Here is a 72,089-nt window from a genome sequence, read left to right as displayed (position 1 = left end):
GTAGAAACAGAAGGAACATTTCCCAGTTCATACTATAGTTACCCTGAAAACCAAACCACATGAAGACCCAACAAAGAAAGAGAATTACAGACTAATTTCTCTTATGAACATAGACACAAAAATTCTCAATAAAATACTTGCAAAACAAATCCAAAAACAAATAAAAAATATCATTCACCATGATCAAGTCAGCTTCATCTCAGAGATCAGAGATGGTTCAGTATATGAAAATCAATAAATGTAACCCACCATGTAAACAAACTGAAAGAAAAAAAAACATGATAATCTTATTAAATGCAGAAAAGGCCTTTAGCAAAATCCAACATTCCTTCATGGTAAAGTCCTGGAGAGATTCGGAATACAAGGAACATTACTCAACATAATAAAGGTAATTTACAGCAAGCCTATAGCCAACATCAAATTAAATGGAGAGAAACTCAAAAGCAATCCCATTAAAATCAAGAACAAGACAAGGTTTCCCACTCTCTCCTCTCTATTCAATACAGTACTTGAAGTCTTAGCTAGATCAAAGGGATACAAATTAGAAAAGATGAAGACAGTATCATTGTTTGCTGATGATAAGATAGTGTATATAAGTGACCCTAAAATTTCCATTAGGGAACTCATACAGCTGATAAACTTCCAATAAAAGATTTAAAAAAATGATGCACAAAAACTAATAACCCTCTTATGTACAAATGACAAATGGACTTAGGAAGATATCAGGGAAACAACATCTTCTACAATAGCCTCAAATAATATAAAATTTCTTGGGATAACTCTAGCCAAGCAAATTAAAGACTTGTATGATAAAAACTTGATGTGTTTGAAGAAAGAATTTGGGGAAGATATCAAAAGATGGAAAAATCTCCATGCTCATGGATTGGTAGGATTAACACAGTAAAAATGGCTATTCTATCAAAAGCAATCTACAGATTCAACACAAAATTCTACACATTAAAATTCTAACACAGTTCTTTACAGACCTTGAAAGAACAATACTCAATTCATATGGAAAACAAGAAACCTAGAATAGCTTAAACAATCCTGATTTCAAGTTGTACTTTAGAGCTATAGTAACAAAATTGCATGGTATTGGCATAAAAACAGACATCAATGCAATTGAATTGAAGATCCAGACATAGACCCACATACATATGGACACCAGGTTTCTGACACAGAAGCCAAAAATACACACTGGGAAAAAGAAAGCATCTTCAACAAGTGATGCTGGACTACCTGAATGTCAGCATGTAGAAATGCAAATAGATCCATACTTATCTCTCTGCAAAACTCAAGGCCAAGTGTATCAAAGATGTTGACATAAAACTAGATTCACTGAACGTGATAGAAGAAAAAGTGGGAATAACCCTGAACTCAATGGCACAGGAGAAGACTTTCTGAACAGAATACCATTAACACAGTCAATAAGATCAACAATTAATAAATGAGACCTCAGGAAACTTAAAAACTCTGTAAGGCAAAGGACACCATCGACTGGACAAAGTGGCAGCCGACAGAATGGGAAAAGATCTTCACCAACTTCACAGCTGACAGAGTGCTAAGATCCAAAATATGGAAAGACTCAAAAGACATATGAACAACCCAGATAATCCAATTAAACATGGACCTCTCTGGGAGGGGGAGATAGGATAGATTTTGTGAGTGGGTTGGGGGTGGATGGGGACAAGCGTGGGAAGATCACACAGGGAGAGGGAGGACAGATAAGGTAGAGGGCAAGAATGCAGGGACTGAGCTGGAATTAAGGGGCATTTCTGGGATGATGTGGAAACCTAGTGCAGTGGAAAGTTTGTAAAAATATGAGGGTGATCCTAATGAGGTCTCCCAATAACAGGGGCTACAGAGTCTCAACTGGCCATACCTTATCGCTAAAAGAGGCTTCTAGGAGCCAGGCTAGGTTGCATTCAACTGAGTTGGTAGCCAAAAGGGGTCCCATGGAAATCTTCACACAACACAGGCTGTTGTTAAAACAACGGGTTGCTCTCTGCAGGGCCCCATTGCTGAGGACAACACCCACACAACTCACTGAACATGGAGAAGCTGAGCTGGTGCCTACTTGGAGCCTTCACCCCCATGTTCTAGCATCTCAGCAGGCTACCAAAAGAGAAACATAAAACCCAGCCACAAAACCATTGACCTCTAATCTGTCCTGCCTGCAACATATGCCAGGGCAATGGTGGTGCAAAGCTTGCGAGAGTAGCTAACCAATGTCTGATTTGACTTAAGGCTTACTCCGTGAGACAGAACCCATACCTGTCACTGCCCGAGTAGCCAAGAACCAGAAACTACAGAGCTCAGAGACCTAGGGTAAACCCAAACACTATTGGTCTAAAAAGAAAAAGAAATCAATAAAAATTACTCCTATTAATATTCTGCTATACTCATAAATCAGGGCCTTATCCAGTCATCGTCAGAGAAGTTTCCCCTGTCAGCAGATGGAAACTGATGCAGAGACCCACAGCCAGACATTTGTTGCAGGATATTTGTTTACACTGTGTGAAGATGTATTCTTGTGATTGGTTAAATAAAGAGCTGAGTAGCCAATAGCTAGGCAGGAGAGAATGGGCAGAACTTCCAGGGTAAGAGAGAAAACTCAGGATGAATGTAGGCATGTGAAGGAGACATCAGCAAGACACAGAAAGAGGCAAACATACAATATGGAAGGAAGTTAATAATCCATTTGATAGAACTTAGATTAATAAAAGCAAGTTAATTCCAGTTATAAGAGCTAGTTGGGAACAACCCTAAGCTAATGGCCAATTTTCTGTAATTAATAATAAGTCTTCCTGACATTATTTGGGGGCTGGTGGGACAAGGAAGTCTGACTACAGACATTACTCAGAAAGTCTATCAAATCCCTCCCCTCAGAGCTCAGGGAAACCTGAGGAAGAGGAGGCAGAAAGAGAGTAAGAGCCAGAGGGGAGGGAGGACACCAGGCGAGCAAGGCTCTCTGAATCAACTAAACAAGGTGCATATGAACGCACAGAGACTGAGGCAGCAAACACTGGCTTACGTGGGTCTGCCCAAGGTCTTCTGCACATACATCATAGCTTTTAGCTCAGTAGTTTTATGAGACACCCCTGGTGTGAGAATGAGTGGGTTCTTGTACCTGCTCTTAGGACTATTTTCCTCTTTTGGGTTACTGTGTCCAACTTCAATGTGCTGGATGGTATTTGTTTTATGTTACTGTGTTTAGTTTTGTCATGTTTGGTTGTTACTTATTAGAAGCCTGTTTTTTTCTAATGAGTCAGAAAGGGAGTGGATGGGGGGCGGGGGGAGTAGCTGGGATTAGTAGAGGGAGGGGAAACTATAGTCAGGATATAACGTATGAGAAAAGAGTCAATATTCAATAAAACAAAAAACAGGGGGAAGAGGAATGGTCTAAAACATCACACTAAATAGTGGCCCATTTTTACATTGTATGGTATTCACTTCCTTGAATATTTTTATATCATCCCTCCCAATTACTTTACCTTTTAAACAACTTAATATTGTGTAAATTATTTGGAAACTACAAACGCATTTTGATTTGGCAAGTTTAGAGTCAAGCCTTGAAATACATGTGGAGAAACATGTGGCATGGGACAATATCGCCCTACAGGTCTTTAACATGCTTTGGTTAAGACATGACCCACCCAATGGCCAGAGACTGTCCTCCATCTTGAATTGGGTCTGTCCTCTGATTTCAAAAAGGCTGGCAACATAGTGACAAGTCATTTGGTCCCTGTCTACACTCGTCATCTCTCATGAAGCTGATGATCTGGAGCCACCCTGGGAGGATGGAAATCGGGGAGAGCCGACAGACCCAAGAAAAAACACTGGAATGTGTACTCACTCATTAAGACAATGGACAGAGAGCAGTGTCACCGAGCCTGTACCTAGAAACGGTGCCACCAGGCTGCTCACTAGGGATTCATTCTTAGACTGTGCTTCTGGAAGTGGAGTTGGGCCATGAGAGGAACTAGCGCCCCAGGGCTGATGACTGTCTGCTTCAAGAGTTTTTCCCTTTCATCCCAACTTGATTCATGCCCATCTTCTAGATTTAGGGTTCATTCTTCTTTGATTCTCTGATGCATTTTCCGTGGCTCCATCACAAGAGCAAGCAGAGCTCTCAGACCAGTCAGGTTATTCTGTGATTCATCTTGGCAATGTTCTGTGAAGGACTCACCTATAGAGGGTTAGTAGAGACTCCTAAGTACCATCTCTTCCCTCAGTGAATGTGGGCCTGGGAGAGGTGACATTCATACGATGATGCTACTCAACAGTTGCTCATGCTGGCAAGGCAAATGATGACACCAGTAGGTGCTGCTTAGATGTATGAAGAAAGAGCTTCCAAACCAATTGGGACTGATCAAAGGACGCTACATAGAAGATGTGAAACTTGTCTGGAGCCGTCTTTGTGGGGCAGCAATCCGAACTGGGCCAGCGGCCCTGGGTCTGAACCTGAGTGGGGGAGTGTAGATGAGGGAAAGGCTAGCTACAGACAATAAAGATAGAGAGACAGAATAAAGATCAGGGTGGCGATCAGGAAATACTGAAATGCCATGAGTTTATTTTTCACCATTCTTATATACCTTATCCAAAAAGGGGAACACGGTATATCATGTTTATGGAATAAACAGACCTTTCTTCCTCACTTGTTCTAAGGGTTCAGAAACCACACCTTAGTTTCAACTTCTTGTTCCCTAGCCTTGAGGTTCAGGAGTAACCACACCTCAGATTCAGGTCTATTGTTATTTAGAATAAGACAGCCAAACATCCTTCTGTAGCCACACCTTTGACCTTCAGGTCTTATGAGCTTGGTGAGGACAGCTTTGAACTCTCTGTCCTTGTACCAAGATGGAGTGCAGACATCTTTAACGGGGACCCACAGAAATGGAGCCATGCCTCATAGGCTGGGTGCATACAAACTCAAAGCATTCTGGGTAGGGAAATCTCATGGGCCAAAGAGATAGCCTTTGCTAAGGTAAATTGAACTTGATAGCCTTGTATGGAAACACACAAACAGCATTTATAAACTGCTCGTCTGAGATGAATTGAAGCTGACTCAATAGCCTGTTTCTGTGTGTTAGCTTGCTGGGGGAAATGGATCAGCCATTCCTCAAAGCCTCACAGAGATAGAGCTATCATGGATAATAAATTGGGGGAAATTTATGAAATGCAACATCTGTTCTAGATGCTTGAGCACCGAAGCATGTTCAGACATCCATTTCCCCTCCACACTCTGGCTGCTGCAGGAATGGGCTGAGAGTGAGTCTGGAAGGCTCATTTCTTTCCAATAAAAAGTTCATCATGTCTCTCCCGCCTTTACAGTCATTGTTTTGGGACATTTTAGATAAGAAACTGAAAGAGACAAGGAGGAAAGTATGCAGGGACCGAAGAAATGACGAGAATCAGTACAGACAAGAAACAGCAAGACATGGCTTTTATTATTGAGTCGACAATGCTTTCAGCTAATTAAACTGAATAAACAAAGCTATAAATAGTTTATTGTGAGCATTTTGCTGTACTTCTATGTAGACAGAAGATACATTGCAAAACACAAAGCCTTCCTAGCTTGAGGATCTGAGCAACTTCACAGGTGTTTGAGAAAATAAAATGTAGATTCTCTCATTTAAGTTTTACTTTTTGTTCTTTTTTACATATAGTATCATACAGTATTTGGTATGTGTGTGTGTGCATGCGCGCATGCATGTGCTTGTGCATGTGCGTGCGTGCGTGCGTGCGTGCGTGCGTGCGTGCGTGTGTGTGTGTGTGTGTGTGTGTGTGTGAATATGAGCAGGCATGCAGTGCCAGAGCACACCTGTGGAGGTCAGAAGACAATCCATGGGAGTCGTTCTCTCTTTCCATCATCTGGGGATCAAACTCAGGCAGTGAGGTAAGGAGCCTTTACCTGCCATAAAGACATTTCACTGGCCCCCAAAAGTTTCATTTGAGAGCATAAACTGAAACAGAGAAGTCTTCAATGACTCTCTCCTAAATTGGAGTAACTTCTCCTCAAAACCCAAAGTCTTTCTCCTCTGAACCCTGCTTCAAAAATCCCTCCACTCAGCATTTCCATTCTACCTCATGGATGCTCAACTTGCCAGTCCCTTTATCTGGAATGACGGGCGTTGGTGGCGCACACCTTTAGTCCCAGCACTCAGGAAGCAAAGGCAGGAGGATCTCTGTGAGTTCGAGGCCAGCCTGATCTACAGAGCAAGTTCCAGGACTGGCTCCAAAGCAATAGAGAAACCCTGTCTCAAAAAACAAACTAACAAAATCCCTTTATCTGGAATGATCTTCTGATGTTGTACATATCTTGCCTTTTCTAGCCTCCTTATTTCTTTCTTAACTTCCATAGTCTCAGACAAGTTATCAATTGTTCAGTTCATTAATTTCTTATCATACTTGGGAATGCTTTTGTTAATTTGGCTGTTTACTTTTGACTGTCTGAGACTAGAAGGTGAGCATGGTGAAGGCGAGGATTTGGTCTATCTTCTGCAACTCTGTCTCCTGCTCTCTGACCAGACTATGACATACAGAAGAGTTCTTACAGTGAACCAGATGGACTTGCCAACATATGACCTTCTTAGGTCTACAAAAAGCAGTCTCCTAAAGCTGGTCACTTGAGAATGAAATAATGTACGGAAATTTTGAGTTTCTACCACTAGGGGGCAGAAGAAAGTTATAGTTATTTGTGTGCAGTTAGAATTCACTCTTGATTTCACTTAATCTCTTCTTATTCTAAATTGTTCTCAGATGTATCACTGAAATTCTCTAATTATAAATTATCTTCATAAAGACATTCTTCTTTATTAAAATAGACAAGGTGGGTCAATTAAATTCAAAATTTAAAGGCAACATTTCTTCAAGGAAATTTAATAAAAGGGTAAATTTTGTTTAAGGATTCCAGAACCATAATTTAGACACAAAAATTTGCCCACTTGAATGCATATTTCATGAGTTTTGATATTTCCATGGCAACACAAAGGTCTTCCTTGCCCTTTTGCAGCCAGTACCATAGAGCCTGCTGCCGTAGCCAACCACCAACTGACTTCCTGGCTATCGTGCAGGTTTCTACTGACCTCCACTTAGGCTTTTCACCTGAGATCTTGCATGTGTCCTCGATTTCACTCTGCACAGTGTTTCTGAGATGGGTCCATTTTGTCAATCAATAGTTTATTCCCAGAAAATTTTTACCCTTTCCTAGCCTTTGAGGGCCTGTAACTCACAGGCTTCTTAAGCTCCTCAGAAGACAGGTGAGCTTGGGTAACAGAAGGTGATGCATCCTGCTGACTGCAAGAACCAGCCTTGCTGGCAGGACCAGTCAACATGATGCTGGCATGCTATCTGCTCACTAAGGAAAACTTGGGTACCAGTTGGCGTAACTCACCCTGCTCTCGGTTCCAGCTTGGATGATCACACCCCTTGACTCAAGAGTTGCTTAAGGGGCACACTGATTAAGAATGTGAAATGTTGAGGCTAGAGAGATGGCTCAGAGGTTGAGAGCACCGACTGTTCTTCCAGAGTTCCTGAGTTCAATTCCCAACAACCACAAGGTGGTTCACAACCATCTGTAATGAGATCTGGTGCCCTCTTCTGGCCTGCAGGCATACTTGCAGACAGAACACTGTATACATAATAAATGAATAAATAAATAAAATTAAAAAAGAATGTGAAATGTTAATATCTCTGGTACACAGCATCTCACCTGTGCTTCTGGCACCATGGAGGAACTGCCTCTCCAACTCTCTCCTTTCTTTATCATTTCATCTTCAATAATTTGGTAAAGTTTTGGAAAGGAAAAGAATACTTGCATCAAGGGTTTCATTTGCTTATGAAGATAAATTAGTTAACAGTTATTTTATGTATATTTGTGCTTGGTTTTCAAGTGGGGAAGTTACATGTGCACATGTATGGGGGACAGAGGAAAATCCCAAGTGTCATTCCTCTACAGACACCACTCACTTTGTTTGTTGAGACAGGATCTCTCTCAGGTTAGGTTAGGCTAACTAGCCAGTGAGCCCCAGGGGGGCGGGGGGGTCTGCCTGTCTCCATGTCCCCAGCACTGGAATTGTAAGTCCACATCCCATGTCTGTCTCCTGGGCTCTGAGATTAGAACACCATTCTTTTGCTTGCACGGAAAGCACTTCATCAACTCAGACGTCCAAGTTATTTTCTTGTCGCTGTGCTTAAATATCTTAAGAAGACCAGCTTTACTGGTTAACTTGACACAAGCTAGGTCATTTGGGAAGAGGGACTCTTAACTGAGAAAATGCCTCTATACGAAGCAGCTGTAGGCAGGTCTGTAGAGCAATTTTTTATTTTTTATTTTTTATTTTTTATTTTTTTTTTTTGATTAGTGATTGATGTGGGAGGACCCAGCCTATTTCGGGCAGTGCCACCCTCTGAGTAGGTGGTCCTGGACAGAATAAGAAAGCAAAGTTCCTCCATGGCCTCTACCCTCCCTCAGTGATGGAGCGTGACCCAAGAGTTGTAAACTGAAATAAACCCTCCGCTCCCCAAGTTGATTTTTGGTCGTGTGTTTTATCATAGTAACGGAAACCTTAAGACAGCAATTTAAGGTAGAAAGGGTTTTAAGGTAGAACAGGCCCAGAGGGATACAGTCCATCACTGTTGCCATGTTGCATGCATGGCAACATGCAGAGAAGGTGTGGTGGTAGGCCTGGGAAGTTGGCTGGTCACATTATATCCACATACAGGCTGCAGAAAGTAAGTAAGAAGAGAGGCTTGACTATAAAACCTCAAGCCTTCCCTAGTGAACCAATTCTTTAAGGGAGGCTCCACCTCCTAAAGGCTCCACAACTTTCCCAAATAGCACATCAGCCAGAAGCAGGTGTGCCAACATGCAACCCTGTGGGACTTACATTTAAACCACAATGCTAGCTATCCCCTTCTCCTGAGAATTACAGTCAATACATTTCTCACTTGAAATAGATTTCCTTGCAGGGTCTCTTTCAATACGTACCCCTTTCTCTGATAAATAATTCTGAACTTCTTTTCCCTATTCTAATTGCTCACTTACATACAGCGCTTGGGTGGGGAAATGAGCTTAATGTCCCTTAGCAATAGCATCAAACTTAAATCCATTTAAGCATACCAGCATATTGAACACAGTGTGGACATAAAACACAGTTCTCATCTCGAAGGGAATAAGAATTTGCTTTGGAGCCAAATGGGAGCAACCCATGGCCTGGGAAAACAGAATCTGGCTTCTCTAAACACCTTGTTCCGCTCTGGTAACAGGTGCATTTAATTTGTTATAGTAACAGAATAAAGAAAGTTATACATCAAGGTATTCTTATATTTTTGGTTGTGAGCCTAGCCTTTAATGGCTGAGCCACCTCTCCAGCCCCATCAAGGTACTCTTTCATAGAATGTCTATACTGTGTATTCCAAAAGAATTTCCCTAATAGTTATAAAGATTGATTTTAGGTCAAACGAAGAGGTGGATGATGGATGGCTGTTTAAAAGGCTGAAGACAGCCCATAATAATTTGGCTCTGGATCTGCTGCAACATTCTAGCTCTCTGAAATCATGGACTTCAGTTGGTTGATGGACCTTGTGGAAATTTTAACACAGTGGCATCACCCCCTGCCCCACCAGAAATTCAGGACAGAATGAACTAGTTCCTCAGGACATGTGGAGATCAGAAGTGGGGAGCGGTGCACACTCCCAGTGGGGATGCAGTCAGCATTGCACTGGGTGGCTTCTCTGTCTACTTAAAGGGATTGGCCTCATTGGAGGAAGAAATAGTTTACTTAGGCTGATAGTTCTACCTACTGGATGCTGCAGATTTCTCTGGTGAAGCAATTGATTAAATTCTCACAGCAGGGAATTGGTCACATGGTATCTGCAGTCAGGAAGCAGAGAGAGAGATAAATGGTGGTGGTACTCAGACACTTTCTCCCTTTTCTGTAGCTGGGGAGTTCAGCTCATGAAATTGTATCACCCACATTTAAGGTGGTCTTCTAAACTCAAAACAATCCAAGAACTCCCTCACATACTTGCCCAAAAGCTTATTGTTAGATGATTCTAGAGCTTATCAGATAACGTCAGCAAGTTCTCCCCTTTTTAATTTGACACCCAAACATATCACTTTAAAGCCATAACCTCCCACTTTTATTTTTATAAGCTCATAACAACCCCCCACACACACTCGAGCCAACTCCAGACACCCCCAAAGTCTTTAACAGTTCCAACATTGTTCAAAAGTGTAAGTGCAGAGAGCTTCGGAGACTCGGGTAGACAACTATGAGCCAGCCCTATGACATCAAATAGAAAGTTACATATTTACATCATGCAATGGCATGGAGAACACTTTCCCAGTCCAAAAGGGGAATGAGGCCATTGCAAGGAAAGATCAGATCAAAGCCAGACACAAGCACAGAGGGTGAGCACCAAGCTCTGCAGCTGTGTTTGACATCTGAAGTTTTTGACTGAGGTCACCCAGGATCCAGGATGGTGTGGGTAACCTCCCCCATCCATCTGTAATGCCTGCTAAACATCTGGCCTGTCCCTGGGGCCGACTCCTCTTAAATCATGCAGCTATCCTTGACAGACATCTTAGAGTGCTGGCATCTCCAGCATCCTGGAGCTTCGCTGAAATTTAGGAGCTTTACCTTCCGTGTAGTGAAATGACCTGAGATCCTCTTTCCAGGAATCCAACCCTGCCCCACATGTCCTGGCTTTAGCCAGCTTCCAGAACCTCGTACTTCTCAAGTCTATAGAGTCATAACCATATGGATGATACTGCCAAGTTCTACTGCCAGCCTAGTCCCCTTGGACCACACTTGTACTGCTCCCTGTAGGACTCCCAGGGTGACCCCAGGGAAACACTTCTGTGGGCAGGTGTTAGGCTCTTTTGTTGTTGTTGTTTTTAATGAATTTGCATGTTCACAGGTGTTATACAGGGGATCAAACCTTGTGAAGAGATTAAGAGTGAAATCTCAGTGCAGAGTGACTTGTCAACCTGGATCAGACTTCAGAGAATCTAATAACAGGCAAAATGTTTCCTGGTGTAATGCAATCCCCATTGCATGAGGAAGCGTAATTATACTGAAACTCAACTCAGGGTACATGTCATTTTTTCCAACAAGATGGTTCTAGGGACAGGCTATCTGTGTTAGCTTAAGGGCTTAAGAGTCTGGCCTGGTCTCAGTCATACAGATGGCATAGAGGTCATTTGGGCTGTTAGCTGCCTCTGGTCCTGCTTGGAGGAGCTCATGGAGGCCTCTGGCTGTAAGGGACATTTAGATTACTAGTCACCTCCAGCACTGGTTGTAGGAACTTGATGTGGCCTGGCCCAACAGACAATGCAGATCACCAGGCTGTTAATCACTTCCCATTCTCAGCTTTTGAGATGCAAGAACAGGTTTTTCATCTTTCCCATTGGAAAAAAAAATCCTGTATGCTTAACATTCCTGGTTTCTCTGGAGATCTGTGGGCACAAGTACCTTCATGCTGTGCTCCCAACAGTTGGAGTCTTTAGGGCACTTTTCCTATCGTCCCAGTACAGAGCACAAGCTTTCTCTTTAATCTCTGTGGCTTTCCCTGAACCCTCCTTGTTTGATTAACAAAGTAATTTCCTTATTCTGCTAATAAACAACATAGTAACAAAATCTCTTTCATATCTGTATGCCATGAATAGAGTCCTTTGCCATTTTAAATAAATGGCTATTTGAGATAGATTATGATATATGAAATACTAACTTATTCGTGTGAAATGCTCAATAACTGAAAAACACAGATTTAAGCAGAGCCATATCACAATTAATCATTTTTCTTTATGGACAATTTTTTTCTCAAACCGTAAAGGGCCTGCCTACAGAGAGCATAATTAAACAGTGGTAAATACTGGTCAGATCAAGCCACGGAAGCAGCTATGTTGGCTTCATAGATGTGGTGGCTCTCACCTATGTGTAAGCGCTTAGCGCTTGTAAGGAAACCTTACAATTGGAGTGATGGTTTTCCTCACCAGGTCTCATGGATATTTTTCAGTTCTTTGTCCTGAATTTCCTGCCTGACAGCTACCTTCTTTCAAGAAGATGGGACACTATAAATAATAAGTCTGTGCTGAAGCATTTGCTTTAAAAAGTTCACACACTACTTAGTAAACCCAAAGTCTACAGACAAAGTAGAGACATTAAAACTGATTAGTGAGGAAACCAGTGACAACGTATGTATTTAGGGAACATCATCGTCTGCCTCTGTCTCCTGAGGGCTGCGGTTACAGGCTTGGACCAGCTACCAGGTTATGATGCTTCTTTTCATAAAGATTTGTTTTCATATCAATGTTCTTCTTTCTCCTGCTCTCCTCCCTGCTGCCTCCATCTGTCTGTCTCCCATGCTATTCTTTCTTATTTTCTGCATCTAATTCTCCACAATGGAGGCAGTTACCTTGTTGGATTATTTCCCGTCTACTTCCTGTTTAGACCACATGCCCCATGAATGCAGGAACTAACTTTTACATTGTATTTATGTTTTTCTTTCAAGAATGAGCATTCTCAGGATCCTAGAAGTGCCAGTTATGTTGCCATTAAGGCTCACAGTAAGATTACACGCCGCATGCCTGTGGATTTTTCTGTTCTTGACAATGCTGGTCCTGCTTTGAAAAACCCTGGTTATGCAATCCTCACCAAAACTCCACTGCCATTCTTTGTATGGTCTTTGGCCACTAGAACTTTCTCTTTAAAGAAGTACATATTCATTTCATCATTAGCCATTTATTGGGTTGCTTGACTTAGAGGCATTAGGTGGGGTTTTCTGCAGTGTTTTACATATTATAGATACGAATTCCTTTTATGAAGGATAGCTATGAGGATTTTTCTCCCATCCTGCAGGTGTCTGTACACTCTGTTGATAGTTTATTTTGCTGCACGGAAGCCTTGTGATCTTGTTTATGTCATTTGTCAGTTGCTGTGGCTGTTTCTTGTACTACCAGAGTTGTATTCAGAATGTGCTATCTATACCTATGCCCTGAACAGATTCTCTATATCTTCCTTTAGCAGGTTCAGTGTTTCCAGTTTTTGTTTTGGTATGAATTTTTTTTATTTTACATATCGATCCCAGGTCCCTATCCCTCCCATCCTCCCATGTCCCCCCTAAACCCCTTCCCATCCCATTCCCCAGCCACTCCACAGGGAGGATGAGGCCTTCCAGGAAGGATCATCAAAATTTGTCAAGTCATTTGGAGTAGGGCCTAGGTCCTCCCTTCTGTCTTTAGGCTAAGGGAGCAAATCCCTCCATGGGAGAATGTGCTCCCCAAGTTCTTTCCTGCACCAGGGATACATCCTGGTTCCACTCTCAGAGGTCCCTTAGACTGCCCAGGCCTCCTAACTGAGACCCACATTCAGAGGGCCTGGTTTGGTCCTATATGGGTTTCCCAACTATAAGTCTGGGGTCTATAAGCTCCGCCTTGTTCAGGTTAGCTGTCTCTGTGGGTTTCTGTATCCTGGCCTTGACCCCTTTGCTCATCACTCCTCCTTCTCTGCAGCTGGATTCCAGAAGTTCTACTTTTTAAGGAAGCATCTCCACTATTGGACAGATTGTTATTGGGGTCATCCTTGTAGGTCTCTGGACATTTCTCTAGAGTCAGTTTTCTCTTCAAGCCTATAACGGCTCCCTCTATTATGGTGTCTCTTTTCTTGCTCTTGTCTTCCTGGTGCCACATGTTCTCCTCTCCTCCCCTTCTCTTTCTAACTTTCTCTCCACTAATTGCCCCCCAATATGCTCAGGAGATCTTGTCCCTTTCCCCTTCTGTGGGAGGGACCTTGTATGACTCTCTTAGGGTCCTCTTTGTATCCTAGCTTCTCTGGCAGTGTGAATTGTAGGCTGGTGATCCTTTGCTCTATGTCTAAAACCCATGTAAGAGGAAGTACATACCTTATTTGTCTTTTTGTGACTGGGTTACCTCACTGAGGACAGTTTATTCTAGTTCCATCCATTTGCCTGTGAATTTCAAGATTCCATTGTTTTTTTCTGCAGAGTAGTACTCCATTTTGCCACATCTTCTTTATCCATTCTTCAGTTGAGGGGCATCTAGGTTGTTTCTGGGTACTAGCTATTACAAATCATGCTGCTGCTATGAACATAGTTGTACAGAAGCTTTTGTTGCATGGATGTGCATTTTTTGGGTATATGCCTACAAGTGGGATTGCTGGGTCCTGTGGTAGACTGATTCCCATTTTCCTGAGGAGCCACCATATTAATCTCCAAAATGGCTGTACAAGTTTGCACTACAACCAGCAGTGGAGGAGTGTTGTCCTTTCTCCACATCCTCTACAGCACAAACTCTTTGGTGTTTCTGATTTTTGCCATTCTGGCAGGAGTAAGATGGTCTCTCAGAGTTGCCTTGATTTGCATTTCTCTGATGGCTAAGGATGTTGAGCACTTTCTTACACGTCTTTCAGCCATTTTCCATTCCTCTACTGAGAATTCTCTATTCAGTTCTGTACCCCACTTTTTAATTGAATTATTTGGTGTTTTGGTGACTAGTTTCTTGAGTTCTTTGTATATTTTGGAGATCAGCCTCTCCCATATGACCCAGTGCTTTCTACCATTCCTTAGCATATGCCGAAAGCTCTCAACATCCTACTCCACAGATGCTTTTCAGTCATGGACATTGTGTTCTAGTCACAATAGGTAGGAAATGGAAGAAACCTAAATGTTCTTCAACTGACAAATAGATAATGAAAATGTGGTACACATACACTTGGGAGCACATCATTGGGAACTTTGCAGGTAAATGAATGAAAGTAGAAGAGTGAGGTAACGGAGATCCAGAAAGACATGTCATATGTTCTCTCTTAACAGAGGCTCCTAGCTCAGACTTCTCAGGTGTGTGTATGATTCCTGGAGCAACTGAGGGAACCAGAAAAGTAAAAAGGGACCATGTGAGGGTGAAGGGGCATAGAGAGGGTGATGAGGATACAAGTGATCTGATCAGGGGAATGGGAAAAGTGGGTACTAAGATTAGGAAGGAGGAGAGAGAGGAGTACAGAGGTAGAGGGTAGTGTAAAATGCCAGTAAAGATATCTGAAAACGTCACAAGGAATTGTCTACCTGAGAAAATACGTAATACATGTAAGCCTGTAATTTAAATGAAACCTCATCTGGGCTGACAAGGCTTCCTCCAAGACCCAAAGACCACTTAACAAAAACCCCGACACCCAGCTGAGAAGCCCTCTTTTGAGCTGTTGCTCAGGGTTGTCATAAGAGACTCCAGCTTATAGCTATTGCCTTTGGTTTCCCCCCAAAGGTAGAAAGTAAATCCTTATTGCAGAAGACACCTTGCATTTTAGATATGAGACTCAGGATTTCCTGAGCCACAACTGACCTGAAAGTCTTCTCTCTGAGTACCAGCTCTCATGGTACCAGAAGGAGCTACTCAAGCTTCTGAATGAGGGAAGCAAACAGCAGTTCTACCCAGCTATGATGCCTTTGAAGCACCAAAATGATCAGTATGGCATGATAACCCTAAGGGTGCAGTAGTGGCATGGATAGCTTGGTGGTAACCAACAGTGCTCTAAGTGAACTTAAGACCCACACAAAAGAGGGAGATCATGCCGGTCCTAGAGACCTAGACAACTACTCAGGGCCAATAAAGTCAGGATTCTTGGAGATCTGCAACTGACACTTAACTGAACCAGTATAATCCATAACTATGTTCTAGATATTTGTCCCAATACTCACAGATAAGTATAGTCCTCATCCTCATCAAGGAAACTTCTCTTTGCAACAGAGACCATCACAGAAAACCACAACCAATCAAATTGCAGAGTTGTGGAGCTGAGTCCCAAGAAATATGCTTACAGTATAACTCCCACACCTAAGGTTCAGGGAACATTGTGTAAGAGGGAGCAGAAAAATTAAGAACCATAAGATCAGGGAGTTTGCTGTGAGATAAATCTCACCAACATGAGTGCCTAAACATGAGCTAAATAAGGGCAACAACAGACATGATAAAGTGGACGTGAAACCCCAGGAGACCTCTGCCCCAGACAAAGAACTACAGGCAGCGAAGGAAAGCTGAGAGCAGGAGAAACAGTCTTACCCAGGGGCGAGCACACCAGTTTGTTTTTCAAAATACCAAATGGTCAGCTTTGAAAGCATGCACACAAGTAACATTATACAGAAGGAGCAGATTGTATCTGTGTATTCAGAATATATACGTATATACATATACGTATGTAACAACAATTGATGAAAAAAAAGATGCCATGATTTGAGAGAGAGAAAGGGGGAGCATTTGGAGGGAGGGAAGAAAAGGAAGTGAGACTGTGTAATTATAACAAAACAAAACAAATAATTTTTTAAAAATGTGGTGTCCATAGCTATGTGGGCTTACCCCTGGACAAGAAGAATATAGTTATATCATTTGCTGGTAAATGGATGCAACTGGTAATAATCATACTAAGTGAATTAAATCAGTATTGGAAGGACAAGTACCACACTCCCCCTCATTTTTGGTTCATAAAATTTACATAGATACATAAAATTATGCATGTATATATGACATAAAAGTAACAGTGAAAGTATCTTGGAGGAAGGAAATAAATGGCAGGGGGGCAGGGCACAATGTATGACAGGGAACAAGTTCAAAGTACATTGCATATGTGCATGAAAATGCCCATATGTAAACAGTACCATGTATAATGAACCAATGAAAAACCAGGGTCATGAATATAACATACTTTGAAAGTAATTATCATGACAATTAAGGTTCTCCATATTGCCCTGACTCTAGGCTGGGAATCAGGTCAGAGCTTCATTCAAATCATCCCTTCTTGCAGTAGATAGTGGTTAACATGGAGACACAACTGGACAGTGTGCAGACAGTGAGATGCTTTGGAGCACACAGCCTTTAAGAGATGTTTTTCTCAAACCCTCTCTTCAAGGCTCAAAGACTCGTGAGGAAGAGAAGTTGGAAGGATTGTAAGAACCAGAAGTGGTGGGACAGATACACATATGAACTCACAGACTGACAGCACGTATGACCCTCACAGATTGAAACTAGACAAAAGTCCCAGCACTGAGAAGAGGGAGTCGACAAAAGGTCAACACCTAACCAAGAAGCTGTTTGCAACTGATTCCTGCTGGGAGAAGGAAAATCAGTTTTCTCAAATGGAGTGTCACTGCATGTATCAATCACCCTCCAGAGCTGGCCCATGGCCAGGAACCGTTGGCCAACACAAATGGACTCCATGGCTTTTTCAGTGGCCTTTTCTTTTCTTCCACTCTCCTTCCTTTCTTTCTCTCTTCCTTCCTTCCTTCCTTCCTTCCTTTCTCTCTCCCTCTCTCTCCCTCTCCCTCTTTCTTTTTTCCTCCCTCCTTTTTTTCCTTCCTCCCTTCCTTCTTTCCATCTGTCTTTCTTTCTGGTTTTCTTTTGTCTCATTAAGTTTTATTTTTTTTTCTTTATTTTGTTTTGAGAGAGAGGAGAAAGAAAACAAGAAGTTGGGTAGGAAGGTGAAGAGGATGTGGGAGGAGTTGGAGACGGGAAAGAATATGTTCAAAATACATTGCATGAATAGATAAATAAATCCCATATTCTATTTATTTTCTGTTGGAACACAATCCAAGAATGGAGTTGTATGAGATTCCTGAGTGCTTGTGAGAAACCAGATGTGAGGCTGTGACCTCAGTTTCTTCAGAACACAGAATTGCTCTTGGATTATGTTTTCATGATTCTCCCAGGTGTATTGGATAGGAGTGAGTTTACTTCAGCTGTTGTTATTCATGTGCCCCTATGGAAAAACATGTTTGTGCCACATGCAGCTTGTGCTTGTGATTATAGACTTCACTTGGGTGACACCTAACCCTCAGAGTATAAATTGTCCTATGCTCTGAATAAAGTTGGCTATTGCACAAGACTTTAGTCTGCCTCATTTTTAGGCTTCACTCAACCAGGTTCATGCCACCAACTAGAGCAGTAAACACTTTTCCCGAAGATAATTCCAATAGTTCTGCTCTAGAGAACTCTTTTTTAAATCATTTTATTATTTTAAATTATGTGTGTGCCTGTGGTGGGTGGCAGTATGTGCACAGGAGTGCAGGTCCCCACAGAGGCAGGGGTGTCAGACATCCTGGAGTTGGAGTTACAGATGGTTGTGAGCAGCAAGTGTCCTTCAGCACTGGGCCATCTCTCCAGCCCATTTTAATATGCCTATTCTGCAATGCCCATCATCTGTAGTCACATAAACCCATTCTTACCTCAGAAGACAGCTATTCAGATTATACCCCAACTTCTTTATCCATGCAGAATAAGTTTTGGTTGCGCTAAAACTTAACAAATATAAATTATCAGATGCTTTCACAACTCAATCATTCAATCATTTAATAAAGACATTTGTCTTTATTCTAATACTTTTTTCCCAATGACTTAGGGATACAATGTAGTGGTATAGTATTTGCTTGGCATGTGTGAGGTCTTGGGTTAATTCCCATTATTGGGTAGAAGCAGGAACGTGGACATTACCATGACTTGACTTGCTTTGGGGCCAACTTGACTTGGGTAACAAGGGGATGAATGCTGGGATAAGGTGGGTGGTGCTCTTTGATGGAGACACTCCAGCAGCCTGAAAATCCAGCATGTTTATATATACTGCTGATCCAGGAGGTGGGTTTACAGTACATGACAGATCCAGGAGGTGGTTTTTATGTACAGTTGAATAGGGTGGATGTGGTTTGCTTATCTCAGCAGGAGGGGGACAGTTTCAGGTTGGGGTTGACAGTTTCTGCATACACTGGTTTAACTGAATGTCAATCTGCCATAACAGCCCTGGACCAGAAGGCTTTGTCATTCCTGTGGGTCTGAGGCACTGGGGTCCTCACCATCACTGTGCTCACATCAGCAATACACATTCACTCAGCCCTTCGTTCCCCACAAAAGCCAACATTTTCCTTTGCCTTTATGTTTTCTCATTTTTTGTTGTGGTTGTTGTGGTTGCTTTGAGATAGGGTCTCGCTATGTAACTCAGGCTGGCATTGAACTCAGTGACTTCTCTGCCTCGGTCTCTTGAGTACTGTATTTACACGAATGAACCACCAGGCCATCTCCCTCACTTTTATGATACATATTTTTACTAACATTTCTTTATGAAAGAAGAATTATGAAACTAAGTTAGGCAGAATAAGCCATTAGTATTTTAGACAATTAGGATAAATGATGGAGGTAATTTTAGAGTTCTCAATAGATGAAAGGGATTCACCAACATGATTAGACTAAGCATTAAGGTGTTCTAAATCACAATATGTTCAATTTAATTTTAGAAAAGTTATGATCATGGATTATTCACCAGCCAAATAAAATGATAAATTACCTTCCTCTCTATTCAACCATATTACTTCCATTTTCCATGAAATGAATTTTAATGTAATTCAAAGCGGCCTTATTCTCAGAAGCATTAGCAATACCTCTTGTTACTAGAGACAAAAAACCCGCCAGAAATCCAAGCCATCAGTAAAAATTAATCAGTAAGACTGGGTCCATATCTCAGAGGTAGAGTGCTTTACCTAACATGTAAAGGCACTGAATCCAATGCAAAATAAAGCGTAAAAACTTCAGCAAAAATTTAGAAGAGGAAAGCAAGCATGTGTGTTTTTAACTATTCTGTGATCATCAAAAAGAGAAAATAATATCATCTGTACAGATAAGACTGAATTGGATATTTTGAATGTGTGTTGTTAAAATAAGAAAAAGGGGCCTCTGGCAGTGGAACCAGGACGTATCCCTAGTGCATGAACAGACTTCTGGAACCCATTCCTCATGGAGGGATACTCCCTTAGCCTAGGCCCTTCCCCAAATGACTTGACAGATTTTGATGACCTCAGATGGAAAGCCTCACCCTCCCTGGGGAGTGGGATGGGGAGGGGGTATCGAAGTGGAACATGGGAGGATAGAAGGGAGAGGGAACTGGGCTTGATATGTAAAAGAAGATTATTTCTAATTTAATTTTTTTTAAAGGTCCTTGACTGATAAAGTTTTCTTCAAAGAGGTCGACAAAGTGGGTGTCTGGAATTGATCAAAGGTCTTGTGAATGCTAGGCAAGTTGTATCACAGCTGCACACATATCAGGGAAAATTGAAATAAAAATATGCAGTTGTTCCTCTCTGAACCTTAGCTGAATGGGTGTTTACTGAATTCCATGTACTAGCTATTGAAAAATAAGCAACAGCCAAGGCAGATTCTGTTAGGCACAGGGCACAGGGGCAGACAGCATGGAGGAGGCCTCCTGGTGCATTTACAGTCCAAGGTACTTGTGTATCTATTGTATCTCATACCTTGGACTGACAAATATTTATTGAGATCTGATTGTGTGTCAGGCACATTGAATATAGCAACACCTGAGACTAGTAAGAATTTTCTACCCCGAGGTTGGTTAATATCTAATTGTGGTACGTGCTACAGAGGAAAAATGCAAGTTGCCAAGGGAATCTATCCAACACACACCCTACAGCTGGTCTAAAAACTTGTTCAAATGCATTTAGAATAGGGCTGGGAAACTGATGCTTGCACTTTTTCTTAGCATGAGTTCAGGCTGTACTAGATTATAAAGCCTGAGCTTGATGAGAGAGGGATGGACTTCTGGGTGCCGACTCAGAACTTTGTCCTTAAGTATAATGTGTAACTGACAAGGTACACTTGGCCACTTAAAGGTGTCTCTACTGGACTGAACTCCATGTGGGAATATGCTGGTGCTGTATGCATGTGTGTTAGGAGTTGACTTAGGGATGCTTCTGCACTGCCAGAACACCTGGTAAGAGCTCACTGCCCAGATCTTATCATCTGCAAGGATTCATACACAGGTTGCATTTTACAGCAGACGATGCCCTTCTTGGTCTGTTTTAGGACCAAGAACATCTTGGTTGTTTTGACTTTCTTCTGTTTGTCAGACAACACTTTTATATTTGTGTCAGTATAATATATGCCTCATAGTCCATCTTCTTCTTAAAAACACTATCAAAATTCAGTGGTTGTAGAGTTTAATGTTGTATAACTTTTTTACATTGAACTCATTGCCTTCCACATGTTAGGCAAGCCTTTATCTCTGAGATACATACTTATCCATATTTATCAATAAGTTTAACAAATGGTATATTATGTAGTATGGATATACTAATTTAAGATGACAAGCAAATTTTAAATAACTTCAATTTTTTTCAATTTGTAATTTTACTATGATAAAGTTAAAACCTTTTTTATTCAGACAGAAATGGGTAGATGATGGGGTGCTGGGAACTGAGGCTGATTATATGATCAGTTATGGAACAAACCTTGGCTGAACTCTGGCTGTTTCTCTTGGCTGTACATTTAGAGCCTTCAGTTATATCACAAAGGTTTGATGATTTAGTAACTAGCCCTATTTAGCAAGATCAGCCTAGCATATAACCACTAGCCCCATTACCATAGTAACCTTTCTTATTTTCATAACTCCTGATCTTTCCACCCATGCCAACATCCATTCTTTGTGATTTTCTAAATTCTGCTTGCAAGAATACCTGTTCCTCAACTATTCTTCTTACCTCGCCTACCCCCTTTCCTACATCCTTGCTCTGCTGTCTATATAAGCTCCGAGTAGAAAAATAAAATTTGCCACTTGATCAGAATCTTGTTTTGTGGTCAATTCCCCTTGTCTCCCCCCACCCTTTTTGGGTCTTTGGGTTCTAGGTTGAAGTCTCACAGGTCGAGGCAATGGAGGATGTTCTTCTATATGCTGTGACTATAAATTTCTCTTGTTGGTAAAGCTGGGCTGGAAATCCAAACAGGAATAGAGAGAGGTAGTAGGCAGAGTTGAGGAGATGCCATGTAGCCACTGGGAAGTCAAGATGCCAGAGCATCACCACTGGTAAGCCAAGGTCATGTGGTGGTACACAGATTAATAGAAGTGGCTTAATAATTAAGAGAGAGCTAGCCAGTAAGAAGCCTAAGTCATTGGCTAAACTATTATAAACAGATATTAAGTCTCAGAGTAGTTATTTCATTAAGCAACTGAGGGGACCCAGTAGGCGGAAAGAAACCTGTCCAGTGGAACCAAGATAGATGGTGAAAGTCTGCTTTACCGATGGCTCATCGGAGAGCAGGAATGAGAAAGGAAGAATTAAATGTGTGAGAGGCAAAGGGAACCTTTTACCCTGGAATCTCATTAGTGTTTCCTGCTGAACATAAGAAGCTTAAACACAACAGATAAACCCAGGGTTGCCTGCAGACGTGACTTCCATTTTCCTGTAGATACCTCAAACAAGGGTATTAGAAAATAAACTATGTACTTAAAACAAATAGACTATGCTGACTAAGAGCCAGTGTGTCTGTGACCTGGAATTTAACTATATTAGCATTCCTCGTTCACCCCCAAATACAAATGATATATCTCATATAACCACTTTGTAATTTTAATAAAGGAAAATTCTTAAAGATAAGTAAACTAGCTCACACATTTTTACTTCATTGTTAAATTTTACATAGATTTTCAACTTTGCTTAATCTTTAAATGCCACACGCCATACAACACACACACACACACACACACACACACACACACACACACACACACACAGTAAAGATACCTAAACAAGACTGCCTTTTGAGAAGTCTACACTCATGTCTTGGGGGTATCATTTTTATTAAGCCCCCTTTCTTAATGCCCATTACTTTTGCCTTGGGAAGTAAATACCCATTCTTAAATCTGAAGCAGGAGCTATCACTATCTCTATTTCCTAACCCCCCACTTCCTTTGCTGCACTCTGACTCAGCCTAAATTTTTTTCTCTGTGATGTAGACAAAGCATGGTTTTATATGAGTGTAGGTTAAGTGGTGAACTCTTCAGGATGCTGGTAGCAGTGCTGGCTTAGTCTCCTCTCCACCACTGGTAAGAGCAGACTCACATCTGCAAGGATTACACAAGCATTTTCACTGATTATCTGAAGGAAATTGGAAGCTAATTTTTACAAACAATCTCCCTAGCTGTCCTTCTGTCTATTTGGACCACTATAATAAAAATAACATACACTAGGTGGCCTGTAAACAATAGACACTTGATTCTCACAGCTGAGAAGTCTGAGATCAAAACATGAACAGATTTGGTGTCTGGTATGGTCTCCTCTTAACATCTATTTTTCAACTCCAGCATTGCATGCAGAAGGGACAAGGTCTCTCTCTTGGATCTTTTCTATAAGGACACTGTCATAGGGTTTCTATGGCTGTGACAAAACACAAGGCAAGTTGGGGAGGAAAGGGTATATTAGGTTTATACTTCATTGCTGTTCACCACTGCAGGACAGGAATTCAAACAGGGCAGGATCCCATAGGCTGGAACTCATTCAGAGGCCATGGAGGAGAGCGTCTTACTGGCTTGCTTCCCATGGCGTGCTCCACCCATCTTCTTACAGAATTCATGGCCAGCAGCCTAGGGATGGCATCACCCACCATGGGCTGGACCATCCTCCATTAATCACTAATTGAGAAAATGCCTTACAGCTGGATCTCATCTATGCATTTTCTCAGCTGAGGCTCCTTCCTCTCATGACTCTGGCTTGTGTCAAAAGCATATGATTCGGTGTGATAGGATCTGTTTCTCTTTCTGAGGCCTGGAATGCCCTGATTCTTTTTAATGGGGCATAGCACACAAACATCCCATATTTTTAATAAGTACCATTTACTGGATGGGGCACCTGAAGATGCTTACAAATGGAGAAAGAGACTAACTTTTCAACACAGTGATGAATATAAAATAAGATGAAAAGGCCAGTTTAAATATTCTGACTGGGCTCTTAGAACAGTGAGCCAAGCTTTATAGTGGTGATTGGTACTGGCTTCTTATGTGCAAGGTACTGTTCTGAACCCTTGGCACTTCCTACTGTATGTGTGAGGGTGCCCTGGTCTGAGGGGAGTCTGGAGTGACATCATGAGATTACCTGAAACAGGAGTATGTTGGATGAACTGATCCAGTCCAGGAGATTCACACAGAGAGAATACTCAGCCTGCTTGCTGCTTTAGGCTAGGGAGAAGCAGATCAATCTCACTAATCCTGTCTCACCTGACTTGACTGAGGGAAGTACCAGAACAGAACACACTCCCTGGGCAAGCCTCATTTGGGAGTTCTCAAGCTGAAAAACCATTTGCCTCCAGTATCAGCAAGGAAGAAAACTCAACATCTTTTCTCTTTGATAGCTCTAACAATGATGGGTCTTGTGTCCATTCAGAAGGACATAACAATTTGAAAAGCAGCTCTCAGGTGTCTGGGTGATGACTCAGAAGGATAAAGAATATAAGAGCATGCTAAATTGACAAGGGCTGGGAGTGTTCAAATATATAGAGCTGGAAAGCATAAAACAATTCCAGAAATGTAAAACATAATTTCAAATTTCAAAATGAAGTGGAAACATTGAATGAAGTAAGAAGTACCAGAGTGGGGAATCAATGATCTGCAAGATTAATGAATGAAATATCTTAAGACATAGCCACAATATAAAGAAATAAAAACAGTAAATGAAAAATTACCAAACATGAAGGACAGATCTAGAAGAACTTATGTGCATAGAATTTCATAGGAATAGCTGACATCTAGGGATATCTTTTTTTTTTTCTTTCAGACAAGCTCTCAAATTTGTGATCGTCTTGATCCAACTTCCCAGTGTTCTCTCTGTCTCTGTCTCTCTTCCTCCTCCCTCCCCCCACCCTGGTCTAGATTCCTATAGAAACCTCTGCTTATGAAAGATGATAAAAGTAAAAATGTCTTTAACATGAGTAGACTTGAAATTTCCAAATGAAAGTATTCCCAGTGAGCTAGCAAATTATAACCTGTAAGAGTTCTGAGTTTCAAAAATAAGTTTACCTCTTAAACTTTTTGATGAAAAACTCAATTACTACAAACATACTTCAAATTCCCTATAAACAGTGTGTGTTTTCCTCTAGTGTTTTACCACCAGCTCTGCATAGTAACAGTTTAAAATGAAAAACTGTGGGCTGGGGTGATGGCTCAGTGGTTGAAGTGCTTGTTGACAAGAAAAAAAGGAGTTCTGGTTCCCAGGAACACCTGTAATTGCTGTCAGGCCTGGGAGTCTGCCTGTGAGTTCAGTGCTAAAAAGGCAGAGAGGGCAAATTCCCCAGAGCAAGCTATCCAGCTGTATCAGTGAGATCTAGCTGATACTGAGATTGAACTGAGCAATTCTGCCTCAGTCAATATGGTGGGGAGTAATGGAGGAAGACTCCCACTGTCAATCACAGGCTTCCACGTGCAGGTACACCTGCAAACATAAATGCACGCACACATATTTGAACATGCATACACACATGCTTGCTCACCCTACAAACCTACACATGAAGAAAAGAGAAAGAAAAACACAATAAAATGTAAGAACTACCATGAGGAAAAACCCAGAAGAATGTAAGGGAAAATTTAAATTTATGCAGAAGATAGAAGAAAGTCCACGGACAACATATCAACACGTGAGAGGGGATTTGTGACTACAGTTTAAAACACACACACACACACACACACACACACACACACACACACACACTATATTAGCATACGACTTTAGCATGCTACATTGGAAGCTGCAGGATCCAGGTGTGGCAGTGCACATTGGTAACTGCATTATTTGGAAAGCTGAGGCAGGAGGATCTTGAGTTTGAGGCCAGCCTAAATTACATACCAAGCTGGAGACCAGTTTATGCTACACTGTAACACTGTCTTAATAGCAACAGTAAGAATTTACAGACATTTGAGAGAACAGCCTAGAAATCCTATGTAAAATTCAGAATGCCACTGATACACAGGAAAACATTCTTAATGTTAAAATTATATTCATACATGTATGTATGTTTACATATCCTCAATGTACTGTTATAGGAAACTAATGTAAAGAGAACACACAGTAAAATGACTTGAAATAAGACCTGAAAAGAATCTTACAGAACTGAGACTACCCAAGACCCCACAGCTTGACTTTATCATTCCAAACAATTTCTGCCCCAAAAAGTTGCAAGTTATCTTACTATTATTTCTGGTTTGGGAACAGAAAAGTACTTAGAAAGGCCTTATCAGAATAAGTATTTCCTTTCAGAAGGATTGGTCACTCAATGGTTTGTATGCATGTGCACATCTGTGTATGTATGTGCATGTGCATAAATGTGGACAGCAGAGGGCAGGCTTGTGTGTTTCAGCTCAGACGCCAGGCACCTTATCCTGATATAGTGTCTCTCATAGTCCTGGAGTCTACCAATTAGGCTGGCCCCAAAGCCCAAGATCTGCATGTCTTTCTTCCCCTTACATATAAGCATCTACTACCATATCCAAATCTTTTACATAGATTCTGGAGATTCAGCTCCCTCCTTGGGCTCCCCAGTCCCTCGAATGGTTTTGTCAAATGATTGTGTATCTTCCAAGGTTGATTCAGCCCACCCAATAATCCTAAACTGTACCCAAACTAAAGTTTTGCACTACCACTAACAAAACTCCATATTGCACACTGTAGGACCCACCTTAAAGCTGGATTCCTTAATCCTGCCCTTGACACCCTATTTTAAGGTACTATTAACATTATGTGCTCACAGCAATCTCCCTTATCACAGTGTGCAGTATATGAAGTAGGTTTTGTTGAGTTAGTCATCTATTTTGGTGGCCTTTTGGAAGACTCAGAATCTGGAAAGGTCATAGATATATAAACTCAAAGTAATCATGAAACTATGTAACCTAACACAAAATTTTGTTTGACAACAAATACCATGCAGAAGCCAACAGACTCGTGACAAACTGGTAGGCAATATTTTCAACATACATCACAGGACATTAAAAAGAAACTTGAAAATTGAGCAGTAGGGTTCTGTATGTAGGTCAGTGTCAGGGCATTTGACTACCATGCATGAAATCCTGGGTTTAAAAGAGAGAGAGAGAGAGAGAGAGAGAGAGAGAGAGAGAGAGAGAGAGAGAGAGAGAGAGAGAGAGAGCATTTGGGAAGCTGGAGCAGGAAGACCACAAATTTGAGACCAGATAATGAGATTCTTTCTGAAGAAAAATTGAAAAAAAAATCATGGCATGTGTGCATATATGCACACATACATATTAAAATTGTTTTAGTAAGTCTATGAGAATATAAAGGTTAGCTGTTGCCTGGGGCTCCAAAAAGAAATAAAGAGTAAATGCAAATGGACACAAATCTACATCCTTGGAGAGACATAGAAATGCTTTAAAATCAGGATTGTGGTAATAATTTTCCTTGTCTTAGTTATGTTTTCTATTGCTGTCATAAAGGCACCATGACCAAAAGCAACTTGAGGAGAAAAGGGTTTATTTCAACTTATAGATTAATTCATCATGAAGGGAATTCAGAACACGAACTCAAGATAGGAACTGATGCAGAAGTCTTGGAAGAGTGCTGCTTACTGGTTTGTTCCCCCATAGCTTTCTCGGCCTCCTTATTCCTCTAGGACCACCTGCCCAGGGGTGGCCCCATCTACAGTGAGTTACATCCACCCACATCAATCACTAACTAAGAAAATGCCTCCTACAGGCTTGCCTACAGCAATCTGATGGGGACATTAACTCAACTAATGTTCCTCTTCTCAGATAATTGTAGTTGGTGTCAAGGTGAAAAAAATCCCAAGCAGAACAGTGTTGCTTTGCTAATAATAAACATCACTGAGTTTCACACCCAAAAGAGTACATTTTATGGCATAAAGTCACACCTCAATAAGGTTGCTTAAAAACTGGTTCTTCTCAATACCTTTCATTCCATTCTTACAGTCTCCTATCTAGTTACAAGGTCTAGGTCTACCCACACTCATAAATCCTTAGTTGCATACATACTAACACTAAAGGTCAGAGTCCATATATGAGAAAACCATATGACTTTTGTCTGAAGCCAAAAGTCAAAAGATGAAAAGCTACATACCAAATAATAGGCAAGAGTAGCCATTATTATACTTGACAAAGTAGACTGAAAATTAAGCAGAAGAGATAAAGAAGGCGGGTACACTTAATAAAGTGAAGAATCTATCAATAATATATAACAACTACAAGTGTATATGAATCAAATGTTGGTATGCTTCATCATAAGACAATCACTAATGGACACAAAGAGACAAATATGTCTAGATAAAACAATATTGAGTGGCTTAAATAGACGATGCATCAAAAGATCAATTTTTCAGACAGAAATTGAACAAAAACCTTGAGACTTACACTGCATGATAAATCAAATGGTTTTCACAGAGGTCAACAGAATATTTCACCTAAAGGCTTTAGGATAAACATTCTACTCAGCTACTCAAGGAACTATCTCCAAAAGAAACTGCATTCTGGGCCATAGGGAAAGTCTATTTTTGCTATTTGAAATAGGATCACATGTGCTTCAGGCTGGACTTGAATTCCTAATTCTTTTACAGACCTCCCTATTGATGGGATGTGCATCACCATGCTTAGCTTGTTTGGGAGTTTTGGACAAGGCTTTTGGAAATTTCCTCATGGGAAACTTTATCTTGTTTTGGTCTCATTACCAGGCTCTCCTCCCACAGTATTGCTTGTAGAGAACCAGGTGTCCACCACAGTAGCAGGGAAGGAACTAGAGACAGGGAACAAATTCATTCTTTAGGCCAGAAGAGGAAAAAAGAATTTATTTGCTATACTGTAAAAGGACAGCAGGATGGACAGTAGCTAGTGTCATGTTTGTGGAAATAAAAAAAAAATAGGAATTGAATTTTTTTCAGGCAGGGTTTTCTCTGTGAAGCCTTGGCTGTCCTGTAACTTGGTCTGTAGACCAAAATGACCTGAAACTCAAAGAGATCTGCCTTTCTTTGCCTTGAAAATGTTTGCATTAAAGACATGCACCACCACTGCCCCATGAAATAATTTCCTAAATGCTATCAGAAGGGAAGAATGTTTATGAGCACTGTCCCCCCAGCCTGGTCCCAAAATAACACACAGAGACTGTATTAATTATAAAGCTGTTGTCAATGGCTAGAGCTTATTATTGGCTAGCTCTGTCTTAAATATTAAACCATTTCTATCAATCTGTTTCCACGTGATCTTATCTTACTGGAGAGAGGATCTAGACCTCATCTCTCATGTCCTACAACTGAACTACACTCCCAGAATCCTCCTTGTCTCCTAGTCCCACCTAACTTGCTTTCCTATAGGCCAACAGGGTTTTATTCATTAACCAATAAGAGGAACATATTTACAAAATGACATCTCCCATCAGAAGAAAACTAGAACAGCAAGAGAAACTCTACAAACACATAGATATTGTGTAACATAGTCTGACTTTGAAGGAAAAGATCTAAGCAATGTGAGAGGCTTCCGGACACCCAGCTCCCACGTCTTTAACTTGATGCAGTGCTGAGTATTTGTTGCTTCATACAGCACATGATGTTCATGAGAGTTCTGAAAATCTATTACAACTGGAGACATTTACCCGACTTGCAAATGTTTTAAAACAGTTTAAAGGATGTTGTCAAGCAATAGACAGGCTTGATCAACTGGGAAAAAATAGAAAATTAAATTCCCTTTTAAAACACATTTTTTTTTATTGTTTCAGTTCTTAGATATATTTTATTGCTCTTTATGATGAGAGCAAAGTATACTATTGTAATAGGAAAGTGAAAAGAACATTGAGGACATCATAATTCCAGCTAGTTCCAGGTCGTGGGCTCTAACCCGTTGGCATTGGCCCTCTACTCAGTACACCCACCCTCCTCCTCTGAGCAGGGCAGAAATAAGTCTCTCTGTCCCCAGACGCTTCAATTATTAGTTTCTAAATTCTCAAATCTAAGGCAGGGAAGGAGCGGCTCAAACCTCCAGAAAGAAAGAGCCTAGCAGGAACAGGATGATTGACATATTGACCTCTCAACTTTGTCTTGGGCTATTTTGAGTCCTAGACCCTTCGTGCAGCCATGAGGTAAATGACTGCTGAAAAAAATGAACAAATGGTGGCATGATTTTAATCCTCTATGTTTAGTGCTTAGTTTGTCATAAAAACGTTATTTTCCCGTCCAGAACAAGGAACTAAGACTTGGCAACAGCTGAGGTGAGTATTGATCTCCTGCCTGCAACTTCATCTTTCTGACAAGATGCTTCTATTGTGCTCCACAGCGCTATCATCAACGGCCACTATGCTGACTAGTGCTTTATCACTGTATGCCTCTCCCATCCTCTTCTGAGAACACTAGTGAATGCACATGCCAAGAAGAGATACTTTATCCTGGGGATTTGGTCTATGGGCAGAAACTCCACGGCAGCCATCATTCTAAGCATTAATAACCAAGGAGGCCTTAATTATAAAATGCTGGTCATCTCTCATCAGTGCCTCGTCTCTTCCTCCCAGGCCTGACGTGATCTTGCCTCCATGAATTTGCTTATAAGTGGTATCCTATCACACAGTACTTATCCTTCTGTGACTGGGTTACTGCACCTGGCACATTGCCATAGAATTCTCCATTCTTTTTTTATAGATGAACAATGTTCCCTTCCATATGTACATCACATCTTCTCGATTCATTTCTCTGTTGATGGATATATGTAGATGTTTCTCCTTTGGGATAGTGTGAGTACTGTGGCTACAGACATGTCAGTGCAAGTATTGGAAGGGAAAGTGCAGACTATAACTGACAGAAGACAACAATGAAGTCATCTTGTCCTGAGCTTGTTGGGGAAGGTTTTTCATTGATGATTCTATCTCCATGCTTGAAACTTGCCTATTCAGATTTCTTCTTCCTTCTTGAATCAGCTTTAATAGTTTGTGAGTTTCTACAAACTTACCTATAATAAGTTATACAACTTCGTGGGACACAACTGCTCATATTTTGTTAGAATCATTTTGTCCTTGCGAAGTGTTAAAGTCCCCCCTTCTTTATCATGTTATTTGAGTATTTGCTCTTTTTTCTTAATTGACCTACTACAGACTTTCCATTTTGCCGATCTTTTCAAAAAACCACCTTTTTACTTTACTGACTATCCATGTTATTTTTCCAGTTTCAACTTATTTTTTTTTCTATTCTAATCCTTATTTATTTTGTCTTCAGGATGCTCAACTCAACTGATTATAAAAGACACAAAATTTTCATTTTCTCAAATGCCTAAAACATAAGAATAAATATATGTTTCTAGCATCATCAGATAAAGAACAGCCTGTGTTGTTATATTTTTTGTTTAATATTTGTGGACAGTTTTTGTATCAGTTATAACATTCTTATGAAGACATTTAGGAATAAAAACAAGCAGTCACTAAGGAAACCACCTCGATCTAATGATAAGGACATTTTCCAAAGTGAACTTCCACAAGGCTAAAAGATGGCTCAGTAGTGGTTTAGAGTACTTTGATTCCCAGAACCCACATGGTTACAACCATCTGTAACTCCAGTTCTAGAGTACCCAACACCCTCTTGTGACCTTAGCAGGCACCAGGCATGCACGTAGTGCACATACATACATGCTGGCAAAACATTTATACCTATAAAATAGGTAAATCTTAAAAAGTTAAAGTACTTTAAAAAGAAAACTACAGTACAGAGAGTTCTCAGATGTTTACAGGAAGAGCTGAAATCACCTCCCTGATTTAGACCATCATGGTCTAAAGACTGCAGAAAACAAGCACAGTGAGAACTTTCCATGTTATAAACACCGATCTCTCACTTGAGAGAATAGCATGGGTATTACTGTAATGTAGCTTCTGAACCCTCCTGTACGGTGTGGCCCACATATAGGCTATGTTCTTAAAGCTCTATCCTAAGAAGATGCCTTCTGTTGGATTTCCATTTGTATCTCCTGTGTAGCTTTTACATTTCACCTTGTCTACAAGTGTCCCAAACCAGCCCACCTACATTGCTGACATCCCATTTTACCTACTACCTTCCACATTCCATAGGCCATGGTATTAAGAGACCTAAGATTAAACACAGAAAAGAAAATGGGATTAGAATATAATATCTGTGACTTTCTATTGCACTCAATAAGTGATTACAGAAAAATCAAGCAACACTTGAGAGCACATCCAACAGTCAAGAAGGAAGAAAAGGTATGAGGAAAAGAAACACAGGATGGCTCCACTTCTGCAATATCATGAGATAGCTGGGAAGATAAAATGAGATAACTAAACTGTATACAAGAAAAACAGTATTTCCATATTGTAGCTTTCCATACCGCCTGTTTCTCTTTTCATTCACTCATTTATATCCACACCTAATACACAAATAATCACCCACCTTTTCAGCAAAGAATTGCTGTGAACCTACTTACTGTAAGATAGAGCGATTATTTTTATTAGCCCCTAAATTAGGGCATTAATGAATTTTCAGCAGCCTCGTCTTATCTTCTACAGTACAGAGTCAGACAAGAGGAAAGATGGGAAAGATAGTGCGTGGGAATAAAGGCTATTGTTTGTGGAACCATTATGTTTGCTTTCATAGAGAGTCATGTTTAATAAGGTGGCTGCAGCAATGTAGTATACAGGGGCCTATATTGCCTTCTGACTTAGGTACTGTTTGACATTTAGTATTGCTGATATACCAAAGACAGACAACCAACTCAATCCAAGCAAAAATCCTTTTGAACTACAACAAACAAACAAACTAACAAAAAACAAAGCTAAAAGTGAAAAAAAAGTTAGTTTCAAATTGGCCACTGAGGTTGTAGAAATAGACATTCATGGACTAAATTTAAAAATCTGCCTTCCTACTAAACAACTAACAAAATAGAAGGACCACCATGACCCAAGGGCATGAAAAGACTTTGTATTTTGGAAAACTAACACTACACACAAAAGATGCTAGTATAATTATGACCATGTATTTTGTTCTCAGGACAGGATTTTTGTTTGTTTGTTTGAGACAAGGTTTCTCTGTGTAGCCTTTGCTGTTCTAGAACTCGATCTGAAGACTAGAGTGGCCTCGAACTTGGAAATGCACCTGCCTTCTGAATACTGGGATTAAAGACATGCACCACCATAGGCAAGACAAGATTTTTTTAAAGGAGGGTTTGGAAACTTATTTATCTCTGTAATGTGATAGCAATTCATTTTGTGTTTAGGAGACTTCTGGGGGAAAGTGTTGCTAAGCAGCAATGCTAACTTAGACAGGAACATTGACAGAAAGGACCAGCAAATGTGTAGCAATTGTTCATCCACTAAATGGGGAGTGACAAATGATGCAACGAATATTAGTAACTTAAACCTATCAGAATTTTGGCCTGTGCATGATTTGATGCCAAGTTTTAATAAAAAGAAAGCTATTAACACCAATATCTTAAGACATGCCAGGACACCAGATGTACAGGTTTGTCAATGTCTTCAAGCAGGGCATAATGGAGAATATAATCAGCATGTCATCATCATGCCTATATGTAAATTTAGTAAAATTCTCCACATGAGCTAAAGCACAATTCTAACTCATTAAATGAAGGTAGGCTAGGAAACAAACTGTGGTTAGCTTTTGTGTTTGAGCAAACGCATCTTAGAGTCTGCAGCACTGGTGACCCGCACAGGCTGTCCAATCAAGCAAGGGTGAAGGAAATGCTACAGATGCAAGGGTCACTCCAGCCCCGCCCACTTTCCTCCATCTCCTCTCCCGCTGTTTACTGTGCTGAAAAGCGAGTAGACATTAACTCAACAACTGGAAAACGTAGAGGAATGATACAACTGGAGGGTGGTAAGATAATCGAGCAGTAGCTTTCCTGGCAAAGGCAAAGGCACAAAGTCAGTTGCTTAATGTAGCTGTGAGATAATAAATATCTATGAGAATAAGGACCATCTGTCAGTTTACTTGAGAAGGCGAGAAGTGGAAATAAGGAAAATGTAAATGCTGCCTAACAGAAATAACTGATAGCAGGGTGGAGCAAGAGTCTACTCACAGTTTTTATATTAACTGTCTCATTTAACTCTCTCAGTCTCAAACCATAGGTGACATTAAGTGTAGCTGTGTGTATATTCACCACTTCATAGGTGGAACAGAGAGGCAGAAGAGCTTAACTTGCTTAAGATCTCATGGAGAGTAAATAATGAAGTGTGAGTTTAAAGTTGGAAAGCTTACTATTAGACTCTATGTTTTTATGTAGTATAGCCCCTTAAAAACATAGCAAATGACTATCACTAAAATACTACCTATGGTACTGTATGATGTTATGATTGTAATGTCTAATTTAAAAGTCTTATGGGTGATGTGCAAAAAGAATACAGCCTATCCTTTAGTGTAGCTGGCTGAAAAAGTTCTACTTAAGGAATAATGCAAAATGGCTGAGTTAAGCGTTCCTCTACTCTAAATGCAGCAACCAATTTTCACTTATGGACAAAACTATACAATCACTAAGAGGTCCAACCAAGTCTGCTTTTCTTCAACTCTCAAAGCCGACCAATCAACTTTTGTTTTCCCTGTTTCTTTCAGTTACCAATCCTTTCCCACTCTTTTGTTTCTCTCAATTACAAATTCAAGCCAGTCAAACCCAATGTGCCAGTTACACTTTCCAAGGCTGCGCTCCTGTCTCTCCCTCTCTTCAGGTAACCTTGCCTCCAGTATTACTACAGAACTTGGCCATCCGGTGTGGGTCCTATGAACTCTGTACTGCCACACTGTCTACACATTCAGCCATATGTTCACCCTTCTTCCCCATCCTTACTGAAAAGACAAAGTTTCTTCTTCTGGCACAAATTAAATTATCTCTGTTCTGGGTTCCATTTTCTTCCATTTTTTCAAATACCCTGACACACTAATTTTCCATTTTATCTCTTGTTATGGCAGGTTTGTCAAAAATATTGCTGCGGCTTCCATAGCCTCTTATGAGTGAGAGTGACTCACTCTTGATCTTTACAAAGGGCAGCCATGCTTTGTACCATGTGAATTCCACCTGATTATAGATCAGTAGATAAACAGTTCTCTCAAGGGACAGTCAGTTTACACACTGACCAGAGCATGAAGACATGGCTTGACATGAAAACAGTTTCTCATCCTACTAAATCTTACTACTCTAAGAATTAATAGCCTACTATATGAGACAGTTTTTATATTATTATTATTAAATAAGTTTTCTCTGTGGCGAGTTTGTGGAAGAGTCATTTACTTGAATGAAAATAAATACACTCTATACAATTGCTGGAGAGCTCAGTGCAGGAAAAACAACATCAAATATTGCTACTAATACAACACAACTTTCAGCACCCACTTATATGAGTTTTAAATATCTCTGTCAATAACACTAGAGTGTAGGTTCTAAGATTCCAATGTTTTCAGGTAAGGAAACAAAATCTCAGAGAGTTTAGATAACTTATCAAAGTCCTTGGTTAGTGAGTCACAGTTTAGACTCTGTTTCCAGAGCCTGTCAGTTCTTTGTCCTCTTTAGAAGATATCTAGACTTTCTCTCTTCAAAACATGTCATAGCTTACTTTAATCCTTGTCAGAGTAACATGACATTAAAAATATAGGGATTGGCTTTACCCAGATTACAAAACAGAATAAATTTAAGAGATAATCAGGAGGGAAATAATACCCTATTTCTTTTATGGTCAAATACCAGCTAGGGACAAATTTAGTGTTAAGTCATTTGAGTATATCCTAGGCTTTGTATGTAGTTCTAACAGGATCACTACAGACTGATCAGCCAGGAAGAGGTGAAGACTTGGTAGCAACTAAGGATGCAAGAGCATGCAAAGTGGTCATTTCTTTCCAAGGTGATCATTATTAAACACCGTGTTATTAAACAAACTATAGTTCTACCTGGCACAAATATTTGCTGAATAAACATCAGCAATACCTGACAGATTATTATCCTCAGTGTACAAAGAACTCAAAAACCTAAACAAGAAAATAATTTAATCCAAAAAATTTGGTTAAGAAGCATGGTCAGTCCAAGTGGCATACCTTTAAAATATTTATATGTGTGTGCATATATGTGTTAGATATAATTTTACATCAATAGGAAATAATGATTTCTGGAGATTTTATGAAACATCCTTAATGATACTTGTCCCTCATTCACCCCTCTCTGTCTATATTGACCTCCTTCCCCTCCTCTATAGAAGTCTCCTTTCCAGATTTTCCCATTTCCCCCTTCAAATTACCTGTATCCTGCCACAACCACCCCTAGTAGCAGACATGGAAAATCTCCATTTGAGTTGTTGGTCAGGGTAGTCCAAGTGACCTCCAATACAACATAGGTCATTGCTGTTGCCCTTGGTTGAGCGAAGTCCCTATTGCTGAAGGCCCAGAAGATTGCTTTTGTCTAGCTTCCATAGAACAGAAAGTACATTGTTTAAGATGCCAGGGTGGGGGGAAGGAATCAATAATACTATCCATCTGTGATGCCTAGGAACCACAACATTAACCAGCCTGGCAAGATATCCCTACTGATGGAATAGTCGTACTCATATCTTGGTGGTGACCCTGGCTGTCTACTTGGGAGTTAGGCCCACTCAACAGGAAAGAAATAATGTCTGGTACTAGAAATCTTGCCAACTACTTGGGGTTAAGTGAGGTCATGAATCTTAAAGGAGACCCCACTATCATTACTTTACTAGACCAGCATAATTCCTAACTGCATTCTGCCCATAGGTAAAGTGTTACTCCTACAGCAAAGAAGCCTCTCTTGCAGCAAATGGAGAACATTGCTGATAACCACAACTGGTCATAATGCTGTGATCAACTGATCATGAGGCTCAGTGGATACATCACAACACAACACCTGCACCTAAAGCTCAGAACACTGCAGAAGAGGTGGGCAGAAACATTGTGAGAGTCAGGTGACCAGGAAGACAGCTGTGAGATGGGGGTCTCCTAGAAATGACAGGAGTGGGACACCTATGACATCTCAGCATTTGGCTGCCTACACAGACCTGAACAATGACACCAATAAGCATGCTGACACAGAAAAAAAGAATTCATGTGTCACCACCCCTAGACAAGGAACTCCAGGCAACTAATGACTGCTGAGAAAGGTAATCAGTCTCTCCTTGGTATGAGCCTCCCAATTGTTTATCCAATACAAAATGGTCAGCCCTGAAATCAAATATGCACAAGCAACACTAAAGGGACTTGCCAGGTTGTATTTATCTTTTTATATGTTTATGCAAACACACACACACACACATACCAATAATGATTGTGATGATATATTATTTATGATTTATTAAAGCTTGCCTCAGGATTCAGAAAGCAAAGTCAGCGACAAGCCATAGAAGCCAGGCACACACCTTTAATCCCAGCAGCCAGAATCGAGAAGGTGGTGGTACACACCTTTAACCCTAGGACTCAGGATTCAGAGGTAGACTGATCACTGTGAGTCCAAGGCCACCCAGTTCTACACCAGACTGAATCAGTAAAGAAGAGAATAATAGCTCACATCTTTAATCCCAGGACTCATGAGAGGCATACAAGACAGGAGCAAGGACTCGTTATCAGGCATTCATTCTCCAGCCACGTTGAGAATAGGAAGGTCCCAGCCTATTTAGAGGTAAGAGCTCTCTGGTAGCTTGGCTGCTTTGCTTCCCTGATCTTCAGGTTGAACCCAATATCTGTCACTGCATCTTTTATTTTATAACCAAAGAAAAGAGGTCATCAATGTGAGAGGGTCTTGTAGGAGACATGGGAGGAGTTGGAGGGAGGAAAGGGGGAAGTGATGTAATTATATTTTAAGTTAAAATGGAAAAAAATGTCAGGTGGTGGTGCTCGCCTTTAATTCCAGCACTTGGGAGGGTTGTGAGTTCAAGGGCCTCCCAGGGAAACTCTGTCTTGAAAGGAGGGGGCAGGGAAATGAATAAAATTCTCAAGAAGAAATACAGATAGCCACAGAATATTTTCAAAAGTCTTCAACATCCTTAGTGACTAAAGAATTCAAATTAAAACTAATTTGAGACTCCATCTCAGCCCTGTCTGAATGACTATAATCAAGAAGACAAATGACAACAAATGCTGGCTAGGGTGAAGGGAAAGAGGGGCCCATGTTAGGGTTGGCTGGAATGTAAACTGGTGTAGCTACTATATCACACTGTTTCTTGAAAAGCTGCAAACTAGAACTACTGTACATCCCAGCTATACCACTCAAGCAAACACCCAGAGGAGTCCACATCCTACTACTCAGCCACGCTTACTGTAGCTCTATTTAGAACTAAGAAATGAAATCAGTCTAGATATCCATCAACAGATGAGTAATGAAAATAGAGTATATATGAATTTTACTCAGCCATTCAGGAAAAAAAAAAAGACTTTTAGGAAAACTGGTAGAACTGGAAAATATTGAGGCTTCAAAAAGCAAACACCCTATGTTCTCTCTCATATTCAGATTTTGGTTTTGGTGTTTATGTATGTGTGTGTAGACACCAGGAAATTAAAAGGGTGTCCATGAGGTACAGAGGGAGTTTCATCAAGGGCAAGGGGAGTGCAAGGTACTAGAACACATTTAGTAAGGATGGAAGGATACTGGAGAAGGGTTTAAGAGGGATTTGGAGCTGGGAGATCGAGAGAGACAGGGTTCAAGGAGGTACAACCCAAATTACGTATGTATGAAAGTGACATAAGGAACCCTACTACTTTGTAAACTATAAAATTACAGAAATTAAAAAAAAAATGCCATACTGAAAACAAAGAACAACAACCAAACAAGCACCTCAGCCTATAAAACACAAGGCTTAAAATTCAGTAAATACTAATTTAACTAACTTTCTGTGAAAAGTAAGACTGACCATGAATTTTTAGTCTTCGGGAGTCTACAAAATGACATGTCAAAAAGAGCACACTTGTCTCAGAATTTTTGCCTTAAATTTTCAGCATTAAAGTGGGAATCTATCCTTGACTTTATAGCAATTGTTAGTACTTAGAGGCACAATTTTCTAGAGGGGTGATTCTTAACCAAAAGGTTGGAGATGGTGGCAGTGTCTTTAAGGGAAAGATCAATTTGCAAAATACGGCCCAAGTTTCTTTTAGTTTGGATCATCGTTTGATTTAACATTTCTTTCCTCAACTGATATATATACTGGGGCTCTGATAGAAAAAATTAGGTATTTATAGAGTGCAAGATTTTTGAGTCCAAGATTCCAAGCTATATAACCTAACAGATACTCCATCCTTGGGGCTTAAGAGGTGGCTAAGTGGCTGAGTGTTTACAGCTTTTGAAGAGGGCCCACACGATAGCTCATGCCCGCCTGTAACTCCAGTTCCAGAGGCTCTAAGGCCTTATTGCAGCCTCCATGGGCTTTTGCACACACATGGTTGCACATGAAGTCGAGCTGGTTCACACACATACACATTAAGAAAATCTTTAAAACTTAAGTGCTGATTTGCGTATCCAATCACAAGGGAGAAATGTGGGTGTTTCCTCCATACAGCGGGTGAGCTCATACTTAATAATGGAGTGCATCTGTTAGGCCATGACTCAGTGTACCCAAATTATAAGGACGGCTATTTCTAGCCTTGGGGATCAACAAGCACATGATTTTGAGGTCAGCTGTCGTCTGAAATCATACTAAGGGCCTAGGATTTCAATTTCGGAAGAAATAAGCCCTTTTCCAAATTCATGCCTCCGATGTGTCCTGCTCATTTTCAAACTCTAACAAGAAGGGAGGAGGGGAGTGGTTCAAGAGGTATCCTGCAAGCAAAGGCCACAGACGTCCTTTGTCAGGTGGCCTTGAGACCGAAGGGTCAGGGGCCTGGCTTTGAAAACACCCAGTAAAGGACGAGACAGAAGCCATCTATTAAGTATTCTCTTTTGGCGGAACCAGAACTGAGACTTGATGTGGCTTCCTTTAGCACACCACAAAACCCAAACAGCCCAGCACTCCTTGACGTTTGTTCCTGAGGCGCCAAGCTTCCAGACAGTCGCCCACGCTCGGGGGCCAGCTGACGCCGGTTCCACCTGCGCCGGCTGTCGCACGCCCCTCGGGATTTTTCCACTGCTCCACCTGCTCACACCCACCGCAGCTCCGGCTCGGAGATGATGCTCCGCCTGGCGGGCTCGCTCAGAGTGGCGGCACTGGGGACCAGATTCGCTCTCAGCGCTTCCTAGCCGGAAGCGCGCTCTACTCCCGCCCCCTCCCGCCGGCGGATCCGGAAGTGGGGGTCGGCAGCCGCGCGCCGCCCTCCGCGGGCCCCCGGGTACGATGCTCTCCGGCCCCGGCTGCCACCTCCGGGCCTCGGTAGCACCCGCCGCGGTCCTGGCTGCGGCGCTGCTCTCGTCGTTCGCGCGCTGCTCCCTCCCGGCGCGCGGCGACCCAGCGGCGTCGGTGCTCAGCCCCTACTTCGGCACCAAGACTCGCTACGAAGATGTCAACCCCTGGCTGCTGGTCGACCCGGCGGCGCCGCGCCGGGACCCGGAGCTGCTGGCGGGGACCTGCACCCCGGTGCAGCTGGTCGCCCTCATCCGCCACGGCACCCGCTACCCCACGACCAAGCAGATCCGCAAGCTCAGGCAGCTGCAGGGGCTGCTGCAGACCCGGGGACCCGGGGACCGCGGGAGCGGAGTGGCCGCCGCGCTGGTAGAGTGGCCGCTGTGGTACGATGACTGGATGGACGGGCAGCTGGTGGAGAAGGGGCGGCAGGACATGCGACAGCTGGCACTGCGCCTGGCCGCCCTCTTCCCGGACCTCTTCAGCCGGGAGAACTACGGCCGCCTGCGCCTGGTCACCAGCTCCAAGCACCGCTGTGTGGACAGCAGTACCGCCTTCCTCCAAGGGCTGTGGCAGCACTACCACCCTGGACTGCCACCGCCCGACGTCTCAGGTGACAGCGCGCCCCGCCTCCCCCCCACCCGGACCCCCAGCTCAGCCTCTGCTCGCGGCCCCCTTTCCAGCCCTTCGCTCCCACCCCCAACCGCGTTTGCGCTCTCGGGGCTCAGGATGCCGTGGACTTGGCTGTCTCTGTTATTTTAGAAGTACGCTCGTGTAGTCATTCATCAGATGTGAATTCCTAGCATTTTTTGCGTAAGGGATCTGTAGGGGACGCTGGAGATCCAGCCGGAAGGAGAGGGGGGAAAAGTGTCGCTCCTAGTTTTACATTCCCCATTCTCAAATCGTGTTGTCCCTCTGAACGCCAACCTTTCTTTCCCTTCCTGGTAACTGGTTTTTAACAACTGGGCGCGTTCTTTGAAATAATATAGAACTTTCTTCCTCTGCTTTGCTTATGGGAGTTGGACTTAAAAACAAAAACATCATCTTCTCAGGTGTTTCTACATTTACACATTCTACATTTACTTGCTGTTTGAAGAAGCCACTCCTCAAATTTCTCTCTGTGCCCTACTTTCCCCTTCTGTTTTGTTCTTTGCTGCCCTTACATAGTTTATGACGAGTCAGGCCAGAATCCAGGCTTGTGGCTTTTCTCGGTTGGTGCTTTTTCCCTCCGAAAATGTTATAGTTGCTATGGAAGTTACCGCAAACATAATGCCTCTGTGTGCCATGCGTGCTTCACATTTAGTTTGGTGAATTCTTACCATTGCTTTATGAAGCTGCTACCTGTGCCTCCTGTCAATCTCACGGATGAAGAAATAAAACAAAAAATAACCAAGTAACTTGCCCATTTTCATACAAATGTGGATCTAGGAAATCCGATTTAGAACTTGCTCTCAACTGTTACATCATACATCTTCTGTTTGTTTGCCTGTAACATACCCGATGAAATAGCATGCAACGTTTTTGTACCGAAAGATGAGCAATTGTTAGCAACTGCTTATCAGTTTTAAGGGAAAAGAACTGAAGTGAGGGGCCTCATGAGCCTTCAGAGATTCAAAAAACTAGGACTCGGCTTGTCATTTCTTCCGTAGCATTTAAAGGCCTCTTCTAGAAACTTTCCCAGTGTTGTGTGCCATGTTACTACTTTGTGGATAACTTAGCCGGCTGACATATGTGTGCTTATTTGTTGAGTGTGCTGTTTAATTATGACTTCCTCTTCCACCTCCCCAGCAACTGCTCCAGTCTCTTCATCAATGTGTTTTTCCCCCACACATATCGTAAATGTCTGTTAGATGTTCTCTTTTCACTCTTTAAAACTTAAGTAATTGTCACTTACGCCAGTGACTTACACATGTATGCGTTTTTTTTTTTTTCCACTTCAGATATGGAGTGTGACCCTCCAAGAATTAATGATAAATTAATGAGGTTCTTTGATCATTGTGAGAAGTTTTTAACGGACGTGGAAAGAAATGAGTCAGCTCTTTATCATGTAGAAGCCTTCAAAACGGGACCTGAAATGCAGAAGATTTTAAACAAAGTTGCAACTACTTTGCAAGTGCCAGTAAACAGTTTAAATGCAGGTAATACTAAATAAAATCTGTTGTATTTCATTTAAATTTTGGTTTAAATGGCTTGGAAGTGTTAAATATAAACAAGTAAATAGAATAGTTACTCTTCTTAGGGGTCACAATTACATTTATGTTAACTAAATAGTATGTCTTGGGTTGAGAAAACTATATACTACATGCTTAATTTTATTTTTATATTCTTTAAATCTTTTGTAAGCTAATGTACAAGGTTCTTAAATGTGGACGTTTTTATGAAAGCCTCACCTCTAAGCATAACTTGTAATTTAAAAATCATCTTTTCTAAATTATCTCTTTGTAGCACAATGCAAGTAAAAAATCATGTAAATCATTTCATTTTGGAAACTTTAGGAGTACATGTTACTGTGGAGAATGGTAGTTTTAGAAAGTGAAAAGTAAGGTGGGTTTGCAGCTTTTATATGTATGGATTCCAAGGAAATGAGTAGCTACATCTGTCTTGAGCTGTCATAGTGAATCGACTGCCTATGGTTTGTCATCTATGCTGGGACACTTTGGAGAGTGAAAAGTGAATGACCGAAAGTCAAACACAGAGCACATGGTCACCTATCAACTTAAAATTAAGAAAGTGAAGGTTTTTTTCTTATTTTTCCAGAACTTTTAAATTTATTATGGATATTGGCGAGTGTTAATATGCAGAGAAGTGATTATATGTCTCATTATATTGTTTGTGAGTTAGTGTCCAAAAGATCAGGAGAAGAAGGTGTTGGTGGGAGGAGGGAAACATTAAAATCTACCACTATACCTGACTTGAAAAAGTGTGTGTTTGGTCATGAGTTTTCTGGTTATAGAATACACCATCTTATAGTTTGAGAGCTAGAACTGAGGCCCCAAATGAGCTATGCCATGTCATCAGACATAGTGTTAGCAAGCCACTCTGTTTTATTAGGTGTTGTGATTATAAAACCTTCCTCTTTATAGAAGGCAAAGTTTCCAATACCTTTTATGTATATTCTTAATGAAACATAAATACAAGTCTTTTAAAAAGATTTTGTTTTGTGTGTGTGTATGAATGTGTGTGTGTGTGTGTGTGTGTGTGTGTGTGTGTATCACATGTATTGCCTGGTGGTTCATATGGAGGCCAGAAGAAGGGTTGGTCAGACCATCTGGAACTGATTACAGACCATTGTGAGCTTTTATGTGGGTGCTGGGAATAGAACCTGGGTCCTCTATCAGAGCAGCTGGGGCTTTTAACTGCTGATCCATCTTTCCAACCCCCAAATGTATTTTTCTGTTAAATATATTACCTGAGGAATTTTTTAAACTGAACTGATATTGAATGTATATACCATGAGTTAATTAGTCTTGGTCTCATTTTCCTTTGGGAAAGAAAAACACAGTAAAATGAACCAAAAGTCAAGAGTAGTGGTAGTAGCCCCTACGGTTGACACCTCATCCCTCACTCCCTGATCTCTAGCTTTAGATGTTTCCCACGTGTTCACTAGAGAACTCAGTGTGTGATTCCTCTTAACCAAGGCCTCCTTTCTTAGTCCAAGCAGTGATTTACGTATCCCTTTCTTTAGTACCCACTTGTGCGTAAAGTAAAGCAGTTAGCAGTCTAAACATCCCTGGTTCCTGGTTCTGAAATCTGCTGAAATTTCTTGCCAGCTGAGTTTGGGAAATGGATTTGGTTACCAAGTTCCTTGCTAGTATGGGGCGTCTTTCATTGTTCTCTGCTTGCAGTCTTCCTCCTCCCTTGCCCCTTCGTTCTGTTCTTCCTTCTCAATCTTCGTGTCTCTATTTATGTGCTTACTAGGTACACTGTGAACTGTTTTGTAGTTTTAAAAACAGATAATAAATATATTGTCATTATTAATGCTCAAGTGATGACTAAAACATTTAAAACTTGTGCTCCCCTTCTCAACCCTTCTAAAAGTGTCTGTGTGGAGTTCTATTCAATAAGTCATCAGATTGACCCTTTGCTGGGTGTGCTGTGCAACATGCACTTAAAAACCAACTGGGTTTAAAAACTATAAAAATTGCCATTTGCAGACCGCTTCACAGTCTCATTGGCCTGACGTGTCTCCCTCGAGGTTTCTCCTGGTGGTTACAGAGTTGTCCATTTGTATTGCACAGGTCAAACCTTAATCCTCTGATAGTCTCATCTCCATAAATACTCAGTTTTTTCAGCTGTGTGTGTAACTATGCACATAGTACTCTATGAGTACGTAGCCTTTAAAAACTAGAGAAGCTAATAACCTGCAAATTTTGCCTATTTTTCTCCCCTAGACTTAGTTCAGGTGGCCTTTTTCACCTGTTCATTTGACCTGGCGATTAAAGGTGTCCATTCTCCCTGGTGTGGTGTGTTTGATGTAGATGATGCAAAGGTAAGTTCCGTTTGTAATTTTTTTTTCCTGATGGTTTTTTAGCCACTATTTGACTTCTTTTGCTGTTTACTTAAAGCAGTGTCCCAAAAAATAAGTAAGATTAGGGGATATAAGTTGCCTGTGACTAGCTCCCAGTTTTCCTAAGGAGGGATGGATGCTCAAGTAGGTAAATAATTTGGGTTCATAGAACTCAGAAAAACTTTTTTTTTTCATAGTAAGTTGATTTCTAGGTCCCCGCAGCATCCCAATTAACCCACTCCTGGGAGAGGTGGCAGGCCTCAAACACTCAGAGAGGCCCGTGTCCCACAGACCTGGTTCAACCCATGAACCATTCAATCATCAATTTCATGAGAAACTGACTAAGAGGTGCCTGGTTCCACCTGGTGGTGGCAGCGACGCACCACAGTCTCATCTGTCCCCTTCATTTCCCTTGTTGTCACCTGATCCGTGGACTTTGAAGGAGTATCGAGAGACCTCGGATGACTTGACCGGAGATACAGCTTGCTTGACTCTTGAGTGCTGGGGTCTAGAAAGAAGGGATTAGGAGACTATTCTGGATTGTCCAGGATTATGGACTTTTGGACCTTAGTTACTCTTTGTATATATAATAAAAAATGTCAGTGTTTCACATGGGAATTGAGAATTGCCTCCCAATTTACTTAAATTCTAAAGAAATATGCTCCTTGCCAATAGAGCAGGATTTCAAGCACATGAAGGTGCTTTATTGTGTTTAATGAAGGCTTAGGTGGCCAGCAGCAGGTCAGAGGTCATGCCATGGTTCCTGTACCAGTGCAGGAGGGGCTCGTGGGAGCATTAAGAGGAGTGAAGGACGCTCAGTGAATGCCTGCTGTAGGGTGCTGAGTGCCAGGGAGGATGGGTGTTTGTTACTCCCTTTGTTATCTGAGTCACTGCTGGATGCCCTATTTCTTCTCACCCCCCAGTAACCTTCTGTAATGGGCTCCAAACTCACTAAGTTCCTACTGCGGGGAGAATTGGCAGGGCCAGTGTAAAGCCAAGTTATCCTCAAAGAGAACGTTTCTCACAGACCTGAGTCTTTATCACCTTCCCAATCCCCGTTCATGTTTTAGTCTTTCTAGTTAGCTATAAAATAATGGGTTTGACTGTGTACATACATGTCATATAATAACCTCACTGTCCCCTCTTCTGCCCTGCTCCATTCCCCTTCTCCACTTCTCTGCCCGCCCCAGCCAGTTTTCTGTATATGAAAGAAAGCATGAGATGTTTGTCTTTCCCCTGTTGCCCGCTTTCGTTTCCCCACCTCTCCCCCCTTTAGATTTCTTCCTTCCCCCTCATTCCTCCTTTAACTGGACACTTTTAAAACAAAAAGAGCACCATTAATAACTTTACCAATCTAAATACAAAGATATTTCTGGTCACTATTCACATACGTCAAAACAGCTCCTTCCCTCCCTACTCACACTGCTTGGGTCCAGGGGAAAATCATAACTGAGATGATTTTCAATATTATATACACAATGAATTTTGATAACAGAGAAATTTCATGTAACTGAATTAATCTGCCCAGGTTACTGTAGTTGTTAGAACCTTTAGGATGTAATTGACTCAGCTGTCTGTTCTTTCCTACTCTGAGTGGCTTTGTCCATGTGGTCCCTTGTAAAGACTGATAGTGCCTCTTTCAGGACACACTTGACTCACACACACACACACACATTCACATTCACACAATAAATGCATAACAAATTTTAAATGAAGAGACATTAACACAATTCTGAGAACTGTGAAGATTTTTACTTATATAGGACCTTGTGAAATGCTGGACCACTTGTGCTGTTATTTAGCCAACAATTGTTTTAGTGGCTGTTTTATGTCAGGCATTTGCTTAGAACTGAAAATACTTACACAAGATAAGCACAAGGAATGGGCGATGTTAATAGAAGCTCTCCTGTGGTGATGGGATGGTTGAGATAAAAGTCACCAGAAGTCAGTTCATCAGCAGCCAGGAAGCTCTTTACAAAAGAGCCAGCCACTCTCTGTACTATTACCTATTTTGCAGCCCTGAGCCCACTTCTGTTGTGAATGCATCTGTGTTTCCTAGCCTGTCATCAACTTTTGTGTTTAAGATTTTCCTGTAAAAATCATTTGAATTATCCAGATCTGCTGTCTAGTAAGCCTGCCCCTCAACACTTAAAAACTCAACTTCTCTTTAGATCTTTGACTCTAGTTTTTGTTTACTCAGATTTTCCCAAGTCAGGTATACTTCACTATAAAATTCTGTTGTGCCTGAACTTTCCAGTTTATTATATGACATATTAAGGGTGTGCATGGCATGTTTTTTTTAATGATAATTTGCTACTGTTTTTATTCCTAATTCTATTGTTTTATTTCTGACTAGGTTTAATATTGCTGTCTGTCTGTATATTGTGGCTACTTTTCCCTTTTGCCAACTTTGATGCACTTTGTTTAGAATCCAGCACACTGGCCTAACTCTGCTCCTAATCTTTGATTAGTACCGGGTTTCTCTAGTAGATCTTGCCTTAAAATTCTTAAAATTTCAATTGACTGGGATTAGAGGTCAGAAGAAAGGGGCCAGAGCTGATGATCTTTATTTCCCTTTAGCCCCGACTCAAAGTTTTGGTGGCTCAGATGTTGCTGTGAGTCCTGGACCTTGGAGGGCAGTCCTTAGACGCCTGAGGCAGCAGCTGTGGGTGGTGAAAGCTAAGATTGTGCTGTTTGCTCTATAATGAAATTAGTGTAACTCTCCTGAGAATTATTGTCAATCAGGAAATCAGTTACATTTCTGGAACTGTATTAGAAATTACTTTTGATATGTTCCTGTTTAGGTACTGGAATATTTAAATGATCTGAAACAGTATTGGAAACGAAGTTACGGCTATACCATTAACAGCCGATCCAGCTGCACCCTGTTTCAGGATATCTTTCTACACCTGGACAAAGCAGTCGAGCAGAAGCAAAGGTAAAAACATCCTTAAAAATGTGGCATTCATTTGGAGCTTGCTCTTTATAAGCTTCTGGCAAATACCTCATAATGCATGCTTTTTTGTGTATTTTTTTTAAAGATATGATAATTGATATTGCCCAATCAGTATACTAGTTCTATTGAAGTAGTATTGTGCATTGTCTCAAGACCTGTCCCCCACCCCTCCCGCCACCTCAACATTCCATTTCTGATAATAGTTCTGTAATTACATATGAACTGTAGTGAAGTCGTCCATGCTGTAAATGTGTGGTAGCTTTAACCATCTTCACATCTTAGTGGCCCTTGAGTTCTTTGTAATTTGTTATAAAATAGTTCCTGATGTGAAGATGCAAAGTGCTTTTCCTTTAAAAGAGAATCTCTCATTTGAAGAAAAGAAGCTTTTGTTGACATTCATACTTTAAGTTATTTTTACAAATAAGTTCTCACGGGCTTGAGGATATAGCTCAGTGATCGAGTGCATGCTGAGTGTGAGCTCTCTAGCACCAAAGACAAGCCAGCAAAATTAAAGATCAGGGTAGAAACGTTTAATAGGCCTGTTTCATTTGACAGATACATATTTACAGATGTTGGACCAAAATGGGGCAGCAGACACTAGGGATGGTCTGTTCCATGGGAGTTTAAGTAGGACGTTTTTTCACATCAGTGTATTTTATTTATGGACCAAGCAGTAGTTTATAAGATGTTCTTGGTTATGACAGGAGGTAGGGGAAAGCCCCAATAAAACCCCCAACTACATAACTCTGGTTTCTGCTACCAGAAACATTTTTAAAAAGGCACGTGTTTGTTTGTTTGTTGATTAATGTATGGGGATCAGGGAATGACTTACAGGAGTTGATTTTTTCTCCCACCACAGGGGTTCTGGCTATGAACCTTGAGTCACTGGGCTTGGTTCTTTTACCAGCTGAGCCATCTTGCTGGTCCAACCAGAAGCTTCTGTGGTGATTTCAAATAAAGATAATACTGATGATAAGAGTTAACGTTTTCCTGTTTGACTTTCTGAATGGCTTCCAGCCCTTATGTTTATGAGATAACAGACCTTTCCTGGTTGGTCATTGTTCATTGGCTCAGTAAATTCATAATTGCGTCAGCAGGCTCTTAATAACTTTGTAAGGCTTGGTAGTATAATTTAGTTTTTGTTCAAAGCTTAAGTAATAAAAGTCTATATCAGTAGTGTTTTGAAATAAATGAGAATTTCTTTATACTGAAAATTCAACATAGTACAAAGAGAGAAATTCCAAATAACCTCCAGAATTGCAAAACCCAGTAATTGGTTGAGTAGAATTCTTTGATTTTTTTGTTTTGTTTTTCTTTCTTTTTGAGATAAGGTTTCTCTATTATGTAGCTCCGGCTGTCCTAGAACTCACTGTGTAGACTCATAGTCCCTGCCTCCCAAGTGCTGTGATTAAAGGAGTGCACCACCACACCTGGCTATGGTTGAGTGGAATTCTTATCAAAATATGACCAGTTTCTTTGTAGAAAATGATATGTTAGTTCCAAATTTACACAGGGATTTGAAGGTCTATAGGAATGAAAATAATTTTGAAAAAGATCAAAAGGATTTGACATACTTCTGTTAGAACATACAGAGAGCCTGGTGTGCTGGTGTGCACCTGGTATGCTGGTGTGCTCCCTGGTGTGCTGGTGTGCTCCCAATGTGCTCCTAGTGTGCTGGTGTGCACCTGGTGTGCTGGTGTGTTGTGTGTACCTAATGTACTGGTGTGCTCCTGGTGTATTCCCTGTATACTCCTAGTGTGCTGGTGTGCTCCTGGTGTGCTGGTGTGCACCTGGTATGCTGGTGTGCCCCCCCCCGTACTCCTAGTGTGCTGGTGTGCTCCTGGTGTGGTCCTGTGTTCTCCTAGTGTGCTGGTGTGCTCCCTGGTGTTCTCCTAGTGTGCTGGTGTGCTCCTGGTGTGCTGGTGTGCTCCCAATGTGCTCCTAGTGTGCTGGTGTGCTCCTGGTGTGCTCCCTGGTGTGCTGGTGTGCTCCCAATGTGCTCCTGGTATGCTGGTGTGCTCCTGGTGTGCTCCTAGTGTGCTGGTGTGCTCCTGGTGTGCTGGTGTGCTCCTAGTGTGCTGGTGTGCTCCTGGTGTGCTCCTAGTGTGCTGGTGTGCTCCTAGTGTGCTGGTGTGCTCCTAGTGTGCTGGTGTGCTCCTGGTGTGCTCCTAGTGTGCTGGTGTGCTCCTGGTGTGCTCCTAGTGTGCTGGTGTGCTCCTGGTATGCTCCTAGTGTGCTGGTGTGCTCCTGGTGTGCTCCTAGTGTGCTGGTGTGCTCCTGGTATGCTCCTAGTGTGCTGTGTGCTCCTGGTGTGCTCCTAGTGTGCTGGTGTGCACCTGGTATGTTGGTGTGCTCCCTGGTGTGCTCCTAGTGTGCTGGTGTGCTCCTGGTATGCTCCTAGTGTGCTGTGTGCTCCTGGAATCCCAGCACATCTATATCCATGTGTTCCCCTCCTCAGTATTTAGTTAACTGTGGCTGTAAATTCACATGAGTACTGATTTTTTTTATTTGCCATTATTCTTTGAATAATACTGAATATTAACCTTTACATAGCCATTAGAAATAATCTGGGGCAAATAAGAAGATCAAGCTCATTCATGGCTGATGGAAATGTAAAATATAATACCATTTCTGGAAAACATAGCACTTTCTTACATTAAACATCTATGTGACTGAGCAAATCAAAGCAAATTATCTACTTGGTAGTAATAATGGTCTCTTATGCCTTGAGTATTTCAGATTTTGTAACTAATAGGGTTACTCAGGTTATATAATTCTTTCTTTTAAAATTAGATGTTATCATTGAAACCACTGTGCCATGACACCCTTGAAGAGGGGCACAATAACTTTGTACTGTTTTTATCAATTTACTCATTAAAACGGGGCGGGGGGTGATCTCTTAAAGTTCTTTTAGGAGTGTGTTCACATTCTAGGTAATTTTGTAAAGTCGGGGCCATGGTCTTTTTTTTAGTGCTAGATATTGAAAGATGAAGGGTTAAATAAGGGGAGTTCATATAACTAGCATAACTATTCCCTAAGTTCAGATTCATATGTTTTCTGGGGTTTCTGTTTTGTCCTGTTTGTTTTGGATAGACAAGTTTTTATTATCCTGTGTGGGTCAAAGACATTTTCAATATACTGCTCTTCAGTATCTCAGTGCCTTGGGTAGTTGGTGCTGGGTGTGTGTATGATGTAGAGTATGGTGTAGATAGTGACTGCTTTTTCTCCTCCTTATGTTAGTGCCACTTCAGCCTCCCAGACATCCAAGCCACAAGCCTACCACATCATAGCGGACTCCATCTCCCTCACTTTCTCTATCTAGTCATTGCCTTGTGGGTTTTAAAATTTCATTTCGTTGTTTATTTACCTATGTCCCTCTGCCCTCACCTAGCCTGCAGGCTCTAGGTAGTCAATGGGGCAGTTGGTGGGGTCAGCTCATTTGCCGGTTTTCTCTCTCACTCTGTTGTCTGTGTAAAAACTGCTGTTTCATATCATTCCTCCCACTCCCTAGGACCAGTAGGGAGGATAATAGCAGCTTTATCCCCGTTCTTCTATTTATCCCCGTTCTTCTATCTTGTGAGCTTAATTTCTGCAGGGTTTTGCTTGAGAAAAAACTGTCATTTTTAATTCTAGACGTATACTTCTCCAGGGACTTACCGTAAACAAAAATTGATTTTGACTAATTTTCTTAAAGCTCTGGCCGTTCCGGCCACTTGTTTGTGCTCTTACGTAAGTGTGCAAGTAGTGAGATTCTCCCAAAGCTCCATCTGACATTCCTAGATCGCCGCATTTGGAAACAGACTTTGTGTAACACCAGTTGCACGTGAAACTACATTAAGAGCTTAGAAAGATCTAGCTGAGTATATTTGGGGGAAACATGCAATTATTAGTTTTTTTTACTGAGCATTTCAAATTAACTCCAGGCATTTTACCCATTTTGACCAAATGACACATTTCTTGATGTAATTTTAGACTTCAGATTAAGTTTTGGTTGAAGATTTAAAATCTCACTGGTTTATGTAAGTAAGATGAGGATGTAATTTCAGAGCCATGCTCTCCCTGGGTAACAAAAGGCAATCAATCCGATGGCCACACTGGATTTATTTCTGAGATCTGATGGACTGGATTTGCTTAGGAGTGAGGGAGATGGCTCAGCAAGTAAGGTGTTTGCTGCGCAAGCATGAAGCTCTGCATTTCAACCCCAGCACCCATGTAAAACGCAGAACAGGGCAGCACCTCCATAACCCTACACTGGACGCACAGACAGGTAGATTCCTGCAGTTCACTGGCCAGCCAGTGTAGCCCGATTCCACCTGCAGCTGAGGAGCTGTTGTCAGCTGCTGGCTGCTGGGGTCGGGGTGGGGCATTCTTCTTCAGTGGTATAGCCATTGGAACCTGCCTATGCCCATGGTCACGAAAGCAACCTTAATTAAATTGCATACATGTACGTGATCTATCTTCAGCATATGTATTCTATTACCCTCCCTGGTCCCTTCCCCTTCCCACTGAACCCTTCTTCACAAGCCTCCTCTCTCTCTCTCTCTCTCTCTCTCTCTCTCTCTCTCTCTCTCTCTCTCTGTGTGTGTGTGTGTGTGTGTGTGTGTGTGTGAGAGAGAGAGAGAGAGAGAGAGAGAGAGAGAGAGAACCTTTCCCCTCCCCATCCAGACTCAGGCACATTTACTCCCATTTGCGTTGCTAGTATTTGGGCTCCATCATAGACTAGCTCTGGAGCTCTGACTCAGGGAAGGTCAAATGAAATCCAGACACATTCTTGTGCTATCCTTGTGTATCCAAGGGATACAGTCGAGGCAGGAATGGGGCATTTGGTGTTTTCATGGAGTGCTTGGGCTGTATGAATTGGAGCAAACCATTTCCCAGGAGATGTCTTAGAACTAGACTGAATTCTCTAAGGCTTACATTCAGTTTTAGTGCTAGGAGCAATGGCAACATGTTCCTAGAAATGAACCTTAATTGCTTCCTTATAGGAAGAGTTACTGCCTACCATTTCTGTCTGCTTCCTGATTGGCTGTGAAGTGAACAGATCTGTTCTGCCCAGGTGCCTCTCTGGTCTGCAGAGATGACTAAACCCTCTATTTCCTTTAAAATGTTAGAGACTTTATTAAAAACTGTGTGCATATTTTAATGGCTTCTGATAAAAATCAGACTGTACACTCTTCGATATTTGGTTTTAAGTGTTTGGCATACCCATTATAACAGAAGCCATCAAAACCCCTTTTTGGGAGGTGTTTACGAGGCCCGGTCTCTCCCTGGAAGCTGTTGGCAGTTAAAGACTGATGGGGAAAGGGCATTTTCTTTAGCAGTTGGCCACTGTTGAGTTGCACTCACCCATGCCAGCAACCTTAGTGCAGCCAGTGGGTCATGAACACAAAGCAAATGAAAAGATAAGAAAACAGGAAGAGAAGTCGCTGGGAAGGAGGAGTCCCGAGGGAGTAGGAGAGGAATGGGATGTGAAAATGAACAAAACACAGTATGTACACATGACAGAATCTTGTAGAAATGCGTGCAAAAAGCCCACAACTCACCTAGCCCTCCCATAGTTGAGGATCCTTCACCTCCCTTCCCATTTGCTGTTCAGGTATAATTTGGAAGAGAAACATGACATGTTTTCCCAATGAATGCTTATATTACTTAAATCTATCCCCAAACTTATTTAAGTAAGCCTTACAAAAAGGCAGGGAAATGTAAGTGTAGGCAGCTGTTTAAGAACTATATTAGCCCTTCCCTTTCTGACATAGATGTTTCCGTGGAAGTCTATGTGTATCTAAGTCTGGTATTTTTACCGATTGAGTTTTAAATGACAAAATAGAAATCAGTTTATAAACTGCCACATCCTCTTGTTTATTAGTGAAGAAAAGCATCCTGGTATTCTTAGTTATAAATGGACTCTTGATTTTGAGCTTTATGGTTTTAAAATGACAAAAAATATTGTCTAAGTTGATTTGAATTTTATACCCCAAAACTGATTTTCATGCTTTCCTATGCTTTCATGGGAGCCATGAAGAGCAGCACTATGCTCTTGGAGAACCTTGAAGGGTAGACATTGCTTTCTTATATCTATTTATTTGATTTTGAAGTTGAATTCAGGCTACATGGAACAAGAAAAACCTATGTTCTGAGCTATTATTCTGGAAGTACTGTTGAGAATCTATAGCCCAGTGTCGCAGTGGCAAACTCCCAGCAAACTCAAATGGCTAAATCCCAGCAAACTCAAATGGCTAAGTCAGAAAGATCACGTTAGAGACCTAGCTAGGTTGCATAGTGATCATTGCTCTCCAGGATACAGCTTAATTGAAAGTAAACTAAGTTCACCTTCTTTTACCCTTGAAACCTCAAGCTAGCCATCTATTAGTGTCTTTCCATGCTGTATTTAAAATGAAAAATATCATGAATAAGGTGTGTGTGTGTGTGTGTGTGTGTGTGTGTGTGTGTGTGTGTTGGTCATACATGCATGGTGGTGCCTGCCTATAATCCCAGCACTAGGGAAGTTGAGGTAAAATGATCGAAAAATTAGACATCAGCCTGAACTAAATGGTGAATTCCTGGAGATGTCAGGCTATGTGGTGAGACCCAGGGTCTAAAGTCAAATCAAGGAGAAACAAAGGAGAAACAAGAAATTCTTAACACTTTTTTGTTTTCTCACTGTATGCCACTTCTGACTAAAAGTCTTAGGTAGATGGTCCTTATATTTTATATGTCCTTGAAAGAATTTCTGTCAAGTTAAGAACATTGTCTTACTCCCCGTGATTAGACATGGGCATGCCTTAGAAATTGGTGGATCCAGGTTTCTATGAGCCTGGGGACCAGGCTCTGACACTCCACAGTCTTCTTGAGATAGCTGGTGGGACAGTTTTCTTCCCAGATAGAAACTGGTTTGAAATTATTTTAAATCAGCAGTGGTTTGATAGTGAACAAGTGTCTGTTTCCCTAGATGACTTCTATTATATGAGAGGAAGTTAAGGTTTTTCTTCCATGTCATTTTTTTTTTTTTTTTTTTTTTTTTTTTTAGTTGTTTTGGCTTTGATGAAACTTAAGTCATGGGGTACCTGAAATTCTACTTCAGGGTTGGTGCTTTGAAGTATTTGGTGAGTTTTAAAACATCACTCAGTCAAGTGAGTGTAGCATTTGACGGTCTTCAGTGTAGTGTTTTAGGAGTACCACCTGAATGGGCCTCTTGGGCTCTGTACCCTTACACCACTAATGTGTTTGACCTATGACCCCTGCTGCTGCAGCTGCCCAGTAATATTTGCTGTCACACATTGATTTGGTACTCTGTGTCTCATGCTGTTTTATTGCTATAGGTTAGCCCAGCAACTCTGCAGAGGAAGTGGCTTATAGTCAGTAGGTATGACTCCCTGAATCCTGTGGCCTCAGGTCTCAGCTGTGGAGGCCCTACCTTCTACTTTCCCAGTTTAGCAGATGCTCAAGTTTGTGAGGGCTTAAAAAATGGCACGAACTTGCATCCAGAGCCAGGATAGCAAGTCATAAGTTTAATGTTCAGGTATCTTCTACCTGAAGGAAAACAATCTTTTAAAATACTTAACTTTATGGCCTATGTAGTGGAACATGTCTTTCTTTAATCCTGCCACTTGGAGGCAGGGGCTGGTGAATCTCTATGAGTTTGAGGCTGGTGTGGTCTATATAGGAAATTCAGTGTGTTCCTGTATACAGTGAATACAAGTGTATTCCTGCATTCACAGCGAAAGCCAGCTCGTTCAGTTATCAGGGCAGGAAGCAGTACGTGCACAGGGCTTTCCACACACTGCCCCTTAGCAAGTTCCTCCTCAGATGGAAGAATTTCCCAACAGTTAGATGATACTGTCTGTGTGAGCCAGAAATACATTTCCTTGTTGTTGTCTTACCTGCCTTTCCCCTCTCCCAACCTGTGTGAGCAATGAGCATGCTGCCCAGCACTTGGCATGGGGTGATGCTTCTGCTACACCTAGCAGATTAGCCCAATGGATCTTTGAAAAGGCTGTTCCTTATTACATCTTGCAAAATTAAATGTGGCTGTTTTATTGGGGACCCTTTATTTTGATATTAGCAGCATTACCTTGTTCCCTTTTTCTTATAAGAACATCTACTTCAGGCTGATGCTTTGAGCCACAGTGAAGACTGAAAAAACATCACACATGAAGTTATGCTCAGTATTTTATAAACTTAAAATATCTTCACTTGGTTACAGTAGAAGATATAAACTATTAGTTATTATTTCCTATAGGCACATTTGGAATTAACAAAATCATGTTCTGATTGCTTTCAATGGTTCTCAGTTTTGTAGACTTTTTTTTGAGGAATTAGAAACATGTTTATCTTTAGCTATAATCATAATTATCTTTGTTTTGTGGTACTGGCACATTAGCCAGGAATTTAATGTTCTCTTCTTTTATGTATTGCAAACTTTTATAGTAGAATGGTGACGTCTATAAAAACTAGATTTGTCCTTCCTATTGTAAACTATCTTCAATTTAAATTAATTTTTTAATTTTATGTGTAGGCTTTGCTTTCATTTATGTGTGTATGTATGTATGTATGTATGTATGTATGTATGTACACTGCATGTGTGCAGTACCCATGGAGGCCAGAAGAGGGCACTGTGGCAGCTGGAACTGTGGTTACAGATAATTGCAAGCCATCATATGGATGCTGGGAAAAGAATCCAGAGCCTCTGGAAGAATAGCCAGTGCTCTAAACAGCTAAACCAAACTTGGGCCCTCTGCAGGAGTAGTTTGTACTCAGAACTATACCTCTCTAACCCCACAATAACCATTTTAAAGCAACACTTTCCTTAACTTCCTTCTGAAAAGTTGATGGTTTCACATTATTGTTGATATCAAGGGAGACAAAAGAAAAAATGAGGCTTAAATTTTTAAAATTTAAGCATAAAGAACCTTCAGATTGAAAATTTGGTTCAGGGGCTGGGATTATAACAAATTTAGTGATAGAATACATGTGTTCTTAGGTTCAAACTGAAGTTCAAATAGATCACAACCTAGATTAATTTCTTCTATAGTTTGGATGTGTTTAATAGGGCTTTGAAGTCATAATTTATGCTCAGCCTCTTTGGTCTCTGTGCCCAGCATGTATATGCATGTGTGTTATTATACTTATTATAAGTGCCTGTTAGTTCAGCTCTAGGGGGAGAGGGACAGGAGAATTATTGGGGCCTGCTGGGTTCTGGCCTCACCAAAAAAAAAAAAAAAAGACAGTCTTTGGGGAGAATGACAGAGGCTAGGACACAGTCCTTCTGGTCTCTGCATGTGCAAAGGTGCATCAAATGAAAAAATACATGTTGAGGAAAAGAAAACTTGATAAAAGACAGCACTTTAAGTGTGTTCATTCATTGGTGAGCACTTCATGGATCACCTAGAGACCAGCTCACCCAGCGCCGCACAGAAAGGCAATCTAATGCCAAAGTGAGCACTCCAGGGTCTTCTCAACAGAATGGTCATGTGTTTTACAGATATATCTGTAGTACTCTGGATATCCTAATTCTTAGAACTTGGCGTTTACTGTAAAAATAGTGTAGTTCTCCCACAGAATTTCAGCTGTATGCTTGAGTTAATATATAAAGAAATTTTTAAATAGGAGTCATCAAGATGGCTCAGTGGGTGCCTGCCTGCCTGCCTGCTGAGTGTGACCATTGAGTTCAGTCTACTGGACCCACCTAGTAGAAGGAGAAGGCCAACTCCTGACATTTGTCTTCTGACTTCTGTGGTGTGGCATTAGTATGTAGTTGTCCTGTCTCACAGCTGCTCTCAAATAAACACAGAGACTTTTATTAATTATAAATACTAAGCCAATAGCTCAGACTTACTACTAACTAGCTCTTACATTTTCAATTAACCCATATTTCTTATTTATGCTCTGCCACATGGCAGTACCTTTATTAATATGGCACATTCATCATCTGCTCCCCCTTCATCTGGCTGGCAACTCCAGACTCCATCCGTCTTCCTCCCAGCATCCTCCTTGTCTAGCTCTCCTACCTACCCTTATTCTGTTCAGCTATTGGCCCGTCAGCTTGTTTATTAAACCAGTCACAGCAACATATATTCACACAGTGTAAAGGAATATTCCACAGCGTAAGTAAGCCTCCCCTAGCTTACACATTAAATGTAATAATAATAAAAAATTAAAGCTGGGATTACATTTTAAAATGAGAAAATTAGGTACCAATAAGTATAAACATTATGTTTTATGACATGAATATCTAAGTTTTGCCTTCAATTTCTCATTTAAGGTCTCAGCCAGTTTCTTCTCCAGTTGTCCTCCAGTTTGGTCATGCAGAGACCCTCCTGCCACTGCTCTCACTCATGGGCTATTTCAAGGACAAGGAGCCCCTGACAGCATATAATTTTAAGGAACAAGTCCATCGCAAATTCCGAAGTGGTCGCATCGTACCTTATGCCTCGAACCTGATATTTGTGCTTTATCACTGTGAAAATGCAAAGACCCCTCAAGAAGAGTTCCAAGTACAGGTGCTGCTGAATGAAAAAGTGTTACCCTTGGCTCACTCACAAGAAACTGTTGCTTTGTACGAGGATCTGAAGAACCACTACAAGGACATTCTTCAGAGCTGTCAAACAAGTAAAGAATGTAACCTACCCAAGGTGAACATCACATCTGACGAGCTGTGAGGACAGGCTCCATTCCGCAGTGCTTTCACCTGGACAGCTGTGTTTGCAATGGGGAGGCAGCTGCTTGACTGAGAAAGCTTCCAAGGCCTGGGTGTTGTGGTGTACGCCTTTAATCCTAGCACTCTGGAGACAGGCAAGAGGATCTCTGTGAGTTCAAGGCTAGCCTGATCTACATAGTGAGTTTCAGGCCAAAAAAACTACATAGAGAAATAAGATAGATTGCTTGGTCCTTTTGTCTTTTCACAGACAATATTAGTTTTAGGATCTGGACATACGGGTAAGACATGACTTTCTCTAGAGGAGTTTTCTTCAGGGCAAAAACCAATTCAAGGAAACAGCTGGCCCAGCAAGTGTTTACAGAGCTGAAATTGCCCTAACTTAACCTAAGAAACGTACTGGGATAGAACATTATTAGAAAGTGACACTTGAGAAATGTTGGATGCCAAAGCACAGTGTCAGCTGGATGATCTGTAATTGATCGAATAAGTCAGGGACTTCGGTGATCATGTTGACTTCCTTCTTCACACAGGACACTGCTAGTACAAATGATGTCACTTAGTCGTGACTGTGGTCAGATGGGAGCCTGACTTCAGAAGAAAGTCTATTCCATTTAGAAGGGAGTTGAAGAACCAGGCTGCAGCAAGACTCAAAGTACGGAATATTTTTACTAATATTATTTATAAAAATCTTTAAACACTTCATCAGTAATTTCTTTCAACCTCTAAGTAGGTCTTGCTGGGTCATCTGAATTCCATCAGGCCTGTTTCAGGTGTGCAGCGATGACAGTAAGCACCCTAGGCAGACAGATGCCAGTGTTTCTACGTCTGTTGCCTGGTTGTCTTTTTCATCCTATCACAGCTTTACTTCTTATGTTTTGTTATTACATAAAGTATCTTTTGGTGGTTTGGATTTTATTCTTTTTTTTTTTTTTAAATAAAGACTATTCTGCCTGATTTCATTGTATAAGTTTAAACCTGTTTCAAAGAAACTCTGAGTTCTCTCAAATGCCATGCAGATGTTTGCTACAATAAATAGAGTTCTTATGACTTTACTACTAAGTCATTTCTTCACTCAGTCATTGCAGGTAAGGGGTTGGAATTTCAAGTGTTTGGCTTGGCGAGACAAACCTTGTTTCTTCTAGTGAATGGGCTATTTTAATGCCTCTTGTCCTCATTTGTATTCACTTTAAAGATGTCTTTCAAAGAGGATTTGTTTTTTGTTGAAGTGTATGGTTAATCTTTTCAAAGCATATCAGTTAAATCTCAATTTAGCATAATCTGCTGTATAACGTTATAGTTTACTTTTGAGGAAAGGAACCCTATGAAAACAAATCCACAGTGAGGCTATGCATTATCTGGACAAACTATCACCTGTGATGTGCATGAGGACGTTTGCAGCTACATTTCCACGAGTAAAGGAATAAAATCATTTTAGGCCTTAAAAGCTAAAATGCATGCCATTTTGGTACCCCTCAATATGCTTCCTAGTTAATGCTTAATCCGATAAAATTTTTGGTCAGTGGAACTATGAACTAATTTAGCCACACAGTTAAAAATGAGACTATGCACTAAGTTGGAGACACAGTTAAGATTTTTACTGATATTTTTTAAAGTTAACCCTCCTTTTCCTAGATTGTAAAATATAACTAGAGGGGACCAGCAAGATGGCTCAATGGGCAAAGGTGCCGCCCGACAACTTTACTTTGACCCTGTGAGTTCGCCTGGAAAGAAAGAACAGACTCCCACAAGTTGCCCTCTGACCTCCCCATGTGTGCATGCATGCATGTGCACATATGTGTACACACATATATGCACATTTAAGTGGAAATTTTTAAATATATAACTAGAGGAACAATTAAAGTTAACGATTGTGTGACATTGCCAATACCTTTTTGAATGGAATTTTCTAAGGTTAAAGGAAGTACTACTGATGAATAATTAAAGAAACAAGCCAACACTAGGGGCTTAAAATATGTTCATGCTGTGAAAAGATGATACACAGCTTTTTCAGAAACTAAACTATTCTATAATAGCAAGTATTGAGAGCTGGCACTGTGATGCTCAATGTGAACAATTAAGAGACATGCCTCTGGGCAGGTCTGGGAGATACTTCCAGGAAGACTAGCTTTGGGGAATATCCTTCAGCGACATTATATACCAGCAGCTTTGGATTTCCACATAGATTGAAGTCTAGCAACTTCCCAGGCCTCATAAAGTCCTTCAGCACTATATCGGGACTGCTGAAGCATCAGGCTTTGTAGCCTGAGCAGAAACAGGGTCTCACCCTCTAGCCACTGTGAGGACTACATAGTCCTTATTGGCCATAAGCCATTCTAGTGTACTGCCACAGACTCTCTCAGTTCTAGAAAGGACCCTGCCCAGTGACATGACACAGATTCATTTACCTATTCTTCTAGAACACAAATCCTGCAAAGAAGGGGTGGTTTAAATGAAAAGGGTCTCATAGGCTCACACAGTTGAATGTCTGGTTCCTAGTTGGAGGAAGTGTGTCACTGGGGGTAAACTTTGAAGTTTCAAAATCCCACACCAAGCCTCGCCTGTCCATGCTGCCAACTTTGGATAGGATGTAAGTTCTCAGCCACTAGTCCAGAACCATGCCTGCCTGCTGCCATGCTCCCTGCCATGACGGTCATAGACTCCCCTGCACTGTCAGCAAGCCCCCAGTTCAGTGCTTTCCTTTATAAGCTGCCTCGGCCATGGTGTCTTCACAGCAATAGAAGAGTAACGAAGGCAGAAGTTGTCATTGATGCTGCAAAAGGGTGCTGGCTTCAGTCACCTCAGGACTCTTTTCTTACAGCATGTCCCAGGCTGTTAACATACTGCTGAGTGTTAAAAGACCACTGAGCGCCTTTCCAGGCACTTTTCTGTCTTATTAGACCTGAGTTCTTCAAGAAGAGTCTCCTGTGGCTACTATTAAGTGAGAGTATATATAACACTTTGAGATGAAACCATGCTATCTGGGGTTCATGGTAAATGACAATTAAATACAAGGGAAATAATTGCATTTGTAAATTAGAACAGATAAATGGGAGCATTAGGAATTTATCTTAAAGTGGTGCTTTATATTTTTTTCACTTAAATATGCTAATTTTATTAAAATCTAAATTATCAAAACATCACATGGAAGCCAGTGGCCTCATGATGCAGGATTAGTTGTCACTTGGCTGTCACAGGAAGTGAAACTGCCACATTGTATTTTCACTCATGGCGGTTCCTGCCAACGCTGAGTTTCCATAAAATTAATGAGCACTCCACTCATCCTGTTTTACCAATATGAACATTGAAATATTTGCATTAGATCCCAACCAGAGAAGAGCAGTTCTGAGGACTTGCATACTTCCCCAACCCAATTTTCCTCACTGTCTGCCTAGAGCGTTCACCGTGCCCGTGCCATGCCTAACTGAAAACCATTGAGAGTTATTTGCAAATGGTTTTGTTAAAAGGAGTTGGAGTGTTTGTATTGTTCTCGAACGAGTGACTTAACTGATGTGAGCATTTTCCTGTGACTTGTTGGTTCTGATCTTTGGTGCAAATTAGAATTTTTACTTTTGTCTGTGCCTGTGTAGTGGTTTGAATGAAAGTGGCCCCCATAGGCTCACAAGGATTGGCATTATTGGGAGGTTGGAGGAAGTGTGTCACTGGGGGTGGGCTTTGAGGTTTCAGAAGCTCAGGCTAAGTCTAGAGTGGCTCATAGTCTCTACCTGCTGCCTGTAGAGTCAGATGTAGAACTCTCAGCCACATCTCCAGCACATGTCTGCCTGGCTATGAACTGAACCCCTGTACCTGTAAGCCAGCCCCAACTAAATGCTTTCCTTTATAAGAGTTGTCATGGCCAGGCGGTGGTGGCACACCTTTAATCTCAACACTCAGGAGGCAAAGGCAGGCAGACCTCTGTAAATTCAAAGCCAGACTGGTATACAGAGTGAGTTCTGGAACAGCCAAGACCACACACACACACACACACACACACACACACACACACACACACACACACACAAAAAAAAAAAAAAAAACCCTGCTTCGAAAAACCAAAATAAAGAGTTGCCTTGGTCATGGTGTCTCTTCACAACAATAAAGCCCTAAGAAAGCTTGTGTGTGCAACATGCACATGGAAGTCAAAAAACAGCTTGCTGTTGTATTCAGTTGACCACACTCTGGGATCTGGGGACAGGGTTGGCAACACCCACCTTCACCTGCTAATCCATCCTGTTAGCTCTAAATTGGGAGTTTCAATTCACCTATACCTGCTGAAAGCAATCTATGTTCAAATATTACGTTTACTCTGTAGCCATGCAAAAAGATGAATCAACCTCATTCTTTTATCCAAAGGTGTTACCTGAAGAACTAGTGTGCTTGGTGTCTTATGCTAGCTAAATAACTTGGGATTCTTTGAATGACTTTGTAAAATATCAGGGACCATGAATGTGTGATAGTAATTATCAGAGTTCATCATTAAATAGGACTATAGTAAATTTCAACCATGTAAAGACACGTGGCATATAAATACTTGAGCTTAGAAGGCAAGCAGTGTCCATTTTCATTAGTACTACAGTTGTTAGATTAGTCTGATGTTATTCTCATTTGGGAACCTCCTGAAAAAGAATCTCATAAGAACTGGAAGCCCTACCTGAGATTCATGAAAAACTGAACATTGAAATTAATATTTGGCTAAGATGGCCCAGTTCAATTTAGCTGAAATTTAATTCCTATTGATTTGAAGTCTTATTGATTAATCACATGCTGACATTAGCTATTCTAATCGACAACTGTATGTATGTATGTGCTGAGCTTGGTTCTTGGTGCCGTGATCATTTTGAAGGTGCTGGTCCTGGACATTCACTTGAAACTTCCGATGCACAATCCTGCTCTTCACTATGACACTAGAAGCAAAATGAGCATATGAGGGAAAGACAGCTTCATCCTCTCCAGGCATAACCAACTCAATTCCACTGCATCCGGTCATAACTACAGAACCGGTCCTCACCCTTAAAAGTTTAGAGTTAAACAGCTGAGCCTGAATATCAAGTAAGAAATTTTGGAACACTTCCCTAAGGTAGTATTTCAGGTGGTTCACTAATGGCACTCAGAACTTGACTGCCTTATAAACTGCAAATAAGCATTGATAACGCTATAAGTTGTTGCATGTGATATGACCCTGAATCTATGTCACAGATCCCTATCTCTTAGCCATTCAGGCTTTTTTCTTCCTAACATCTGGCAGCCTGTTTCTCTTGCAAGCACCCTGACTGGGTCCATTCATCTCTCGCTCATTTATGTTTGAGAACAGTTGTTTTGCACCACAGGTCCAGAGCAGAAAGAGATTTGTCTCCTTCTTCAACCCTGGTCATTTGAAAGGAGAGTAACTTTGCAAGCCATTTACTCCTCCTTCAGCCATCTTTCCATGTGACCACCAGGGTACCTATGAGGCAAACACCAGGCCCTTATCAGCCACACTTCAGTCATCGTCTGGTTCCTAACTGGTGAGGAAGTACTCCCTTTGGTGACTTAGAAATCATCCACGATCACAGAGCTGGGAAGAGTGTCATGACCCTCATGGGCAGGTTAGAAAGTACAGAGGAGATCAGCCTCAGATTTGATGTGCAGAAGAAAAAACGGCAGGGTACCCTGCTCCCATTCTGTTTCCTTGTCCTGGCAAACTCAGCTGGCATCATGGACCACAAAGAAGCAGGAAGAAAATGCACAGGAGGGGAAATTCTAGGCTTGTTCTTCTAGAGACAGAAATAAAATGATTAGTGGGGTCATCTGTTGTTTTTCTTTAATTACTGAAAGTGTGAGTTTTAAGACACAAAAATTATTAGTTACAAAATCAACCTTAAAATAGTATCTTTTGTGTAGTCCTGAATTTTAAATCTACTCTGTTGATCCAGGCATTTTGTGTCCACACTTTTTTATGGTACTAGAACATGAAGTGTTTGTTAATTAAAATAACAGCCTTCGTAGATGGGCAATCTTTTACAGTTAGGAAACAGAATATTATTTTATTAGTTGCATGTAAAACAGCTAATGTGGAAAATGAAATTAGGGTAAAAGTCTCATATTTCCTCAGTTCTACCAAGTTTAATTCTGATTGTCTTGTCCTTTTCTTTATTCCTCCCCCACCCCTTTTTTCCAGAATAGGTTATTGGGTACACTGTGGGTGATAACTAGAGGACCGCCAGTATCCAATATGGATTGGCTTAACTGAGTATTACCAGTGTGGACATGGGGGATGGAGAAAGGCTCAGTCTAAACAGTGTCTGCTGCACAGTCATGAAGGTCTGAGTTAGCTCTGTGGTACCCATGTACAAGGCCAGGCACAATGGCACCCACGTGTATGTAACCCTGTATAGATGGTGACATGGGGAGGTCTATCTACATCCTCCAACCATGTTGCAGGCTTCAGGTTTTTCTGGAAGAGAGAATGAAGTTGTCTGGGCCACACTCGTAAACTTTTTCAAACCTAACTTTTGCGCGGGACATCTAATGGGGGTAAAAGCATCTTTAACACCTTCTTAAACAGTTCAAACTGCTGTTCACCTTTGGAGGGATCGTTTCCTGGAGTGTAGTCACCGCTATTAGGGTATCAACAACAGACCAAGTCTGGCTTTGTGAACCTTTGAGGTTGTCAGGCTTACGTTAGTTAATGGGACAAGGATGGTCCTGAAACACTGTCCCAACCAAGCATGGGTGACAACTTCTCAAAAGCTGTAAAGACAGAGGACCCTTTGGTTAACTATTTACCTCTTGTAGCACTCCCTCAAACCATGTGCGGCTGGGCACAGTAACATGGGGGGGGGTAAGGAGGAACGGTAACTGATGCTCAGGAGGTGGGGCACGCTGGATTCTCTGGTGAGTCTTTGATGTTTGTCCCCCTGCCTCCTATGAACAATAAAAATAGGCAGGACTTTGATGCCCCGCCCTGTGCCCCTGTGAACAAATCAGAACAGGTAAGTCTTTGATGGCCTTCCCCTGCCTCCAATGAATGAATCAGAACAGGCCCAGTCTTGCTGAGATCTCTTGCCATTACTCAAAGCTGTTGATTCAGATACTAACCTTGGATGTTATGCTTACAGGACAGCATTCTGCAGGAACCTCACTCTCTGTGGGGTGGGAAGAAAGAAAATGCTAAAAGCATGGCTAGCAGCCTTACAGGAGACTTCAGAAACCCTTTCCACCAACTGAAACCTCTGATTACTATACACTTCGTAAGCACTTTTGTAGATGGATACCTGTATTCACTGGTATTTGTCCAAACACGTGGGCAAAAGTCAGTCCCAAGGGAATCATCTTTTGAAGTGTAATGATATACTCTAATTCTCCTACTCAGTGATAGATGTGGTGTTAGTCTATTCTGTGTAGCAAAGAATAGCACTAGGTAGGAGATCTACCAACACTCAACAAGCATTGGAACAGATAAAGATAAAATTTCCTACTTTTTATCCCCGTACTGAGCTTAACTACTATGAGACCCATTCAACCAGTAAGAAAATGGTGAAAGTTAGTGTTTTTTTGTTTTGGTTTTCCTCTTCTTCTAACACTCTATGCACTATCTAAATTTGCTACAGTTCCCTCAGGGGTAGATGAAGAATTAGGACAAGTTTATTTGGGGCTTTGTAGCATGCAAGCGGTTTCCGTGACACAGACAAATTGTGAACTACTGCACTTGCTTGATTCATCACTGCAATAAGCGTGTTTTCTAGATGCCACTGACCTTTGTTCCTGGAATCATTGTCTATAACTGCTAAGACCAAGAAGATGTAGGAAATGGAATATAAAAGTATGATTTGTAGATGGATATTTCTTGGGCTGCCAGCTAGAGAGAGAAGGAGAGTCTAGAGAGAGACTTAATGATTATGAAAGCTCTGCCTTAGCTTAGGCTTGTTCCTAACTAGTTCTTATCATGTGAATTAACCCATATTTTTTCATCTACGTTCTTTTACATGGCTCAGTTATCTTTGCTCTGCACTGCCCATTCTGATTCCTCACCATCTGCCTGGTAAACTCCTTTCTTCTTCCCAGAGCTCACTGTCCCCACAAGTCCCGCCTAACCTCTTCCTGCCTAGCTAATGGCCATTCAGCTCTTTATTTAACCAATCACAGTGGTGCATCTTCTCACAGAGGGAGCCTCAAGCACAACCTCTTCAGTTTCTTCTGTCTCCCAAGCCAGCTGACTATGCCATGCACATGGTCTAGAAGGCTTTTCCAGTTAGTCAAGGGGTGGGACAGGCTCCCTGATTCTTTTCTCTTAATTACACTTACTTTTTTGGGGGGGTGGAGTGTGAGTCCCTATGCATATGTGGAAGTCAGAAAACAGCTGTGAGAATTGCTTCTTTCCTTCTACCATGTGGGCTGGGACTCATGGCTGAGCTTGGCAGCAAGTGCCTTTACCCTCTGAACCATCTTGCTGGTCCAGGTCCATTGAGTCTTATATTAAATTATATCATAGAACTGTCTCTGAAGTTTTTCAGAGCAAGCAAGGCACAACTCACACCTTATTGGAGCTTTTAAAGCAAGGTGTAATCCATACCTTGATTAATTCCAGGCACAGCTAAGTTACAGCACAGGCGTCTTTCCCCTTTTATTGGTTTTATAACAAATCTGTTAGGGCAATAACTATGAGTCTGTCATAAGGTTAAGCAGAGATAAAATATAACAGGAGTGCATATATTTTATGTGCGCACTGTACATGAGTTAATTGGGTCTTATCCCTGGTTTTATATGTCCTCAGGAGAACACTTAGAGAAGGCAAATGTCCATATTTGATCTACATCTTGCTCCTCATTCAGGGACACAGCTGTCATCTACGTAAGCCAGACCTCACAGCCTCACTCCTTCACCTGCTCATTCTAGAAAGCCCGGTTGGTTGAGCCCAGCGGTGGCAGCTGGCAGATGCTTTTCCAGATAGCCAGGATGCAGAATTTTAAGGAGGATAGAAAAGCCGGGGCCTTGCCACCAACTTGCCATCTGCTACATAAATCAACCCATTGTCAATGGTCTCCACCCCACCCCACATAATGGAGTGTGCCCTCTGCCCATTGCAGTAGCTGTGTGTGTTACAGTAAATGGCACACCACCACTCCACTGTTTGACTTGAGTAGAGTTGTTACAGACACTGCTAAAATTGTTTCCCAATTGGAGGACTTGAATAGAAAACTCATTTTCCCAGCAATAACTCTACTACCTAATATGTGGCCCTACATGGGGGCTTTATGTTGAGTAAGGAAACTTCTATGGCAGGTGAACTGGGCAGAAGGCAAAGCAAAAAGCTAGAATAGTCCCCAGCAAGCCCTGACTAAATCAGGCAGCAAACATAAGCACGAGCAGTTAATCCCTCCAGACTGTCTGAAGGTCACCTATTATGTTATAATGCATTGAAGTAATAAAATGTACGTCCCGGGAGGAGAACCAAGATGCCTGACATTGCATGAAGACTTATATACAACAGTCAAGCATTTGCTCTGCAAATGGGCCCAAAAGCCTCCTTCTGCTCTTTTTTGCTAAAGATCCTGTTCAAATAATTTGAGCCTCCCCTTCTTTTTGATACAGGGTCTCATGTAGTCCAAGCTAGCCTTGGACTTGGATCCTCTTGTCTCAGTCTCTTCAGTGCTGGGATTACAAGCATGCAAAACCACATCTAGCCTTATTTTGCTCCCCTTTAAAGTTCATTAGTATTGACACAGAAGTGTTCTTTATATACTCAGGCTATAAATTCTTTATCATATACTTTTGAAATGTTTTCTCTAAGTTTGTGATTTATTTTAGTCAACATTATCTTCATGGATTTATTTGTGTTGTTTCATGAATTCTTCATTAATTCTCATTATACAAACACAATTTATTATTTCAATGGACATTAGGGTAGATTAAAGGTTTTGGCGACCAGGACAGTGCTTCTCTTTTGTTAAACTTTTGTGTGCATTTTCTATGCATACAATTATATTCAGTGTGGATTTTTGAGGCTGTAGAGAAAATATATGTTCATCGTTGCTATACAGAAACTCAAACTAACAAGCTCCAAAATCTTTGAGTGCTGATAGACCATCACAAGTGGAAATCTTATATCAGACCTTATGTAATGGTTCGCAGTAAGACCACAGGTACCCCAAAACTATCTAAAATTATCTTCAGTTTAGGTGTACATGAAACAAATATTTAGGGTTGGATCCCCATGAACCTTCATTATGGATATGCAAGTATTCCAAAACCTGGGGGGGCAGTGGGAATCATCTGAAATTGTCCTGACTCAGCATTTGGGGTAAGGAAAAATGGGAAAGGAACTTCTATGGTAGGTGTGTCAGGGTGCACTGCCATCAACAATATGTGTATGGTCTGACTGTCATTCTACCAGCATTTGGTTGCCATGTTCAGCGTGGCTCCAAGGATGGACCTGATTGGGGGTGGTGAAGGAATGGAGACAAGACAGACTGAAAGCTGGGTTCAGGTGGACTGGACTCTGATGGAGAAACCACAGCACCCCACCCAATTATACAGAGTGGAGCAGAGAGGTAGGAATATTGCATACAGCTGAGCAAGGGGGCAGGGTGATTACAAACAGGTTTGTGCATAGAGCTGAGCAAGGGGGCAGGTTTAGCTAATCTTGAAAGGAGCCGTCTCTGTAGGGGAGCAGTGTTCAGTCTGTAATTATCCAGGGAGAGAAAGAAAGCTAGTGTGGACATTTTCAGCACACACTGTCCACACACCCACACCCAAAGAGAGAGAGAGAGGAAAGGCTTTGCCATTTGCCCCTTGGTCTAAGGCTCTATGGTCTTTGACATGGCTGTGCCTATGTCAATAACAACACATATTCACTCAGGACTGCACAGACTCAGAGCTTCCCCTACTCTCCCACACTTTATATTCCTTCCTTTCAACCATTCTTGTGATGTGCTGAGATCTCTCAAAGGGGGAATAATTTGCATTTCTTTGATGACTAGTGGCACTGATGTCCTTCTCCAGCAGTCATTATACAATGTCTTTTGCAAGGTGCCTGGCTAGGTTTCAGTTTGATTATTTGCTGTTCCTTGTATTGATTTGTCCCCATATTCAGACCTTCAGACTTCACTCTTTGTCTTTGAGATTCTGGATTTCAGGATTGTCTTTAACCTAGGGTGGGAGGGTAGGCTTGAAAGTTCCAATTCTGGAAACTTCTCAGTTTGTCTTTCTTGAAATAGATATATGTTGGGTCCTATTAATACCATGCCCTTTTTTCCCTCATAGGTATGTGTTTGAGTATGTGTGCTCAGGCATGTGGAGGCCTAAGGCCAATACTGGGAGTCTCCTTCCATCTCTCTCTGCCTTAGTCACTGAGGCAGGGCCTCTCAAATGAATCCAGAGCTCACCAGTATTGCTAATGTGCATAGCCAGCTCACTCTGAGGACCCCTGTCTTCAAACACAGAAATTACAGATGGACTTCCACAGCCACTTGGCATTTCTGGGTCCTGGGACTCTAGACTTCTGTCCTCACACTTGTGTGGGAAACTGAGCCATATCCCCATCCCAAATCAGTCCTCCAAGGCTCTTTGCTGCTTTTCTATACTTTTTAATCCTTTGTCTCCCTCCGGTGATCTCTGGGTAATTGCCTTACTATTGTCTAGCATTTATCCAGCTGAGTTATCACCCCAGTCCTTAGTTATGTGTAACATTCCTTTCTATGATGGGATATTCATATGTTGCCCAGGCTGGTCTTGAACCCCTGAGCTGCATTACAGGCATGTGCCTGCATGTCTGACTTATATTGCATCATCTTAACCAAAAGGCCAATTACGAATTTTAAGTTTTGTGTCCTTCCGAATGAGGAAACATTATTGAATTTCTATGAACCCAAATTCACCCATCTGTAAAAAGTTTCCTAAAGCCTTTTAATTCTAAATACATTTACTTTATAACCTATGACTATGTCCATGTTCACTTGGCTAATTTGGGGGGTTAGTAAACTGTAAAAGGAGTTCTTAATTGGCCTAAGTAATAAAAACCTGGAGTCAAATAGAGAAGAAAATGCTGAGAGATCAGAGAGAAGGAGCAAACCAAAGCCACCTTTACCTCATGTGTTTACCGTCAAAGACAGCAAGCAAGTTCCTGTTTCCTTCAGCTTATACCCTCTGTCGGTCCAGCCATCTCACTTCCTGTCTGTCTGTACAGACCTCCAGAACTCTATGGTTAGCGAGTGGCAAGCTCCCTCCTCTGATCTTCAGACAAGCTTTATTTGTACAAGCAACATGTCACCACAGGAGACTTTGAACCTCTACTTTCTGGCTCAAAAGCTATTTCTGTCTCACTTGGCAGAGAAGCAAGCTATCTAACCCTTGGCATGGCATATTCACCCGTTGTAGATAGCTGGCGAGATTTCTCTAATCTTCACTGGAGGCAGAGCTGGCTCATATGTCATATTCTGAAATTCCATACATAAAGCCAGATAAGATTCTGAGAGTCCAACCCCTCAGATATGGAAGTTGAGTCTTACACAAAGAGCAAAGGGTAGAAATTGAGTAAGGAGTGTTTGGCATGGTCCAGATGACCTGGGGGAGCAATAATTAGATAAACCTGTGCCTGCCCTACACCCAGAAGAGGTGACTGTCCTGCGGTGGTTCTTGCAGCATAAAAACAATGACCACATGACCAAGTAAGAGGAGCTTGGCTAGTTACAAAACAAAAACAACAACAACAAAAAAAAAAAAAACTGTTGCTTTTTTAAAAATAATTAAACCAGCTGAATAAATAAAATCCACATAACATGAATTTTTTAGGAGAGTGATGAGGTTTTTTTGTTTTTTTGTTTTTTTTTTTTTCCCCCAGCTGATTAAAGGAATCAGGCTTCTGTAATGACATGCTAAGAGCCAGTGCATAGAATTGCTTAGAACACTAGCCATGAACAATAGGGAGGGTATGGGTTCCCTATGTCTCCTGCAGCAAACAGGGGTATGACTTGAACCAATTTACCTCATGTTTGCATCTCATCTTTTCATTCTCTTCTAGAAAGTGAAGAAAGTTCCAAAGAGGGAACACACACACACACATACACACACACACACACACACACACACCTACCTGTTGAATAGTGAGATTTGGGTGTTTTTCCTCTTTGAATTCTAGCCTTTGTATTTGAACACAAAAGATTGTGATTGATTGAATTGGTTCAATTTCAAACTCCAAATAACAGCATGCCTGTCATCTGTCGTCATAATCCGATTTAAGTTTTATAGCTTGTCAGGAGTCGTTGAGTAGGAATTTAAAGGGACAGCTCAAGGTTTGGGCTCTTGCAACTCAGAAGCCCTCTGAGCACGTTGGCCCTCAGCTGGGACCTATGCTGGTACAACTGGTAATCGGGACTGGTCTGTAAAGAAGTGTCTAGTGGGCTCCCATCAGTGGCCAGGCCTCCACCGGGCTCTGGGGAGAGTGGATTGTTATCAATCTGGATAATCCTGTGCTGTAAGCATTCCTGCTTCTCATGAGGGCAGCCAATTGTTTCCCACAGCAGAGAAGCACAGGTGGCTGGCTACCTGACTCCCAAGTGTTTTGTGCAAACTAGTTGGTTTTCCCTAGTTGGTATCAGCTACTAATCCCCTTCCCTCCCTCCTCCCCTCCCCTCTCCTCCCCTTCCTTCATCTTCTGCTAAACAGCACAGAGTCAGAAACTTGGCCTTCATAAAGACTCAGCTACGGATAGTGACTTGGGTCAACAGAGTCACTGCTCTGACCCAGCTCTGAGGAATGGGGAAAACGACAGAGGACACCTCCCTTCTGCTAACTATCTGCACACACACACACACACACACACACACACACACACACACACACACACACACATTTCCACCTTCCCTCTGAAGGAAACAGGGTCAAGTTCAAAGCCAGGA

General features: G+C 41.5%; 1 protein-coding gene across 1 annotated transcript; it reads left to right on the top strand.

Annotated features, from left to right (window-relative positions):
• Positions 1–40,026: 40,026 nt before the first annotated feature.
• Positions 40,027–59,270, top strand: Minpp1 (multiple inositol-polyphosphate phosphatase 1). Its single transcript, XM_051199714.1, has 5 exons — positions 40,027–40,711; positions 42,039–42,236; positions 44,490–44,587; positions 47,410–47,543; positions 57,823–59,270. The coding sequence occupies exons 1-5, from the start codon at positions 40,093–40,095 to the stop codon at positions 58,217–58,219; spliced, it is 1,446 nt and encodes a 481-aa protein (XP_051055671.1). The 5' UTR covers positions 40,027–40,092; the 3' UTR covers positions 58,220–59,270.
• Positions 59,271–72,089: the final 12,819 nt, after the last annotated feature.

Source organism: Phodopus roborovskii, unplaced genomic scaffold, assembly GCF_943737965.1.
Source record: "Phodopus roborovskii unplaced genomic scaffold, PHOROB, whole genome shotgun sequence".
Lineage (NCBI taxonomy): Eukaryota > Metazoa > Chordata > Mammalia > Rodentia > Cricetidae > Phodopus > Phodopus roborovskii.
This window is presented reverse-complemented; position numbering and strand designations above follow the sequence as displayed.

What these genes read in the sequence shown, in the direction of transcription:
- Minpp1 (XM_051199714.1), top strand. Translation starts at nt 40,093, where the DNA reads ATGCTCTCCGGCCCCGGCTGCCACCTCCGGGCCTCGGTAGCACCCGCC. An exon ending in GCCACCGCCCGACGTCTCAG is followed by an intron (nt 40,712 to 42,038) that starts GTGACAGCGCGC and finishes TTTCCACTTCAG; the next exon opens with ATATGGAGTGTGACCCTCCA. An exon ending in TTGATGTAGATGATGCAAAG is followed by an intron (nt 44,588 to 47,409) that starts GTAAGTTCCGTT and finishes GTTCCTGTTTAG; the next exon opens with GTACTGGAATATTTAAATGA.